Here is a 50,478-nt window from a genome sequence, read left to right as displayed (position 1 = left end):
TGCCAATGTAATGCATTATGAATAAAAAAAAAAAGCTGAATTTAAAGGGAACATGTCTTAGGCATTTAAAAAAAAGTAGCATTTAAATTTTAGTAAAAGATGGGTTACCAGTGTCAGTACCAGTTTTGTTAATGTTTTGACAGAAAATTTTTATTTTATGTCTTTATTAAGTTATAGCCATATTTCATTATGGTATTTGGGATGGCACACATTCCAAAAAAAGTTGGCACGGTATTCCTTTTCACCACACTTAAAAGACGTTTTGGCACCGAGGATACCGAGTGATTTAGTGTTTCAGCTTTTATTTTGTCCCATTCTTCCTGCAAACACGTCTTTAGGTGTGCAACAGTACGGGGTCGTCATTGTCACATTTTTCCTTTCAAAATTCTCTATTGGGGACAGGTCAGGACTGCAGGCAGGCCAGTCCAGTACCCGTACCCTCTTCTTCTGCAGCCATGCCTTTGTAATGTGTGCAGCATGTAGTTTTGCAATGTCCTGAAAAATGCATGGACGTCCCTGGAAAAGATGACATCTTGAAGGCTGCACATGTTGCTCTAAGATCTCAGTGTACTTTTCTGCATTAATGCTGCCATCACAGAAGTGTTAATGACCTTTGCCAAGGGTACTGACCCCATACCATGACAGACCCTGGCTTTAGGACTTGTTGCTGATAACAGTCTGGATGGTCCTTTTTGTCTTTGGTCTGGAGCACATGGCGTCCATTTTTTTCCCAAAACCTTTTTACCTCATTACTAGCCCTAAATTGCCCCTGTCCCGACTTTGTTTGGAATGTGTTGCAGGCCTGAAATGCAGGAATAAAGGTTTATTAATAAATGAAATGAAGTTGAGCAGATAAAACATGAAATATCTCAGGTTCATCCTGTCTGCATTCAAATAAAAGTCAAAGTAAATGTAAGGAACACTGCATTTTTATTTTATTTGCATTTTCCATACTGTCCCAACTTTTTCTGATTTGAAGTTGTAAAATAATTTGAGATCCAAATTATCATGACAGACACTATATGGCCAGAAATATGTGGTCACCTGACACTAAACTTGGAAACTTGGAAATTTTTTTCCAAAAACCATTGGTATTGCTGTGGCGTTGCTAAGCCAGATGTTTTCCCCAGATTAGCGTATTTTACAGCCTGCACATGTGCCTACTACGATGCAGCTCCGACATTTTCCAGGGAGACCCAACCAAGTAGTGTAGAAAACATGCTTAGTTAACATGCAACAGCTACAATTTCACATCTGTCTTGTTATTTGAATAAAACTCATTATTCTAGGCACTGAATCATTCTAGACACTAAATCACTGCTTTTAGGTTGTAAGCCAACTGAGATTAGTGCTTCATGCAGCCAGAAACTCCCTATCCTATTGTATAATGCAGCATAGTGTCACAGCAGGTATTGCAAATGCCATACAGCATTAGGGTCCTGGGGCTATATAACTCACCAGTGGTTACAGTCTTTCAGGAGTTATTTCTGAGTCTCTGGGTTTTCTTTAGACTCTTGGTTTCCTTCCAGTTCTCAAACACATATGCAAGGATTGACTGCTCCAAATATTCTCTAGTTATGAATAGGTGATTTTGTCAGTGTGGTGTCCTGTAATGAACTGACTCCCTGACCAGATTGTATTTCAGTGTGGCACTAGACCCAACACAACCCTAATCAGTATAAAACAGTTAAAGGATGAATTAATACATTGTAGTTACTTGTGTTTAACATTATCTTTGCTCCATACAGTGAATCTGTTCAATTAGACCTAAAGGCCTAAAATTCAAGCTTTATTGGATTAACTCATGTTTTGGTGTACTATCAGTATTAATTTTTAAATGTTCAAATAACTGATGGAATCTGCTAATTATTAGGATCCATGTGAATATGCTCATTTAGGCGTATCCCATTTGATCTGATAGCCTACAAAGAGCCTGATTTAAAATTTGCAATTAACATGCAAATGATTTTGTTCCATCAGATTTCATTTATGCTTTTTTCTACTCTAGTTTAGTGGTAATTGTGACATTTTCTGATAGCATGGCTTGTGCATTATTCAGGAGTTGATCCCTCGTTGCTGCTACAAAAGGCCCGCACCCTTTGGGGGGTGTTTTTACTAGATTTTACACATTATTTGCTTTAATTTAGGATTTAAAAGATCAAGCACTAATGTTGAGCCATAAGCATTCCAAATCATATTTGAGGCATTCGTGTATTGAAGCAGTATAATGAAAGAGCAAACTGATGCCACAGATCTCACAATTTTACACCGATCAGCCACAACATTAAAACCACTTTCCATTTTATCAGCTCCACTAACCATATAGAAGCACTTTGTAGTTCTACAATTACTGACTGTAGTCCATCCGTTTCTCTGCATACTTTGTTAGCCCCCTTTCATGCTGTTCTTCAATGGTCAGGACTCTCCCAGGACCACCACAGAATAGGTATTACTTGGGTGGTGGGTCATTTTCAGCACTGCAGTGACACTGACATGGTGGTGGATAAGACACAGCAGCGCTGATGGAGTTTTTAAACACCTCACTGTCACTGCTGAACTGAGAATAGTCCACCAACCAAAAATATATCCAGCCAACAAAGCCCTGTGGGAAGCGTCCTGTGACCACTGATGAAGGTCTAGAAGATGACCAACTCAAACAGCAGCAATAGATGAGTGATCGTTTTTGACTTTACATCTACAAGGTGGACCAGCTATGTAGGAGTGTCTAATAGAGTGGACAGTGAGTGGACATGGTATTTAAAAACTCCAGCAGCGCTGCTGTGTCTGATCCACTCATACCAGCACAACACACACTAACACACCACCACCATGTCAGTGTCACTGCAGTGCTGAGAATAATCCACCACCTAAATAATACATGCTTTGTGGTGGTCCTGTGGGGGTCCTGACCATTGAAGAACAGGGTGAAAGATGGCTAAAAAAGTATGTAAAGAAACAGATGGACTACAGTCAGTAATTGTAGAGCTACAAAGTGCTCCTATATGGTAAGTGAGCTTACCCATATTAATCCTTTAGACTGCCATATAGTAAAGCCTGATTCACTCCAGAAAACATCTACACTATATTTACATTTTCAGCATTTAGCAGACGCCTTTATCCAAAGCGACTTACACAATGAGCAATTGAAGGTTAAGGGCCTTGCTCAGGGACCCAACAGTGGCAACTTGGTGGTGGTGGGACTTGAACCGGCAACCTTCTGTTTACTAGTCCAGTACCTTAACCACTGAGCTATCACTGGCCCATATATTTAATCCAGTAGGTTATCTTAGGATTGTGTGCAGCTGCCCATGATTAAAACCCAGTTCCAAGCTGCTGATGAATGGTCCTTGTGGTGATGTTGCTTTCAGAGACAGTTTGGCAACTAAGGACAGACCATGTCTATGCTATGTGTGATTATGTGAGCTTTTCTGGTCTACTGCTTTATAAGTGAGTGGTTCTCGGTCCTAGACTTTGCCACTTCACAATGCCAAATTTTACAACTGAGTCATGCAACTACTGGAAAGCAAAAATTTGACCTACTGATTCGTTGGAAAGGCGGCATCCTTTAACTGCCATGCTGAAAGTGACAGAGCTCTTCAGTATGATCTACTGCTAGTACTTGTCTATAAATGTTGCTTTCTGTATGCTTAATTTTATGAACTGGTCTAGCTAAAACAGCAAAACACACCAGTAGACATGGATGTTTGCACAGTGTTGAAGTTAAAATATTAGGTCTCAGCAGGAGACTGACAGAATAAAAGCTGTTTGCTGAAAGGTGTTGCCTCATGAGAGGTGTTGCAGGTAGCTCCTCCTGACTTATTTTCTACATTGTAAAGAAAAAAAATGTGTCAATGTCTGTGTTTTATCATTGACATCTTGTTCTGGCATGTTATCTCGTCAAGATCCGTTCTGGAAAACAAGGTGAATACATTTCTGTTTATTTTTTTCTCTTTTTCTCCAATTTTTTCCCCCAAATTTCTCCCCTAATCTAGTCATATCCAATTACCCTGATTGCATTTGCTTCACCTCTACAGATACAACCTTCCACTATTGATAGAGGAGCTTCGCAACTGACACATGCCCCCTCCGACACGTCTGCAGAACCGACTGCACAAGGCAAGTTCATATGTGGATCAGCCTTGTGCACAGAGAGCCACACCCTGATCAGCATTATTCCTCAACTCTGCGCAGGCGGCATCAATCAGCCAGCAGAGGTTCCCTTATTGATAGAGGAGCTTCGCAACTGACACATGCCCCCTCCGACACGTCTGCAGAACCGACTGCACAAGGCAAGTTCATATGTGGATCAGCCTTGTGCACAGAGAGCCACACCCTGATCAGCATTATTCCTCAACTCTGCGCAGGCGGCATCAATCAGCCAGCAGAGGTTGTAATTGCACCAGTTACCCTGAACCCTGGTCCGGCTAATCCCACCCTGTAAACAACAGCCAATCATTGTTCATGTGGCTGCCCAGCCCAGCCAAATGGCAGAGCTAAGATTCAATACGATGTATTCGAAATCCCATCTCTGGTGTGCTAGCGTATTTTACCGCTGCGCTACCCGAGCGGCTCTTCTTTTTATTTTTAAGTGGAAAATACTGGATGGAAAGTACTTAGTTTTAAATTCATAAGCCAAGCTAACATCTCGTAAAGGTGGAGATCAAAGTATGAGCAATAACTGAAATAAGCTGCATCCCAAGCCACCTCTACAGCAAAGGTATTGTTACGTAAAAGTTATTATGGTTATTATTTTTAAGAAAAAAGAACCAAAAGTGTAAAACATGGTATTAAAAATGAATGACAATCTTTAGACATATGAAAACAAAAAGTGAACTTTAGTATATATTATTATCAAGTACACGTAAATCTCAAAAGGGAAAAGTACTACTAAACTACTATTAACTTTGATTACACAAAAACACATTAAAATAGCATAATTCTGTAATGGATATTATTATATAGGCTCAGGAATACACTGACACATTGTTATCAACAGACACTGTTTACAGCACTGTAAGTGCAAGTTTAAAATGTACTGTGCACAGTGAAAGACATATGTCTACAACATCAAGAACAGTATATGCTGTTATTTCCAGATGAAGAAACTTTGTGCAGTGGTAAATCTCCCCAAGAAAGGCTTACATTTTTCCAATGATTTAGCAGCGACTCATCCATAAAGTCACAAAATATCAAAAGGACTGCACTCCTACCCTTAACTTAAGTCAGTGTTCCTAAAAAGAAAACCATTGCTAACCAAAAAACATAAATGTGAGTTCATTATCACTGCTGTGTTGTTTACTCAAGTTTCTTCATATATCTTAAAAAATATAATGTTTGTTGCAATTAATTAAAATCATTCAGTGTAACACAATGTGCACAGAGGCAAAGAGCAGGTAATTACTTTTTAACAACTGTATGTAATTTAAACTTTTGAACAGGGCTGGGGTAAATGACCAGACAGCACTAGTCAGGCAACTGGTTTTGGACCTCCTACTTATCTCTGCATGGTCAAACATCTAAAGTGGGACTGAAAAAAGTGTCTGATAAAATAATTTATTTTCTGTGATGAGTTAATCCATTAGATAAGACACACTACGCTGAATGGACCCAAAGCTTAAATATACAACTTTTTAAACACCTGCTAAGATAATCAAATATGTCCAGTAGGTGCATGTATTTATGGAAAATGATATGGATCAAAACATTTAAAAGCAAGAAAGACAGTGATAGCCAAGTGGGTAGAGCTTTGGGCTATCAAGTGAAAGGTTAAGAGTTCGAATCCCAGATATGTGCAAGCTGGGATATGTGAAGAAAGAATTTCATGGGACAACACTATAGAAATAAAACTTGGATATAAGTTAGAGTAGTCAGTGTACAACTTGTATAGCAGTGTAGATTTACTGTCTTCTGAAAATAACTCAACACACAGCCATTAATGTCTAAATGGCTGGCAACATAAGTGAGTACACCCCACAGTGAACATGTCCAAATTGTGCCCAAAGTGTCAATATTTTGTGTGACCACCATTATTATCCAGCACTGCCTTAACCCTCCTGGGCATGGAATTCACCAGAGCTGCACAGGTTGCTACTGGAATCCTCTTCCACTCCTCCATGATAACATCACGGAGCTGGTGGATGTTAGACACCTTGAACTCCTCCACCTTCCACTTGAGGATGCGCCACAGGTGCTCAATTGGGTTTAGTCCATCACCTTTACCTTCAGCTTCCTCAGCAAGGCAGTTGTCATCTTGGAGGTTGTGTTTGGGGTCGTTATCCTGTTGGAAAACTGCCTTGAGGCCCAGTTTTCGAAGGGAGGGGATCATGCTCTGTTTCAGAATGTCACAGTACATGTTGGAATTCATGTTTCCCTCAATGAACTGCAGCTCCCCAGTGCCAGCAACACTCATGCAGCCCAAGACCATGATGCTACCACCACCATGCTTGACTGTAGGCAAGATACAGTTGTCTTGGTACTTCTCACCAGGGCGCCGCCACACATGCTGGACACCATCTGAGCCAAACAAGTTTATCTTGGTCTCGTCAGACCACAGGGCATTCCAGTAATCCATGTTCTTGGACTGCTTGTCTTCAGCAAACTGTTTGCGGGCTTTCTTGTGCGTCAGCTTCCTTCTGGGATGACGACCATGCAGACCGAGTTGATGCAGTGTGCGGTGTATGGTCTGAGCACTGACAGGCTGACCTCCCACGTCTTCAACCTCTGCAGCAATGCTGGCAGCACTCATGTGTCTATTTTTTAAAGCCAACCTCTGGATATGACGCCGAACACGTGGACTCAACTTCTTTGGTCGACCCTGGCGAAGCCTGTTCCGAGTGGAACCTGTCCTGGAAAACCGCTGTATGACCTTGGCCACCATGCTGTAGCTCAGTTTCAGGGTGTTAGCAATCTTCTTATAGCCCAGGCCATCTTTGTGGAGAGCAACAATTCTATTTCTCACATCCTCAGAGAGTTCTTTGCCATGAGGTGCCATGTTGAATATCCAGTGGCCAGTATGAGAGAATTGTACCCAAAACACCAAATTTAACAGCCCTGCTCCCCATTTACACCTGGGACCTTGACACATGACACCAGGGAGGGACAACGACACATTTGGGCACAATTTGGACATGTTCACTGTGGGGTGTACTCACTTATGTTGCCAGCTATTTAGACATTAATGGCTGTGTGTTGAGTTATTTTCAGAAGACAGTAAATCTACACTGGTATACAAGCTGTACACTGACTACTCTAAGTTATATCCAAGTTTCATGTCTATAGTCAGAGTCAGAGTCAGAGAGGTTTTATTGTCATTTCAGCTACATACAAGTACATATTGAAACGAAACAGCGTTCCTCTAGGATCACGGTGTAACATGGTACAAAAAGTGCAAGACAATACAAAAACAGTGTAAATACAACAATAAATACAAAAAATCCTATAATAAATAACTACAAAAGATATTCCTAATTATCCCTAATATAAACAAGTAATTAGAAGACAGGACTAAAGACAAGTGTTAGTACATGATGGTGAATAGATGGTACAATGGTTCATGAGGTAGTGACATGTTGTACATTAGCAGCGTAAAATTGGCAATGCCGATAAGGTGCCTAAAAAGTAAATAAGGTGCAAAAATACAAGTTAAATAAGGTGCAGAAATTACTTGTTCAGTTCCAGGAGGTGTGCAAAAAATGCAAGTAACATAGTCAATACAGTTCAGTGTGTGGCAGCAGAAAATTTCCGGAGGAAATTGTTACAGTACTGAGTTGAGGAGTCTGATATAGTGTTGTCCCATAAAAAGATATAATGAAATATTTGCAGAAATGTGAGGGGTGTACTCACTTTTGTGATACACTGTATATATATATATATATATATATACAGTGTATCACAAAAATGAGTACACCCCTCATATTTCTGCAAATATTTCATTATATCTTTTCATGGGACAACACTATAGACATGTAACTTGGATATAACTTAGAGTAGTCAGTGTACAGCTTGTATAGCAGTGTAGATTTACTGTCTTCTGAAAATAACTCAACACACAGCCATTAATGTCTAAATGGCTGGCAACATAAGTGAGTACACCCCACAGTGAACATGTCCAAATTGTGCCCAAATGTGTCGTTGTCCCTCCCTGGTGTCATGTGTCAAGGTCCCAGGTGTAAATGGGGAGCAGGGCTGTTAAATTTGGTGTTTTGGGTACAATTCTCTCATACTGGACACTGGATATTCAACATGGCACCTCATGGCAAAGAACTCTCTGAGGATGTGAGAAATAGAATTGTTGCTCTCCACAAAGATGGCCTGGGCTATAAGAAGATTGCTAGCACCCTGAAACTGAGCTACAGCATGGTGGCCAAGGTCATACAGCGGTTTTCCAGGATAGGTTCCACTCGGAACAGGCTTCGCCAGGGTCGACCAAAGAAGTTGAGTCCACGTGTTCGGCGTCATATCCAGAGGTTGACTTTAAAAAATAGACACATGAGTGCTGCCAGCATTGCTGCAGAGGTTGAAGACGTGGGAGGTCAGCCTGTCAGTGCTCAGACCATACGCCGCACACTGCATCAACTCGGTCTGCATGGTCGTCATCCCAGAAGGAAGCTGACGCACAAGAAAGCCAGCAAACAGTTTGCTGAAGACAAGCAGTCCAAGAACATGGATTACTGGAATGCCCTGTGGTCAAATGAGACCAAGATAAACTTGTTTGGCTCAGATGGTGTCCAGCATGTGTGGCGGTGCCCTGGTGAGAAGTACCAAGACAACTGTATCTTGCCTACAGTCAAGCATGGTGGTGGTAGCATCATGGTCTTGGGCTGCATGAGTGTTGCTGGCACTGGGGAGCTGCAGTTCATTGAGGGACACATGAATTCCAACATGTACTGTGACATTCTGAAACAGAGCATGATCCCCTCCCTTCGAAAACTGGGCTTCATGGCAGTTTTCCAACAGGATAACGACCCCAAACACAACCACCAAGATGACAACTGCCTTGCTGAGGAAGCTGAAGGTAAAGGTGATGGACTAAACCCAATTGAGCACCTGTGGCGCATCCTCAAGTGGAAGGTGAAGGAGTTCAAGGTGTCTAACATCCACCAGCTCCGTGATGTCATCATGGAGGAGTGGAAGAGGATTCCAGTAGCAACCTGTGCAGCTCTGGTGAATTCCATGCCCAGGAGGGTTAAGGCAGTGCTGGATAATAATGGTGGTCACACAAAATATTGACACTTTGGGCACATTTTGGACATGTTCACTGTGGGGTGTACTCACTTATGTTGCCAGCTATTTAGACATTAATGGCTGTGTGTTGAGTTATTTTCAGAAGACAGTAAATCTACACTGCTATACAAGTTGTACACTGACTACTCTAAGTTATATCCAAGTTTTATTTCTATAGTGTTGTCCCATGAAAAGATATAATGAAATATTTGCAGAAATGTGAGGGGTGTACTCACTTTTGTGATACACTGTATATATATATATATATATATATATATATATATACTGATCAGCCATAACATTAAAACCACCTCCTTGTTTCTACACTCACTGTCCATTTTATCAGCTCCGCTTACCATATAGAAGCACTTTAAACCTTTTTAGCCTGTTTTTACCATGTTCTTCAATGGTCAGGACCACCACAGAGCAAGTACTATTTGGGTGGTGGATCATTCTCAGCCCTACAGTTACAATCGCATGGTGGTGGTGTGTTAGTGTGTGTTGTGCTGGTATCAGTGGATCAGACACACCAGCGCTGCTGGAGTTTTTTTTAATACCATGTCCACTCACTGTCCACTCTATTAGACACTCCTACCTAGTTGGTCCACCTTGTAGATGTAAAGTCAGAGACGATCGCTCATCTATTGCTGCTGTTTGAGTTGGTCATCTTCTAGACCTTCATCAGTTGTCACAGGACGCTACCCACGGGGCGCTGTTGGATGGATATTTTTGGTTGGTGGACTCAGTCTAGCAGTGACAGTGAGGTGTTTAAAAACTCCATCAATGCTGTCTTATCCACTCATACCAGAACAACACACACTAACACACCACCACCATGTCAGTGTCACTGGAGCTAGTTAGTGGAGCTAATAAAATGGACAGTGAGTGTAGAAACAAGGAGGTGGTTTTAATGTTATGGCATCACAGATAAACTTGGAAGAGTATTCCAAAACAGGAGCTTATGGTGGTCCTATATATTTACGTTCTACTTAATTTGTCTTCTTATTATTTAACAGTATGGGATGTTCCCGCCACACTACTGTGGAGTTCATTGTTAGCCAATCCTACGTGCGCTTTAAATAACTTATTTCTAATTGACCAATCAGAACGCAGGCTATATTAAGGACCGCCGACCAACTTCTGAAGAGTTTTGAAGAAGAAGGGCGGTAGAATTAACATGGCGAGTTAAAGACAGTTTAAGAGTTTGAATGTTTTACCAGAGAGTTGAACAATTTGGTGAGCGGACATTTTGAACGTATTGACCCAGTTTTACGCTCCTGTTCAAGTGTACTTCATAAAGCGTGTAGCTTGCAGCCCGACGTCGTGAGTGTTTGTGAGTGTTTTGTTGTCCCTCGGAAACGCCGACGGTTTCATTCACAAACGCGGTAAAAATGGTTGCGGTTTGGACTTCTTTTTGGTGAAAGAAGATTTTGGACCGAGTGAACGTGGATAACAAGAATTCAGCAAAGCTTCGTTTGGATAACTCTGCTGTGTGGATGCACCTGTGGCTAACGGACTTTAGCTCCTGTGTTTTACCCGCAGCACGCGCTGTGCTCGTCAGTAATTTCATCCACCGACAGAAAGTGTGAGTAACTTTACTTTTTATTCATTTTATTATTTTATTTTCTATGCACCAACGTTATGGGCCCCAACATTGTGTCTATGCAAGCTTGCCAACTTTAAATTAACCCATAAAATCCCGGACCCAGTTCACCACATAGGAAAATTATGAGGGTTGTAAAACAGATCAAATGGACCACAAGGAACACATTTCTTAAGGCCTTTATGAAGTGCTGGCCCCTATTGTCAAAATCTGAAATGTTACACATTGGGTGTTTATGGTACACACACCTCATTTTATGTAAAAAAAAATCACCTTAAATTTTTTGATTAATATTTAAGATTTGCCTTTTTATTTGCATTTGCACAACACTGCTGGGTAAGCCAAACAAACGAAATGTACTGTGTAATCCAGTGGTGATCTTGAGTGCATCCTAAAGTCTGTATTGCTTCTTGGTATTCATACTACAAGTAAATAAACTTGCATTGAAATAGGAGGGGCGGCACGGTGGGTAGTGGGCCTCACAGCAAGAAGGTCCTGGGTTCAATCCCCAGGTGGGGCGGTCAATGTCCTTTCTATGTGGAGTTTGCATGTTCTCCCCGTGTCTGCGTGGGTTTACCCCGGGTGCTCCGGTTTCCTCCCACAGTCCAAAAACATGCAGGTGAGGCGAATTGGAGATACAAAATTGTACATGACTGTTTGATTAACCTTGTCAACTGATGAACCTTTACCATTCCTGTCATGATTGTAACCAAAGTGTAAACATAACGTTAAAATCCTAATAAATAAAAAAACTAATATTGAAATAGGATCAACATGTTTCATTTTTTTTTTATTATTATTATTAAGTAAACCCTCTCTGCTAAAACCAAGGTGCAGTTGCCGAACTGATATGCAAAAGTTGTTTCATAATAATTTATAATTATATAATTATTTTATAATTTAATTGATTATATTTGTTTAAATATGCTTTAAATTAAACAATGTATTGATTCAAAGTAATTTAATTAAGCAGCTAATTTAAATCAATTTAAATTAAGTAGCTTATCAGCATTTTTCTTATTGTGACACAGGTCACATGGTGTTTTCTGCAACTATTTCAAGGTTAAAATCCCGATGTAACATGCTTTGTAATTTGTTTTATATTATTTCGTTGGGTGGCACGGTGGCACAGTGGGTAGCACTGTTGCCTCACAGCATGAAGGTCCTGAGTTCAATCCCCAGTTGGGGCGGTCCAGGTCCTTTCTGTGTGGAGTTTGCATGTTCTCCCCGTGTCTGCGTGGGTTTCCTCCGGGTGCTCCGGTTTCCTTCCACAGTCCAAAGACATGCAAGTGAGGTGAATTGGAGATACTAAATTGTCCATGACTGTGTTCGATATAACCTTGTGTAATGAGTAACTACCATTCCTGTAACGAAAGTGTAAAACATGACGTTAAAATCCTAATAAACAAACATTATTTAGTTACAGGAAGGGGATCAGAATGCGATATGTCATATGGGACATGTTATTTAAGCATTAGAGTTGTTAAGTGGGTTGAAACGTGGTGAAACAAACACACACTTAAAATTGGCAGCTTTTGTCTCATACACCAACCAACCAAGTGTTGGTGACATGTCACCGTGGTTTCTTATGGGTTAAGGTTTTGTGAACTGGCTGGTTTGATTTCCAAAACTAGAAAGCTTAAGATTTTTATTCTTTATCATCTCATATCTGTATCCTTATATTTTGTCCATCCTTTTTAAATAAAATTGCTCAAATGCTGTTAGACTGGCTGTTGAACAGAAATGTTCAATTCCTGTAGGTTTCTGCCAAGTGTAGCACTTCACAACAAGTCCAAAAAGTTCAGTTGTGGCTTCTAACAGACCTTTTGGCAAACTCTAAGTGGAATTTTGTATTGTTTTTCAACAATAGCCCTCTTTTTACAATTTTTTAAAAATAAAGCTTGGCTATGGTATGTCTCCTGGCTATGGTTGTGCTGTGAATAGCTTCTTTTATCTGTGCTGTGGATCTGGTTCTTCAGAGCTACCTTTCTGACTAATGACCCTACCTGATTACTAAGATTTTCTGAATGTCCTACTTTAGGCAGTTATAGTTGTGCCATGTTCTTTCTTTTTGTAGGCTTGTGTAGATTTAAGTTGTAATTTCTTAATTTTTAATTTGTTTTATGTTGTAACAAATTGTAGCAAAGCCGAATGGGGTGAGGCAGTGTATAAAGTCAAGAATATGTTGATATCTGACGATTAGCTTGTTGTACATGTTTTTAATCATAGACATCAATGTAGTCGCCTCACAGCAAGAAGGTCCTGGGTTTGACCCCCAGGTGGAGCAATCTGGGTCCTTTCTGTGTGGAGTTTGCATGTTCTCCCTGTATCTTTGTGGATTTCTTCTGGGAGCTCCGGTTTCTTCCCACAGTCCAAAGACATGCAAATGAGGTAAATTGGAGATACAAAATTGTCCATGACTGTTTGACATTAATAACTTGTGAACTGATGAATCTTGTGTAACAAGTAACTACCATTTCTGTCATGAATGTAACCAACATGATGTTAAAATCCTAATAAATAAATATAGACGTCAATATGGCAATCCACAAACCTCTGTTGGCAGACCTTCATAAGATCTTGGATTGTGTTTGTGCTTTATTTTAGTCAAGGGAGCATTTATGAAAGGAGGCATGATGTTGGACCCTAAAGGCCCGGCCTGCATTTAATTAATGTCACTTAATTTCAATGGCATTTATTGAAGTTGTGGTTGGGGCTTTGCAAGCCAGTGGAGTCCCTCCACACAAAACATGCCAAATCAGTCAATGTCCTAATGGAAATTGTTTTGTACACAGGGGCACAGTCATGCCGTTGCTACTTCCACTTGTAATTTGTTGGATCTCTTGAAATTCTATTTAACTAACAATGATATAACAATGAAGGATTTCCAAAGTTTTCACTTATCAGCTTCATTATATTTTGTATAACAGTTTTTATGCCTGCAATGCACTTAAGTTGGGGCAAAGGAAATGTTTAACACTGTTTCATCAACTTTCCTATTAATAAGACTAATGATTTGGGAACTGAGGACACTAATTGTTGCAGTTGTGCAAGTGAAATTTTTTGTCCATTCTTGCTTGATGTGAGACTTTAGCTGCTCAACAGTACATGGTTGCCATGGAATGGATTCTCCATTTCATGATGTTCCATACATTTCTAATGGAAGACATATCTGAGACAGGCCAGTCAAGCACCCACTTTGTGTCTATGAAGCAATGCTGTCAAGTATGTACAGACTTGGGCCTGGCATTGTCTTGTTGAAATAACAAAGGACTTGCTGGAAAAAGACATTGCCTTGATAGCAGGACATCTCACCCTCATGCAAATACCTATATACCATGATGGTTGCTATCACGTTGGCTTTTTTAGCTTTGCTGATAAGCCTTTCGGATGGTCCTTGGATTGCTTTCTCTTTGTGTAATTGTTTAAGGTTGCATTTCTAAATGCAGTGGACGACTGGGTTAAGTGACAACAGTTTTTCTAAGGTACTCCAAGGGCTCAAAGGTCATTCACAGTCTGTAGAGACTTCCAAAGATGGAGATTTTTTTCCCTGAATCTTTTCATGTTGAGTATAATTAGATGGCAAAAGACCTAAATGATTCAGTCTTGCACTGAAATGTGTGTGTTTTTTTTTAACTGATTGCCAGTACTTGGCCACTGTGCTGCCCTCATAAGTGGGTAGCACTGTCGCCTCACAGCAAGAAGGTCCTGGGTTCGATCCCCAGGTGGGGCGGCCCGGGTCCTTTCTGTGTGGAGTTTGCATGTTCTCCCCATGTCTGCGTGGGTTTCCTCCGGGTGCTCCGGTTTCCTCCCACAGTCCAAATACATGCAAGTGAGGTGAAATGGAGACACTAAATTGTCCATGACTCTTCGATATAACCTTGTGAACTGATGAATCTTGTGTAATGAGTAACTACCGTTCCTGTCATGAATGTAACTAAAGTGTAAAACATGATGTTAAAATCCTAATAAACAAACAATACTCAAAGTTTGGAACACAGAACTGCTGCTACCCATCATTGCTTTACATACTGAGCCTTGGGTGAATCCTCATTTTATATCCGTTTATGATTCCCTTAACTGTTACCAATTCTCCTGCTTATTGAGGGATGTTTAAACACACTGTACCTTTTTAATATTCTTTCAGTTTTCACTCTTTTGCCTATGTTCCAATTTTGCAAGCTGCAAGCCAGTGTTGCAAGCTTAAAATTGTGAATGTGTTCATATTTACAAACTACAATTAAATTGTGCAGTTAGAATCTTCTTTTTACTTTTCTAATTTTCAGTTATATAGAGATTTAAGGGAATTAACAAATCACACATGGTTCTTTTTATTGCATTTTATTGCATTTTCTAGTAGGCCCTGGAAATAGGGTTTGTCAAATTACGTTTCTCTGGTGTGCTCATTAGTGCTAATGAGACACACCTGAGCTCAGCAATAAAAGGCATGGGTAGATCAGAGTGCCACTTAGTCTTTGTGTTGTGCATGGCTCAGACTGTAAGGTAGACAGCTTGTGGTACAGTGTACTTGTTTAATTGAAAAAGTCCTGAAGGGCACTCTGCGTTTAAAAAAAAAAAAAAAAAGAAATCCACAGGTTCTCAAATGAATTAGTGGTCCAAGTGTATTGAATCATTTTGCCTAGCTTGTTGGGCTAAACAAATCATTGCTCTGCAGTGCAGGGCATCCAAGTAGCTAGTGTGCTGTGTTTGGTTGTTGTACCAACCTAGTGCTCTCTAGTTTAGTCGTTTTGGGTTTGCAGGCAGATTTTGTTCAGGAACCAATTCGACAATTTGTTGATGTGCTCTGAAAAGCTTTCATTCTTAGTGCTCGATATTTATTTTCTTTAAGTTATACAGTTTGTGTGGAGTGTTTTTTTTGGCTTTATTTATTCTGATTCTGTTTAGGCCTTCTGTGCAGAATTTTCACAAATTTATGTTTTTTATATTGTTGGCTTTATACATCTGTTATCAATTCGTGTAACAAAACACCCAACCTTAAGTGTTGTCTTGGCCACATGATGTACCATAAATTAGCCACCAAAGCAAAAATTTTTCTTTTTATGATGATTTTAGTATTTTATACCACAAACGCTAAGAGGCTGTCTGAGATTAAAGACTAGAAAAATGGGTTTGACGGAGACGCTGCAGATGCTCGGAAGGTCTGTACCACTGCTCGCTGACCCTTTGCAACCATTCTTTACTTCTCAGGCTTCCTTTTTTGCTGTGTGGGCTCTTAGCACTATGTTTGGAAAACACACAAACGTGTACCTTCCCATAAACACTGCATCACTAGTCGCGTTTTAAGAGAGGCAGTTGCCACGGAAACCATCACATCACTAGTGCAAAGGCATGAGGAAAGTGCTCAGTGTATTAGCTAAAGGATTTCTTCTACTTTCTGTCCTTTACTAATTAAACACCAGTTATAGTGTCAAGGCCACTGACCCTACAACTACGAATCATGTTTTACCACTGCTTTTTCCTGATCAGGGTTGCAGTGGGTCCAGTTTCCCTGGAGTTACTGGGTGCAATGCAGTAATACCCCAGACAGGAGGCCCAATCAAACATAGCTGATAAATATTCGAAATAAACCTAAAATTGTGCTGGCATCAGGAAGTTGGTAGTTCCCTACAGATATAGGGATAGGTTAATTATACAAAAAAAGCATGATTGTTTCAGAAGCAAAAAATATATATACAGTATATTAAACAGGTTGCAATTAATTAAATCATTTCAAAAAAAGCACAAACATCTAAAAGATATGTGTTAAGCCGACACATCAGTTTTGTGGTGGTATGGATCAAATCCTTTCCCATCAAGTTAGTAGTCTAGTACATTAGTCTCTGAGCCATTTTTGCCTAACTGATCTCCATATTTAATTTGAACTTAGGAAGGTGGTGTTCTTTAGTCATCCATCAGCATGATTCATCAGTCATCTGTGCTTCCATTGCTTTGGTGTGTAATGGTGTTGTACTTTACACCACACCATCTTACACATTGATCTTTTGTGCAGCTGGTCCAAATGAACAGTGCTTATGCTTTTGGAAGCACTAATAATGGATGCTACCAAGGCAAGGTTTTGGTACATTACCAATTTGTGCACAATATAGCCACCAATATAAAAGGGTAAAGGCTATCAAGTGTTTCCTGCAAGCCAGATGTAGGCATTTAACTGTACCTTTACAAGCTGTACTTCATTAGATGTTATTGAGCAGATTAACTCTCTTGGAAAACCTGGGTATTTTTAATGCACTTCTAATCTCTTGAGCCCATAGACACCAGGGATTGACTTGCATTGTATTATTTATAGAAAAGACAAGAATACAGGGCCAATCAACTTAGTGCTTGGACTGTTGGGCAGTATTTTATTCAAGTGTATATTAAAGTGTATTTTCAATAACAGCACTTAAAGCTAATCAGTCTGCTGTAGATGGATGGAAATTTGACAATTTATTAAATGTTCCAAGGTCATCAGTATGACCCATTGTACTCCTATTTTTTTGTCTTTGCAGGTTTTATTAGCTAAACCCACTAGTTAGAATGGGTGTCCAAATACTTTTGTCCTTGTCTATATTTTTCAATGCAATTCAGCACCATATTTTAAATTCTAATAACTCAAGCATAATTAATGTCAGTTTTGTTTAATGTTAGCATGAAGCATGGATGTACTCATTGAGTCTCTAACGAGTTATGCATATCTAATGCATCATGTGGTGTTAAATCTGGCATTGTCATTAACATTCTCAGCTAAATGAGTGGGAAAGAGATGCAGAATTTTGTACTGCAGTGAATGAAGCATGTCAAAAAGCTGATGCATTAGTATTCATCTTTAAGTGATACAAATGTATGTACAAGGTTTAAAAAAGTTGATAATTATATATCTAATGTTTATATCCACATAATTTTTGATGCAGGTTTATATTTTATTCATGATCTGATGGTAAACATGACATTAGCATTAATGTCCTCCACCAATCTAGTTAACCTAGAGACAAAAATGCTCATGTTAACGTATTTAATGAATGAAGCCGTTGTAAATAAGCTTTCAGCCTTTTGAACCAGCAGCACTGAAGGTGTCAGACTGACTCCTCATTCTTAGCCATGGGATCCATTCTTTCTGGAGCAGGGTGTTGTCATAGCAACGTGATGCTGGATGAACAATGGAGGCTCAGGAGCATTCATTACTTTATTGGTAGGGTCTCTCGCTCATTCTTATTTATCATTAGCATCAGCCCCGGTTCTGGACTGCTTTGCTTGGGGGGGCAGTAAAACCTAATGAGGGGGCATGTTGATAGTCATGTTTTTGAAGCCAGAAATATATTCAAGGCTTGATTTGTGCATGAATGATGACAGCCAAGCTATTGATACTGGCTTAAAGTGATGTATGAGGTAAAGAAATAAAAATGCATGTTTTCAAACTTAAACTTAAAACCCAATGATTAAAAAATACATGTTGATTATGTAAATGGAGAAAAAAGATTATCTAATTGTATTTCATTTTAATACGCCCCCTTAATTAAATTGCCATTACTAATAGAACAACTCTATTTCTTGAAAGGCTTTAATACAAATTTAAGTCAAAGCTGACAAATGTACCTACACACAGACTGAGAATATTCAAACGTGGAAATAGGAATGAGTGAGAATATTTATATTATTGGGAAATTAAAATATAAAGAAAACAAAAGAATACTAATTCTGTAAAAAAAAAAGTGTTTACCAGTATACCTGCCTCTCGCTCACACTAACAGAACATATACTGCCGAACTGAACTGTTTGGGGCAGTCTGCCGATTTTTATATGACTCAAAGAGCCAATCAGGAATAAGCAAGGAAATATCTTCACACTGTAAAACAAAATGCATTTTTGTGATTGGTTCAGAGATAATTTTAAAAATAGCCGTTGCTTGCATTGTGCTTGGGGGGGGGCAAAGACACAATTTGGGGGGGCAATGCCCCCCTCAGCCCCCCCCCTAGCGCCGGCCCTGATTAGCATACACTCGTCAACCAATAATAAAGCATGTGAGCACAATCCTTCAGTAGAACAAGTGAGTGTGTAGAGGAATTTAATTTAGAATGGTTTTAAATGCTGGGCAGCATGGTGGTGCAGTGGGTAGTGCTGTAGCCTCACAGCAAAAAGTGACATGAGGCGCATCGTACTAGCCCCGAGATGGAGATGAACTAATAGTGTTTAAGCCATTCATTTTTTCTTCATAATTAGCAGCAAACCACATCACTACATTTTAATGGAAAATTGATAGTAATTTGTAATATCCAGGATTACAGGATTTTCTCTGGTGTTGGTTTTGTCTTAATTAATGATGCCTTTCTCTGATTGCTGCGGTTTTGTCCATTAGGGTTTGCTTAGGTTCAGTTATAATAAATTAGACATCTTTTTGCCAGTCCTGGGCTTGGGTAGTTGGCAGCCTGAAGGTGTAACTTCCATTCTATAAGTAAAAATTTTCTACAACAGCAGAATTTTTATTTATTTATTTACATTTTATATGCATAAAAGGTGTTCACCCATCTCCCAGTATGTGTAGGTGAGGTCAGGCTAAGACTGAAGGTTTGGGCTTGGTGTGGTTAAACATGAACATTAGCACCTATAAATGGTAAAATTTTCTAAACACCATTTAATTAATCTGTTTAATTCATGCCCGACTGCAAACCATATCACTGCATTTTAATGAGTTCATTTATAATTGGTTATCTTGCAATCAGCTTAAAAATAGATGCTTTAATAGTTCTATTTAAAGGCACTTCTAGAATTTTTTTTTTTCTCCAGGATTCTTTTCCACAATTATTAACAGGTAAATATTTTTAAAGGTTTATCTTTCTGATTTGTGACCAATTGATTTTTGAAAATTGATTATTCAGGAAATATTAAGCAGAGTACAGTCGGAAATTTTCCTAATAGTGGTGGTTCTTGCCATACATTTGTATATGTAGACGAGGTAATTGTGTTGAGTACTTTTTTGCAGTTAAAAATAATGAAGTCAATAAATTTAGGGTTATTTTGTGTATGTAGCTTTTCTGTCCATTTCTGCCATAGGTAGCATTTTCACTGTTAAAAAAACAAGAAGATTTTTATTTAACAATTTAATTAACATTATTGGAGACAGCTATATTAAAAGACTTCAACAAAAAAATTATCTTTTTTCGTAAATATTACTGGGTGCAGTTAGCAACACACTTTTTTTTAAAGTTTAAAAAATGCATTTTAGAAATAGGAACAGTGTGTATGCTTAGTGAGGATTTTAGCTGTAGATTTCCGGTATGCAATTTTAGAAGTGCTTAGTATTTATGATTGCTTCTGACTGCTTCCATTCAAACGTTAATACTAAAGGAAGGTTTCGACTAGTTGCTAAGTTACAACTAATTTTTAACCAGTATTAAACTTTAAAAGGGTAATGTTGGACACAATGTATGCAAAGATTGTGTTCACTAATTTGCATTATGCCTCTACACTTCTAAACTGAATTTTGAGTCATTTGAGTGCATGAAAGCAGTTTTAGGCCAACGGTTAATCAGCACTGAAAAGCTTGTGATTGTATGAGACTCTGACTTGCTGCTGATTAAATATGAACTCTTGAGATGAGATGGAAGAATAAAAGGCCACCTGCTAGGGTTCATTTTAATGATTATTGGACTTTGATACTATTTGTCATCTGTGCTTGTGTGTGTGCAAAAGTTGTATAAAATTAAGCTGGAATCCCTTAAGGGTTTTTTTATATACATGCCCATTTCCCTCTCCAATTACATACTCTAAACTTGTACCTTTACAGTAATTAAAAATAAAACATACAGTATTTAGGTGAAGTCTTGGCACTTGACCTTTTTCACCAGTTTCACCTGTTTTTAAACACACAAAAAAGGGACCTCTGATCAACATCTTAGAGTTCATAACTTTTAAGCAGATACAAGTTCTTAAGTAAAATTTTGCTTTACATTTTTATCTGTCGCTGTTGGAGGAAAACACAAATTATTGTCATGGTAACCAATAGTAAACTACCTGTTTAATAGTAAAATAATTTACATGACATGCTATGCCATGCCAAAATGAAAAACGCATTTAAATGCATTTTTGAAGTGCGTTTTAATCCGACAGTGTAGGTCACAGTTTAGGTTTGGCAGTTCAAGGCCGGCGGTAGCTCTGTAGTTAAGATACTGGACTAGTTATTGGCAGGTCGCTGGGCCCTTAAACAAGGCACTAAACCGTTAATTGCTTGGGTTTACTTTGTCACAACTGAAGTTGCTCTGGAGAAAATTCCATACATGTAAATGATGCAGTAGGGTGTACATGGATCTAGAATCAAGCTTTATCCTAAACAGAGTTGTGATTGTGACACTACCCTGGAATGAATTTAGTCGGGAATGAAACCTAAACAGGCTAATAAATTACACAGCACCACAAATATTGGCTTACTCACTAGAACCTTGGTGCAATGAAGAGCGGCCAATCCAGCTTTTCAGGAACACTACACGCAATTTGGAAGTAAATCTGTGAGTGCACATCCATTGCAGGTCTGCAGGGAAACCAGAGTACCCAGAGAAAACCCAAGCAGACAGGGTAGAACGCATTACAATGCAGCACCCAATCTACCCAATTAACTAACCACTATTTATTACACTCATTTCCCTCCTATGTACAAAATTGATGGGCTGTTAAGCTACGTGGCAACAGCAAGACTGTACCATGATAATTAGGAGCCATGCTCTGTGACAGCAGTGTTGTTTGTGGGGTGGAAACAGGATTTCTTGTTACCATAGTGACAGGAATGTTGGCATGAGAGTGGTGAATATTTTACCCATATGCTTGAAATGTATATTATTAACACTTTTTTTTTTTTTTTAATTTAGGGTGAAGAGGAAAGTATGCCAAATAACTATAATATTTAATATTCTCTCATCATAATTAAACATTGATGAAAGCCAGTGTGTTTATCAGAGTCTTTGTGTTAGTAAATTAATTTCTCCACTGAACATCACTGTTCCATTCATCAGCTCCCATACAGTAGTGTGGAGTAAGCATACGCAGCTTTAACTCCATTGCATCACTCGCTCCCACCGAGAGACAGTTTAGTGCAGCAACTCCACCTTTTGCATTTGGGGAGGAGGGAGGGAACATATCTTACAACAATGACGGGAAGCATGGATATACAGTATACGTTATTCATTAATTGTATTTCATTATAAATGTATGTGTGTATATATACAGTATATATATATATATATATATATATATATATATATATATATATATATATATATATATATGTATATATATATATATATATATATATATATATATATATATATATATATATATATATATATATATATATATATATATATATTATTATTATTATTATTATTATTCATTATTATCTGTTTAATATCAACATCTGTTTAATATTCTTAATAGTTTTATGTCTCACTTCACTTATCTGGCCACTTCTGCACTTTAACTGTAACATATGTAAATGATCTCTATCTTGCACTTCTGGTTAGATGCTACTTGCTTTTGTTGGCTTTGTACTTGTTTACTCTGCACAATGACAAAGTTGAATCTAATCTAAAATTATTTTTATTTATTCTTTAGTGAATCCTGAAGGCGCTTCGCAGGCACAGCATTAAAACTCCCTTCATCACTGCTGTTAAGGTCAGGGGTTCGAATCTTAGTGGTGTTGTCGGTCAAGTGTCTACATGGCCATGATTGGCTCTGTCTGAGTATTGGTGGATGGCCAAACAGCCTAGCCATTGAGAGGTGCCCTTGTCAGTGTGCTCTCAACACCAGTCCCAAGCGCAAAGCGGTATATAAAAGCGATTCTTTAAAATACGCCAAATGCTTTGTCTTGTGGCAACAGCTACCAGACGATTCACTTACCATCTGTGTACAAAATAATAATAAAGACATGGTAGGACAAGTTTGTTATAAAGGAAACCCAATGGCCTACAGACAGCTTTGACTAACTTAAGTGAGGGATAAACTGGAAAATTGATTCCAAACCAGGGTACATGACCTCAAAATGCTCATTTGACTTAATATGTATAAACTTTACATACACTACAAAATCATATGGGAAGTTTTACCAGAAGGGTGGTTCTAAAATGAGACGTCTAAGAAGCTCATGGTCAAGTGTCTATATACTTTTAGCCAAATAGTGCAAGTTTCACCATTCCCTACTTTTGTAAAAAAGAAAATACCAAAATCTTTTTCAAATAATTTTCCAATATATTTAAATTTACATCGTCAGTTATGGCTTTGTATTAGCTTAAGTCATGCAGATAAAAGCTTACTGTAAGTGTAGGAAAATGAAGTCTGAAGGGAATGCTGTTTTTTTTAAAGATTTGTGCATAGATTTGTGTAGGTTACCATGGCAACAGTGCATCCAAAGGGGTTTGTAAAAGGTCCATTGATGGTGATTAGAGTTGTGCTGCAACATTCCTATAGACTTGCTAATGGTCTTACTCTACTTCTATTTATCAAGTGTTTTTATTTGATCTTTTTTCCCCCTCTTTTTTTCTGAATTTCCCCCCAATTTCCCCCCCTAATCTAGTCGTATCCAATTACCCTGATTGCGTTCCCCTCCACTGCTGACTCAGGAGCTTCGCAACTGACACACACCCCCTCCGACACGTGATCAGTACAGACTGCCTTTTTTCACCTGTATGAGGTGAGTTCATATGCTGATCAGCCCTGTGCATGGAGAGCCAAACCCTGATCAGCATTATTCCCCAACTCTGTGCAGGCGCCATCGATCAGCCAGCAGAGGTCGTAACTGCACCAGTTATGAGAAACCCTGGTCCGGCTTACCCAACCCTATGAACAACAGCCAATGTTTTTAAATGTGGCCCACCAGCCTAGCCGGATGGCAGAGCTGAGATTCGATACGATGTATTCGAAATCCCAGCTCTGGTGTGCTAGCGTGTTTTAACACTGCTCCACCTGAGCGGCCCTCTTATTTGATTTTTAATTTTACTGGTGGTGCTGCAACAAGAATCACCATTCATTAATAGCTGATATAACCATTGGGGCAAGGAATTGCTTTGGCAAACCTTTGTCACGCACTGCAATACAGAGTTACATTAACAAATGCCACAAAGGCTTCTTTTTTTGCACAGTAAAGTTTTGTTAACCATGTTCAGAAACTGAGTTCTTTGGGCTTGAAGCAATGGCGTACATTTCATTTCACGGTTGAGAGGGAGACAATGAACCATATAATTTCTCAAAAACAATTTCTGAGGGGGACACCACAGCTGCTACCAATGTACTTTATTTTTTTAAGTAGGCTACAAGTTGGAACGTTTTTATTTACTTGTAGATGGCACACTGTAGTCGGCTTTAAAAATGATTTATTTTTGCGACAACATTGGGAGAATTGTGAATTTGTACTCCAGTTTTTTTCCCCAAACTGCTCAAAATAGAAGCTAAGGGTCCAAAACAGGATTTGTCATGGTATGGGGTTGTGCCAGTGCTCTTGGCAAAGGTAATTTATTAATTTAGCATTAATGCAGAGAAGTATATTAAGATTCTAGAGCAACATTTGCTGCCGTCAAGGCGACATCTTTTCCAGCAATTGAGGGATAGTTGCTGTTTGGGTCTTCAGGCTTCTTAATGGCTTGTTCATTCAGTCGTCGTCTTTCCTACCTTTCTTCCAGTGAATTAGACCCACCTCGACCCTGAATAAGATAAAGCGGTAATAAAACGCCCTTGGTCACCAGTCCATCACAGGACAAACGCATTCAAATCTTAGTATCTCCAGTTAACCTGACTAAATGGCTTTGGACTATGGAAGGAAACCGTAGCTCCCATTGTAAATCCACAAGAACACGCAAACTCCACACAAAAAGGACCCAGAACGGTCCACCAGGGAACTGAACCCAGGACCTTCTTTATATGAGGTGACAGTACTGCCCACCAAGCGACATGTTGTTCAATGGCTCGTTAATTGTTCCTTTAATTGTATCCATTCCTCTTGTTGCTGACTGGCTTTCTTATGTGTCCAAAATCCATTATAAAAATAATAGCAAAAATAATTGTGCTCAAATGGCTCCATCTGCTGGGCAATAAACCGAAACGCATCTGCAGTTCTGTAAGCACAATTTACAATGTTTGTAAAGAAAGGGTTTGAACTCTGGTTCGAAATGCCCTAAACTAGGACAGCCCTTCTCTCCACACATTTAGCATTTAGTCAGTACTAACAAACAGTGCCTCAAACAAAGAGAATGAGTTTCTACTGCCCTGGAAATATACCGGTAGAGTAAAGAATACAACTAAAGCTAAGTTTGAAGCACTGTGTAATGTGTGATTTATTAGAAGCATTATTCATTCATTTCTTCATTAATGCATGTTCTGTTTTACCACCGTTTTATCTTGGTCAGGGTTGTAATGGGTTGGATTAATTCGGCAAAAGGCAGAAAACACCCTGCACACACACACACACACACACACACACACACACCCACACCCGCAGGAGCATGACTTAAACATCATGTCTAATTTCATGTTGTGTCTAATTATATGATCAGATTCCGTAATGACAGAGCTGTAAATATGCAGTCACATTATCAAACACATTGCCATAATGGTTGCAATGCAATGCTTAATTTAAACTATGATTAAACAATTTGTGATTGGTCGTTTCTCTGGAATATTTATTTAACTGATAATATTACAAGGTTAGGATTTTCAATGCTTTGTTATATTTTGTAAATGTAAACACATTTTAAATTTGATGACTGCAGTATGCTTCAAAAAGGTGGAGCAAAGCCAAATAATAGTGAAGTCATTTATTTAATTAAATATTAAAGTTACAGCATACCACAATAAGCAGGTGTATTTGTAACATGAGGGAAATAATGATTGGAAAGTTTGGCACCAAGTGCTGAGCCATGTATCATTGCTTGTAAAGACAGACTTTGATTGATTCCCCAATTGTTTCCAGTCTGTTCAAAAAGAATATTTACTATTCATAATATTGAGAAAAGATTTAGGGAATCTGGAATTTAGGGGATCTAGTTCTTAAGTTATACAGCATATTCAGTTGAATTAACAAATAACATGTTTTTGTTTTTTTACTGTGTTTTACAAAATGTCCCAAAATGTTTTTTTCTGACAAGGTGATTGTAAATTATGCTATTCAAAGTCCTTGTCAGAAATGACAGTTTTTCGCCCTTTATTTATTTATTGTTTATATGCATGACAATCATGTGTATATGCTTGGCCAACACGGGTTGTGCAGTGGGCAGAGACTGTCGTAGTACAAAATGCATAAAACAGAATGTCTAAGCCAAATTCAGGTAGTAATCCCAAAACCACCAAAAGTAGTTGCTATAAAAATAAATTGCTGTTATATCATTACTGTATTGTGCTTTTCAGCTCTAAATAGAACATTGTATTTGATCCTTTTTGCACATCTTTCACAAATTAATTAGACACTTGGTCACAATCACTTTTATTGTAAATGTAAAATATCCCAAAATATTATTTTTATGTCAGGAAGTATATATGGCAAAAAACAACTACAAAACATTTACACCACACTTTGGTAAGAATTTTATATAACACTCAAACAGGCTAGATGAAGCATTGAAGAAAATAAAAAAAATGCAGATCATCAGTGATATGGCATTTAATATAAAGTAAAGTCATGGTATTCCAAACATTGTTACTGATGCTGTACTTTTGTTTTATTTTTTGCTACAGTCTGTCTTGGACTTCATGATCATAATCAGTCAATTCAATAATAAGAGCAAATGATGGAAACATACGAAGAACTACTACAGAAGGTTACATCTTACTTTCAATTAAACATCTCATTATTTTAATTTTAAAATGGTCCCATATTATTACATTTATTCTAAGTAATATAAGTAATAATAAACATAGTAATTTAGTGACACTTCAGCTATTTCGGGAGATGTTAAAAGTAGGATAAGATTATGCATTTTGCCTGGCCGCTAAATTGTAATTACGTCTAGACTGTTTGGAATACCATGTCCTTTTTTTTTTTTTTTTACACATTTAGCTGGTTAGAAACTCACAGTAGATGTGATTTGACTGAAAAGATTTTTTGAGGCTTAAAAAATAGTTGGTTTAAATAAGAATACACAAAAAAGAATAAAGCACTTTATTTATATTCTTAACTGGCTTATGTTCATCACTGGAAATCATTAATGTTAGCTAGTTTTCACTCAAATGACCAGGACATCATCGAAAATGTCAACTTTGTCCACCTAGTGGCTAAAAGATGGAATTGCAGCGTAATTGTATTAGTTTCTTATTGTAGCTAATGTTTATATTAAAGGTTTACACACACTTGTAAAAGACATGTTATGACAGTCATTCATAATGTTCAATGACAATGAAACACCGTTCAATTAAAAATTCAAGATGCCCACCTAACCCTAAACCAAACCAAAAAACCTAACCCACAAGAAACAGTTGCATAAATAAATAAAATCTCAATATCACCATGACATAGAAGTCTCTTAGGTTGTATGTGGAGTGTAATTGTATAAACAAATAATGTTTTATGACACTTTACTTCTCTAGGCATCAAACATTTAAGTAATAAATGTCAAGTTGTGGACACCACTATCTATAGGATTGGGTATTTTACCCACACCCTTTGCTTATATGTTGTAAAAAAGACAAATGTGCTATATAGTGGTTCATACTGTAAAGCTCAGTGACTTTCAGCCTTACATTGTTTTTGGATGTAACATTTCCAACAAGCAGTGTTGTTCAATTTCTGCTTTATTACTGCTGTTATTGTGAAGTAAAAATATGTTGAAGCAACAGCCATCAAGTAGTGGGGTTTAACAGTACATGACTGCCGTTCACAATACTAAGGGTTAGGGATGTAACGATGCACCACAAGACAGTTAATAACCGATTCAAAAATTCCACAATTCAGATCGAGTTGACATGTAAAATGAATCGATATTCACTTTAAACAGCAGAGGGCACTGACCCTATACACCTCGCCTGGCTGACGTCACTGGTGCTATACGCCTGGTTGCCAGATTCGGGGGTTTTCAGCCAAATTGGGCTTGTTTCGCATAGTGTGTATCGACCTCGGAAATAAGAGCGGCATTCATTATTTAGATAAATAAAAGATAATCACAAATACAGTATTTTATTTAATTTTTTTAAAGAGAAATAATAAAAGGAAACTTTCTTCATTTGTCTTCAATTTCAGTTAAAAAAATCGGGAAAAAATTGTATAGTGAATCCAGTATTGTGAATGGCATCGCTTCGTGGGTAGAGTGTATCGTTACATCACTACTAAGGGTTAGCATGAGTGATATGAAGCACATATAAATAACAGCAAGAAGACTACTGGAAATGAATAAAACATATTCATGGATAAAGTAATAAACAGAAATGCAACACACAAGCAAAGCCACAAAACAAAAAATGTGTTAGTCATGTTTTCAAGCAAGGATGGAATTTGCCACTTTGCGAAAAACTATATGAACAAAAACTTTACCAGCTGAACAACATTTCTCTATACACAATTGCAATGGATTTTACTATGTTCAGTCCATAACATTATTAAAAGTTTTAGAGATTTACTTTTTAATAATAGATCATTTAAAAAATAAATGATTCCTAAAACCTTTTAATCATTAAGTACTAAAGCTTAAAACTTTTTAAATGGAAAGTGGAACATAAAAGAACAAGCAACTTTTAGATACAAACATTTTACAAACTGAATTTAGCATCAACGTCTCTAAAACCCATCCACTGTCCTTTTATTTGTGGAAAAACCACCATAATAACACACAACAGAAACGTGACAATTTCCAACACCTATGTTGTGCCAACCATTAACATAGTGCATTTCACTACTTGGAGCTAGGGATTGACTCCTGTGCCCTTTTTAGATCGAGTCCTTTCCCCTGATGTCCTGCAGCTTTAGCAGGCGTGGACGTTACAGGCACGGATCTCCTTTCTGTCCCTGCAGCTAGAATGCTGTGTGTGTTTAAATCTCTTCTTGGCCGTCATTAGCCTCTCCTGAATGCCTCCACCACACAACTTGGAACAGTCAGTCCATGCAGACCAGGGCTTCATTTTACATCCTGGAGGAAGAGGATGAGTAAATAAAAGATGGTTAAACAGCTGTGTAAAAAAGCTGTTTGTAATTAAACATTTGTATTTTTCTAAAAATGTCTTTAAAATTACCATCTGTGGTTTAATTTCCATGTGTGCTCACATAACTAGGCAGACTCTTAATAATGATTTCTGGCACTAAACACTGATATTGGGAAATGGTAGGGAAGTATGAAACTGCACTGTTTTGTTTTAATTAAGTTATTTACTACTTCTACTACTACTAATAATAATATATTTATTCATGGGTGGCACAGTTGCTCGGTGGGTGGGACTGTCAACACAGTGTTAAATTTCCAGGTAGAGTGGTCCAAGTCCTTTCTGCATTGTTTGCATGTTCTCCCTGTGTCTGTGTGGGTTTCCTCCAGGAGCTCTGGTTTCCTCCCACAGTCCAAAGTCAAGTTAGAGATACAAAATTGGCCATGACAGTGTTGAACATTGAACTTGTGATTGGTCATTTCTCTGGACCGCAGTTCTGCTTGGCCAACACTGGTTGTGCAGTGGGCAGAGACTGTCATAGTACAAAATGCATTAGACAGAATGTCTCTAGGCCAAATTCGGGTAGAAAATGTGGTCAGTATGACATGGCATCACAAAAAAAACCCAGAAAACATTCAAAATCCAAAAATGGGTTTTCTTCCAGGAGCTCTGGTTTCCTCCCACAGTCCAAAGACAGTCAAGTTAATTGGAGATACAACATTGCCCATGACAGTGTTGAACATTGAACTTGAACTGATGAATCGTGTGTAACCTGTAACTACCTGTTCTTTCATGAAAAAAAACAATAAACATGACATTAAAATCCTAATAAACATTAATTTATTCTTTGTCTGTTTTACCAGTGCTTTATCCTGGTCAGGGTGGCTGTGGATCTGATTCATTTTAGTTTAACTGAATAGGAAACACCCTACACAGGTCACTAGTCAATCTCAGGACACATGTTCGCTCTTTCTCTCTCTCTCTCTCTCTCTCTCTCTCTCTCTCTCTCTCTCTCTCTCTCTCTCTCTCTCTCTCTCGTGTGAGCGGAGGGCTGTGTGTATGAGAGCGTCGCTGCTGCGTTTGTTTGAGTGAGTCTTTCTAACTTTTCTCGCTCTCTTCGCTGCTTTTTTTTGGTTGCTGGTTTATATAGTAGTGTCAGTGTTATTGAAGGAGTGTAGTTGTAGTTAGGGGGGAGCGGGAGGTTTTTTTGTTTATATCCGCCGGTTGCCGGTTTTCTTGGCCGGTCGCCATGGCGGCGGGGGGGGAAAACTAAGTATGAGCAGCTCACTCGAAAACATGCGATTAAACTCGCACCTGAGATAAGGTGCTCTGTGGAGGACTGTGTTTTGGCCGTGGGTGATGTGGTGGAGTGTAGCAGTGTTTTAGCTGCGGCCAGAATGAATAAAGGAGTTGTTATTTTTCTGGACAGTGTTGAAAAAGTTAACACGGTAATTACGACTGGTGTTGTGATTCAGGGAACATTTACGCCTGTAATGCCCCTAGATTACCCCGCTAAAAAGATCACTTTGTCCAATGTCCCACCCTTTATGACTGATGAGGTATTAATTGCAGAACTTTCCCGTTTTGGCCAAGTCATGTCACCAGTGAAAATGATTTATTTTGGTGGTAAAAGTCCTCGTGCACGTCATGTTGTCTGTTATAGACGACAAGTTTATATGGTTTTGAAAAACGGCACAGAAGACCTAAACGTGAACTTTAAATTCAAAATCAATGGTTTTGACTGTTATTTATGCTACCACTGACCACATGAAATGTTTTGGGTGTGGGCAGGAGGGGCATTTAAGGCGCTCCTGTCCTTTGGAGGCAGATGAGGGCACGTCACGGGCCACAGGATCTTCATCTCCTGGAGATGGAGGGCACACAGCTGATACAGGTGCAGGAGTAGAGGCTGTTCCTGAACCTAATGCAGCTGGGGGTCCTGGTGGAGAGGTTGAGCCTGGTGGTGCAGGAGAGGCTGTGTTAGATTCTGGGGCTAATGCCACAGAGGGGACTAGTGCTTCTGATAGTCAGGTACAGGTTGAAGAGGGGGGTGCAGTATCTAACACAGTTAGTCAGGAGAGTTCTAGACCTAATCTTCCTGAAACTGTAGCTGCTGCTAGTCAGGAGGAGAAGGTTAGTAATGCTGGGTTAGTGGACGGAGAAGGTATGGAGATTGATGCCTTAACTGATGAAGCACTCTTTAGGGTGCCGGAAAAAAGGAAACTGAAGCGGGCTAGAACTGGGAGAAGTGATGGGAGAGCACAGGGACTTTCCAGGGGTGAAAAGCGCAGAGATACACTGGATAATGATTCAGGTACTTTAGAGGACTCTGACAGTGACATGTCAGAGCTAGGAAGTCAGTCAGGTTCACGTGAGGCTTACACCTTTGCAAAGATAAAAACGTTCCTTAACAAAACTAAGAATGTAAAAGGTGTGATAATTGAGGATTATTTTCCTGACCCCAAATTGTTTATTCAGTCAGTTCGGCCATTGATGAAGAGTAAAGGTGAAGAACGGTTCAGTAAGCAGGAGATTTATAGGTTGAATAAACTGTTGCTTAAACTGAAATTGGAGCTTAACAATGTTGATGGTTTTGAGACAACCTAGCTTCTTTCTGTTTCGCACCTTGTTGTGGCTCATACTGCTACCTTTCTTATTATCTCTTATGAGTAAAATAAAGGTGGGGTCTTTAAACCTAAATGGGGCTCGCAACATACAGAAAAGAGCAATGCTATATGAATTAGCAAAGCAGAAGGGCATTGATATTTTATTTGTTCAAGAAACACATAGTGATCTTGTCAATGAGGTTGACTGGAGGAAAGAATGGGATGGGGAGATTGTTTTTAGCCATCTGACTTCAACTTCAGGGGGGGGGTGGCTATTCTGTTTGCAAAAAAATTTCTTCCGATGTCTTTTGAAGTAGAACATGTGGTGCAAGGAAGGTGCTTGATGGTTCTTGCCAAATTTGATAAATTTAAACTGGTTTTGTGCAATGTGTATGCTCCTACTCTTGGTCTTGACAGGGTTCTCTTTATGAACACTGTTAATGATGCTTTGCATAATATTTGTTCTGAAGATTTTTTGTTTATGGGGGGGGGATTTCAATTGCACTGAGGATGATGTTTTAGATAGAAATCATACTGAACCTCATGCTGCATCACAGCGAATTCTTAGAGAGTCTCTGAAAGCATATAGTTTGTCTGATGTGTGGAGAGTCTTGAATAAGACTCTGAGGCAGTATACTTGGGCAAAGGTGAGGGATGGCTGTGTCTCTAGCCAGATTGGACCGGTTTTATTGTTTTAAACACCACCTTAATGTTTTTAAAAGTTGTGATATCACACCGGTTGGCTTTTCAGATCATAGCTTGGTTTTATGTTCTGTTTTTATTGCTAATATTAAATGTAAGAGTGCTTACTGGCACTTTAATGTATCTTTGCTGTCTGACTCCAATTTTAGAAAAGTCTTTGAGACGTATTGGGATAATTTTAAAATGCAAAAGCAGTATTTTCAGAGTTTACGTGAATGGTGGGATTGTGGGAAGGTAAACATAAGACAGCTCTGTCAGCAGTACACTTTTAACGTCTCAAGGTACATCACTCAGTCAATAAAGTTACTTGAGGCTGAAATTATTGAAATACAGCGACAGCTGGAGTTTACTGGAGATCAGGGTCGGGCTGCAGTCCTGGAGTCCAAGACATCAGGCCTTAGGGAACTGTTGGGCGTCAGGGCACAGGGGGCTTTGGTCCGATCGCATTTTCAAAATCTAACACAGATGGATGCTCCATCTCAGTTCTTTTTCAGCCTTGAAAAAAAGAATGGACAGAGCCGCTTTATTCATGCCCTGCGCTCGGAGGATGGACAGGATCTAACAGAGCCAGTTGAAATCAGGAAACGGGCTGTGTGGTTCTATTCAGAACTGTACAAAAGTGAGTACAAGCCGGATGCAGAGCTGGCTAATGGTTTCTTTGATGGAATGCCCAAGATCTCTAGAAACTCTAGAGTGGCTCTTGAAAGGCCACTAGAGGAACATGAGCTTTATGCAGCTCTACAGGGCATGAAGGGTGGAACCACCCCAGGCATAGATGGCATACCTGTAGAATTTTACAAGGTCTTCTGGACTGAGCTTGGTGCTGATCTGTTAGCTGTCCTTAATGAGAGCCTGGATGAGGGCTGCTTACCTTTGAGCTGCAGACGGGCAATTATCACCTTGTTACCTAAAAAGGGCAACTTACAGGAGATCAAGAACTGGAGACCAGTGAGTCTCCTGTGCACTGATCTTAAGGTTTTCTCAAAGTGCCTGGCTAATAGGTTAAAGAATGTGATGGGGCAGGTCATACATTATGAACAGACCTACTGTGTGCCTGGTAGATCCATCAGGGACAATATTTTCTTGGTGCGTGATGTTTTGGACATTTCCAGGATTCGTGGGCTTGACCTTAGTCTTATTTCCCTAGACCAAGAAAAAGCTTTTGATAGAGTTGAACACCAGTATTTGTGGCAGACATTAGAAGTCCTGGGCTTTGGCCCTGATTTTCTTAAAATGTTAAAAGTGTTGTACCAGGATGTTGAAAGTGTTTTAAAGATTAATGGGGGCTTGAGTGCACCATTTAAAGCTTGTCGTGGCATACGCCAGGGGTGTGCTCTCTCTGGGATGCTATATATAGCCTTGGCCATTGAGCCACTGCTTAATAAGCTCCGCTCTAATATCGTTGGCTTAGATTTGGGACGGGGTGGACTATCTAGGCTTCAACTTTCGGCTTATGCAGATGACATTATAATAATTGTAAGTGAACAATCAGATGTTGACAAACTGGTTGATATTGTGCAGGACTTTGGGTGTTTATCTGCAGCCAAAGTAAACTGGGAAAAGAGCGAAGCTTTAGCAGTGGGGCAGTGGCCTGGGGGCTTACTGCAGCTACCAAGCAACATGGTCTGGAAAAGAGGGGGGCTAAAATATTTGGGTATATTTTTAGGAGACGACTTGTTTCAGCAGAAAAACTGGGAGGGTACATTGGAGAAAGTGACAGGACGCCTGAAGAAATGGGAGTGGATCCATGGACAATTATCTTTTAGAGGAAGAGTGCTCGTAATCAACAATTTAGTTGCATCAATGCTTTGGCACAGACTGTCTTGTGTAGAACCTCCTATTGGATTATTAGCACGTTTGCAAACATGTCTGGTGGATTTTTTTTGGGACCGTCTCCACTGGGTCCCACAGAGTGTGCTTTTCCTGCCCAGGGAGGAGGGGGGGCAAGGACTCATCCACCTTTCCAGCAGAATGGCTACTTTTCGTCTGGAGTTCCTGCAGAAATATCTGACTGGTAATACGGACCTAGTTTGGAGGGAAGTGGCTAACAGTATTCTACACACTGTTGATGGACTGGGGCTGGATACAGCATTGTTTTTTATGGATTATAAACTATTACACTTGAATGGATTATCTCTTTTTTATCGAGGAATTTTTAAGTTTTGGTCTCTTTTTAAACACTGTCGACTGGAACAGAACTCTCTCTACTGGCTGCTGGAGGAGCCTCTGATCAAAGGAGCTCGGTTAGATGTGGCGGCTGAAGGGACCCTTGGTCTTTCATACAGACTCTGTGCCTCAAAGACAGTTAAACTTAAGAACTTGGTGGATGTGGCAGGACCGGAACTCAGTAATAATCATGCTGTTGCCTCACTGTTAGGGCAGAGGTCTTCACGGCATGCCAAGATCTTCCTGGACTTATTGAGTGGCAGGCTGTCTTTAGAGGATAAGTCCCTCCTGCAGGATTATGGGAGAGGGAACTTAACACCAGATAGAAAGGACCCTTTTCCAAAGACTGGTATAACACCTAACCTTGAAGGTGTGTCGGGTCCTTTATTGTCTGTTTCAGATTGCCAGGACTTGGACCTCCTTACTGTGTCAGGCCAGGTTTTATACAAATGTTGTGTGAAAGTTTTTAATAAATCAGTACTCAATGGAAGGCCTGACACAGCGTGGAGGGACAAGCTTGGAGTAGGTTTGGACAAACAGCCAGTGTGGAGGGTACTGTACAAGCCCCCTCTCACAAAGAGATCGGGCGATCTGCAGTGGAGAATTCTGCATGGTGTTATAGCTGTTAACGCTTTTGTTTCAGTTATTAATCCAGAGGTCAGTGCTTTGTGTGTTTTCTGTGGTCTCGGAGAGACAGTTTTTCATTGTTTTTTAGAATGTCGGAGGCTAAAACCCCTTTTTGACACACTTGGTTTGATCTATCAGAGGGCTGGGGTTGATTTTAACCCTATTGTTTTTATATTTGGGGCTGGATATAGTCAAAAAGAGAGAGTTAAGTGGCAGTTGCTTAATTTTTTATCCGGCCAGGCAAAACTGGCTGTATATAACTCTAGGAAAAACAAAATGGAGGATAGATCAGGCCAAGAGGTGTTGCCATTGTTTCTAGCTCTTGTAGAGTCCAGGATCCGTTTTGAGTTTGGCTTTCATAAGCTCATGAATACCATTGAGATTTTTGAAATAGAATGGTGTTACAAGGATATTTTGTGTAGTGTGGAGGAAGGAAAGCTAGCCTTGGCCAGCCCCTGGAATTGAGTGTGTAAAGGGCTTTTTTACTGTCTTTGTCTTAAGTGTCTTAAGTTATTGTATTGTGTGTTTAAATTGTGCTTTTTTGTGCAATAATTGAATAAAGTTGTTTTTTTAAAATAAAAAAATCTCTCTCTCTCTCTCTCTCTCTCTCTCTCTCTCTCTCTCTCTCTCTCTCTCTCTCTCATAATAATAGTAACAGCTTAAACAATTTAAGATAACTTTTTAATAATTAATATAACAACTTATCTGAAATGTGTCTAAATTGTATTTTAACTGTTTACCTTTAAACACTACAAATAGAATATTACATTTATTGTTATAGAGTGGTAGTAGTGTTTGAAGCAGGGCTGATGGTAGTACACAGGGGGGAGACTCATAAGATTCATGACATTTACCTGCAAGCTCATCAGTGCCCTCCTCTTGGCCCTGGCTGTTCTTTCTCTTCCTTCGTGCTTCTTTGCGTCGTTTTTTTTCTTCACTGTTGGCACCGCCCTGATTACACTTTCTGATCTTGCACTTTCTCCTCTGTACAGTCTCAGGACAGGCTACACCTCCAAACATAGGCTCTGTCTTTATTATCCGTGTCCGGATCATATGACCCTTCCCGCATGACTTATTACATTCAGACCACTCTGACCACTCGGACACCAAACAGTCTGAAGCTATAGAGAGCAAAAAAAACAAAACATTAATAGTCTGCAGAATGTAAAGCAAAGTGATTCTCAGCAAAATGATTATATCGTTATACATGTATTATCGTATATGCCTTCCTAAACATAGTTAGGCCATCTTTTTGCAGAATTGCTTTATATGCATATGATATTTTAACCCATTTAAAGAATTCATGGTTCACTCAGTTTTAGGGTTTTTTCAAATTTATTTTTAAACTACTTGACATCAATGTTGTGTCTATTTTAAACAACTCCATTCTGGTGGCTTGGCAGATGGAGCAGATTTTTAAACCAACATTTCTGTATTGTATGCTGTTTGTATTTTATTTTTTTTATTTTTATTTTTATTTTTTTATATAAACCCTAAACAGATTGCTAGTCCTTGATGCTAGAAATCCTCATAACATGATGCAAGCACCAACAGCTAACTAAACTTTACTTCCTTACTGCTTTTTCCAGTAGAACTTTAATGTAACACTAGAAAATGCAGAAATCACTGGCTGTGACTAAATATGTCTATGGAGCAACATAGACTGGTTACTGTAACTTTGTCATGCTAAGTAAAAATACTCATTTAGTTGCTTGACCAAGTGTGGAGCGGCAGCTTATCCAAAGTGATCTGGCTCGTAGTTTTATACTTTCTATACTGTTACCTTTAAGATGGATGTTTTCATTCTTCAAACAAATATGTTATAATTAGATCCTTGACTTGCTTTGGCTGCTCCCTTGACCTTCTGACTATTGTTTGTTCTGTGGATAGTCTTTACCATACTGCTAGACTTCAAAGGTGTACTTTTTATCCATGACACATCCAACTATTAATACAGATGTGCAATCTGAAACAAAGTTTTGTGGGCTTGGTGCTCACAATGTGCTGCTGTAGTATTGCAGATGTTTTACAGCTGGAGCACTTCATGAATTTAAATATGCGTGTCTTTTAATTTCTCGTGGTACATTTACACAGTTCCAAGGAATATAATTACTTGTTTTTTTCCCTGTTTTCCATTTTTTTGTCACTTAATAAAATCTCATCTATTACTTTTTTAATTGCCAAAATGCCCATTGTTTTATACTTCAGTTGCAATTTTTCCTTTTGCTATGTGTAAAGTCTGAGAAGTCTGGGGAGCTTAGTACTTTTTACAAGGTACTATAAATAATGCTGTGGAGTTTCTAGTATCTGTATGTGTTGCATTACTTACGACACTCTGGCAGCATGCATTTCTCTACTTGTTCTAGTTCTTCACTGCATTCTCCCAGCTCCACTGGGGATTTTAGATTGCGCTGGCGTGTGCGGGTTCCTTTGCCACATGTTACACTGCAGTCACTCCAATCAGACCATAAAGACAGCAAACATGGGATGGTATCTGTCAAAATAACATCTATTTTAACACTTAACAAGGTTCATCTCTCTCCCCACACTTTTAAGGTTCATTTTCTAATGAACTTTATCAGTATTATTTAAAACCAAAAATATATTTATTTTCATTAATCGTGGCATCCTAATCAGGGGTGTTGTGGGATTGTACCACCCTATTTTTGCATGATATGTCTCCAAATTCTGAATTACTCAGTTTTATTAAAACATCAATAAACAAATCAATGAATAAAGTCATAATGCTGAGTCCACACTTACACCTTCATATGTAAGTAGTGTGTTTATAGTAAAGGGTTTAATTAAGTTTGTTTAAAAACATACTATTTTGGGACAATTTGGGGTACAAAAATAATGTGTGTGTGTAATTTCAACTTACGGCACTCGGGCATCATGCACTTTTCTACTTCAACCACCTCTGCCCCACAGATGGAGCCATCAGATGGAGGCATTTTCACCATACGCTCCCGACGTTTCATTCCTAACCCACAGGTGGCACTGCAGGCATCCCATTCTCCCCATTCAGTAACAAGGCAACTACTTGGAGCTTAAACAATCACATACAAGAACAGAATCATGATTTATTATTATTATTATTCAGTACTGCCAAATTGTGCCTAAATGATTCAGGAAATACATTTACCAAAAACGTGAATTTTTTTTAAGCAACGGAAACCAAGGTGAAGTAATTTAGTGTTCTATGTATATGAAACTTGTGACTCGTGAAATGTAGTTAGTCTGTATATACAGTATAAAAATATAATAACATATACATTATAAGGTAGTAATATTTTTATAAATATCCCATGTACAACTTAATTTCCTTAATTTCATTTTTGTTAGATGCAGCCCAAAGTCACACACAGATGTCCCTTCTATAGATATAGATCAGGAAAGGAAAAACTTTGTGAAGACAGGAGACAAGGTCAGAGTTTTAAGTGCTTCGAGAGCTTTTATAGACACAGATCTTTACAGTCGTTTTTACGTTTAGTTAGAGGAAGTGAGAGAGAAAAGGACGTTAAAAACTGGAACAGAACCAGATCAGAACGGCTCTGTGGTTAGCGTTATCCGCAGATAAGCACTTACTATTCCCTTGGTAAACATCGGTTTCCCTCTTGCAACACACTTCTAAATTTTTGCTTAGTTTCCTGTTGTAAAGTCATGGACCTGACCTGATCTGTGGTTACAGACATCTGAAAGGACATGTGTACTTACAGCAGTCCTCATTGACCGTACATGGCTCAGTCTCTTCGGTGGGAAGGGTGCAAGCGAAGCCATCATCCGGAAATTGCTTAACGTAGCGTTCTCTAGAGCGAACACCAGCTCCACATGACACACTGCATGGAGACCAGGTGATCCATTCTGACATCATACAGGTTGAAGCATCTGGGCCAAAGAGAAAATGGTAATTGTTGTGTAAACTTCTCCAAATTTGAAGCAGGGCAGTTGTAAAAAGGTAATTTAGAAAGTGGATTTAATAAATAGGGTGCCTTGACAAAACTAGGTTTGAGGTGCTGGTACAGGACTAATTTTGATAATCTAAGTTTGTGTAGGACAGGGCTGGAAATTTAATGTTGAATATTAGGGACTACTCAGGCTACTGTAATGAATGAAAAGAGCTCAGGAGTAGTTTGGACCAACCATTGTCTGCTGCTGCATCAAGAAATGCAACCTGAGACTATTTGCCAAAGAAAAAAAGTCTTACCAATTCTTGTCAGATACCCCACTGAGAACTCTGTCCAAGCTTGTCTAAAGATGGTCTAAAAGAAATGTGTAGAAATGTGTGCTGTGGTCAGATGAGTTCACATTTCAGCTTGTCGAGTTCTTCATGCCAAAGACGAAAAGGATCATCCAGACTTATCATTGATAAGTAGACATTGTCATTGTATGGGGGTGTATCAGCACACAGTGTATATTTCCATTAAGGTGATGTCTTTTCACAGGAAGTTCATGGTTATAGTTATACAATGCCAGGCCTTATTTTGCATGCGCTACAACATTGTGGCTTCATAGACAGTTTGCATGCTTGACTGACCTGCTTGCAGTCCAGTTTGGTCTCCTATTTAAAATATATGGCGCATCTTGATGAGGAAAATCAGACATTGACCACAGAATTTCCCAAACAGTTTAAAAGTGTAACTAATAGGAAAGGGAATGTAACACAGTGGTAAACGTGTTTTTGTCCCAACTTTCTTTAGGTGTGTTGCAGGCATCAAATTCTATATTATATGTACAGTGTATCACAAAAGTGAGTACACCCCTCACATTTCTGCAAATATTTCATTATATCTTTTCATGGGACAACACTATAGACATGAAACTTGGATATAACTTAGAGTAGTCAGTGTACAGCTTGTATAGCAGTGTAGATTTACTGTCTTCTGAAAATAACTCAACACACAGCCATTAATGTCTAAATAGCTGGCAACATAAGTGAGTACACCCCACAGTGAACATGTCCAAATTGTGCCCAAATGTGTCGTTGTCCCTCCCTGGTGTCATGTGTCGAGGTCCCAGGTGTAAATGGGGAGCAGGGCTGTTAAATTTGGTGTTTTGGGTACAATTCTCTCATACTGGCCACTGGATATTCAACATGGCACCTCATGGCAAAGAACTCTCTGAGGATGTGAGAAATAGAATTGTTGCTCTCCACAAAGATGGCCTGGGCTATAAGAAGATTGCTAACACCCTGAAACTGAGCTACAGCATGGTGGCCAAGGTCATACAGCGGTTTTCCAGGACAGGTTCCACTCGGAACAGGCTTCCCCAGGGTCGACCAAAGAAGTCGAGTCCACGTGTTCGGCGTCATATCCAGAGGTTGATTTTAAAAAATAGACACATGAGTGCTGCCAGCATTGCTGCAGAGGTTGAAGACGTGGGAGGTCGGCCTGTCAGTGCTCAGACCATACGCCGCACACTGCATCAACTCGGTCTGCATGGTCGTCATCCCAGAAGGAAGCTGACGCACAAGAAAGCCCGCAAACAGTTTGCTGAAGACAAGCAGTCCAAGAACATGGATTACTGGAATGCCCTGTGGTCTGACGAGACCAAGATAAACTTGTTTGGCTCAGATGGTGTCCAGCATGTGTGGCGGCGCCCTGGTGAGAAGTACCAAGACAACTGTATCTTGCCTACAGTCAAGCATGGTGGTGGTAGCATCATGGTCTTGGGCTGCATGAGTGTTGCTGGCACTGGGGAGCTGCAGTTCATTGAGGGAAACATGAATTCCAACATGTACTGTGACATTCTGAAACAGAGCATGATCCCCTCCCTTCGAAAACTGGGCCTCATGGCAGTTTTCCAACAGGATAACGACCCCAAACACAACCTCCAAGATGACAACTGCCTTGCTGAGGAAGCTGAAGGTAAAGGTCATGGACTAAACCCAATTGAGCACCTGTGGCGCATCCTCAAGTGGAAGGTGGAGGAGTTCAAGGTGTCTAACATCCACCAGCTCTGTGATGTCATCATGGAGGAGTGGAAGAGGATTCCAGTAGCAACCTGTGCAGCTCTGGTGAATTCAATGCCCAGGAGGGTTAAGGCAGTGCTGGATAATAATGGTGGTCACACAAAATATTGACACTTTGGGCACAATTTGGACATGTTCACTGTGGGGTGTACTCACTTATGTTGCCAGCTATTTAGACATTAATGGCTGTGTGTTGAGTTATTTTCAGAAGACAGTAAATCTACACTGCTATACAAGCTGTACACTGACTACTCTAAGTTATATCCAAGTTTCATGTCTATAGTGTTGTCCCATGAAAAGATATAATGAAATATTTGCAGAAATGTGAGGGGTGTACTCACTTTTGTGATACACTGTATGTATGTAATATTTATAAATGGGAAAATTGGATATACATTGGAAAACTCTTTTTGTACTAGGTCAGTTCAATAAAGGTGCAAGAAAAATCCTGTTTCTCATGCAGAGTTTAATTAGTAGGCTGTACAAAGTTCAATTTGTGTGACTTATAATTTTAAAAAATACTAATGCCAAAAGGCATTGCACCTTTAACATGTACATCTAGCTCAAAACAAATTGCAAGATGCAGAACATAATGTGCTAATATTACACTTGTGTTATAAAAACAGGAAATATAACTACCTGGGGTGCAAGTCTAGAATTTATTTTTACTGTGAAAATGTTTGAGACATAAAATTACTCTGGATGATCTAAAGCCTTATAAACACCCTATACAGCCTGTTCTTCACTATTTTATTACCCAGTGTACAAATGAGCCAGCATTTTCATCGATCCCTCTCTTCAAATAAAACTTGCACAAAAAATAATTTTGACCTTTTTTAAAGGCTTACAGCAGAATTAAATTCTGCTACCAATAAATGCCAGCGTTGACCTGATGTACATCTTTCAACATGCTTTGAAATGCTCTTATCATTTCAGACCATTTTTAAAATGTCATTTTGTCACCCATAATGAGCATGTACTGTTTTTTACTCCAAAATCTGTAGACTGCTTTTAAAGTAAAGAGCCAAGAAAATGTACCACACCGTTATTAAAGCATGAACTGTTAATACTGTGAAGTGTGAATCCATGGATCCATGCTGTTTCTGAAAAATCTTGAATGATGCTGTGACATGCAAAAGGTAGGATCAGAATTTATCAGACCAGTTAAGGTGAGTCTGCCTACTATATCTATTTCTGCCTGCGTAATTATATGATCTGTTTTGCGGCCACATGACTGCGGCCTGATTGGGTAGTATAAATAAAATCGATTTCATTAGTATTTACGGAAGGTTGTAGCTGTGAAAAGTCTTGCCTCCAGTAACTGTCAACAAATCACAGTGGAATTGTTGGACAGATTTTATTTATTTATTCGTGAATTGTTTACATTTATTCATTTAATTATCATTATAGTGCAGCCAATTCATCTGTTTTTATGAGAACTGGAATACCCATAAAAAAACTACTTATGTAACTACATACAGAGTGTGATCGAAAGCTTAAACCCAGGACCTCAGTATTTATTTTGGTGTAAGGCACCAGGGGACCAGCTCTGCCACTGGCTTACAATATGGTGTTTTTAATTGGCTGACAAGTTTATATTTTTATAGCTTACTATAACAATAACAAAGGTATTTTGAATTGTAATATATAAAAGCAGCAAACGGTGGGTCTGTCTTATCTTGGTGAGCTCTCTACATAGACAGCATTTTGTCATCCTACACGCGCTTCTGAGAGGAAGCCCGTCTCAGTTCGTAGATGCCTCAAAATGCTGCCTACTGAGATGCCTTATTCTGACAGATATTCTGACTGAATGACGAGGTGCTCTCTTGAGCATAAAGGCAGTTACAGCATTCATTTACATTTGTGGCATTTAGCAGACGTGTTTATCCAAAGCTTACACTAATCACTGAATACAATTCAAGCAATTGAGGATTAAGGGCCTTGCTCAGGGGCCCAACGGTGGCAACTTGGTGATTTTGGGGCTTGAACCGGCAACCTTCTGCTCACTAGTCCTGTACCTTAACCACTGAGTACCTTAACCACTGAGCTACCTTTTTTCTTACAAATAATGTATAATATGGAGTTATTTTCAAATGTACACATCTATAAAAATGGATGAGAATTACTTGTGTGATTAATTTGCAGTTTTGGGTTTGTTAATAACTAACAGTTTTCGGTACATGGAGGGAAATGCTAGTGGGTTGGGTCACCTGCTGTCTGTGGGCGGGGACAGCTTGTCTTAAAAATCTGCCTTCCAAAGTTAGATGTCAGTTGAATCCTCTCTAATTAGGCAGCTGCCTAGGTGGGCAGTGGGGAGGCAAGACAGCTCACTAGGTTTTGAGACGCACCTAAAACTTTGAATGAGTAAGTATTACCTTCATCGCTGCAGCCAGGCCCCATACATGGCTCAAAGTCCTGCGTGTGTGGACAGGGTACACTCAGGTCCAGCTGAGCCTTCAGCATCCTCTGCCTCATTCGCTTTCCTTTCTCACAGGTGGAGGAACTACATGCTGACCACGGAGACCAGTTGGAGTAAATACATGTCTCTGGAGTGTCATCTAAGACAAAAAAAAGGACAAAATTGTATGGGGTATAACAATGAGATTGTTTAGCAGTGACAGGATGTGCTTCATTAAGCACAATTATTATAAATCAGTCAATTATTGTGCACCAGCCAGTGGCCTATGACAAGCTCAGTGAGTAGAATAAGCTTAACAGGGAGCAAGAAAACTCAGAAGGGGTTTATAAAAAAGAACTTTGTGTATCACACACTGCATGTATTTTATTTATTTTTTTCTTCAGCATAAAACAGAGAAAAGCTACCAAAGTATTTTGTAAAATAGTGCCCAATAGGGCTACTACCGCATTTTAAGCCCACTGTTTGGTAAAGTGGGTTGAGATACCTCACTCCATCTTGCCATTTGTAAAAGCATTTTGTCTTTGCTCCATGTGCAGTTTTGATGAGTTTTGGATATTCTACCTGAATATTTCACTCTAAATTATTAATTTGTTGGGGATGTGAAATAACTAATTTTGAGCTCACCGATATAATACTAATGATTTGTGGCTTAATAAATATATTAAAGCTAATTTACTATTACAATATGATATGTAATTTAACATCACTATTAACAAAAAACTATGGAAAGTGTGCTTATCAAGTGAATAAATTACTAATAAGAGGCAGACCTTCTTCTTTATCCTCCTGTGCAATGTCTGCCACAATGTCGTCCACGTTATCAGGTACAACGTTGCACTGCTCACCCTAAATATAGTAGACAAATGAAGAAAAACAATTTGTACTATTTCTATATACACCGATCAGCCATAACATTAAACATACTTCTTTGTTTCTACACTCACAGTCCATTTTATCAGCTCCACTTACCATATAGAAGCACTTTGTAGTTCTACAATTACTGACTGTAGTCCATCTATTTCTCTACATACTTTTTTTTTTTTTTTAGCCTGCTTTCACCCTGTTCTTCAATGGTCAGGACCCCCACAGTGCAGGTATTATTTAGGTGGTGGATCATTCTCAGCACTGCAGTGACACTGACGTGGTGGTGTGTTAGTGCGTGTTGTGCTGGTCTGAGTGGATCAGACACAGCATCGCTGAAGTTTTTAAATATTGTGTCCACTCACTGTCCACTCTATTAGACACTCCTACCTAGTTGGTCCACCTTGTAAATGTAAAGTCAGAGATGATCGCTCATCTATTGCTGCTGTTTGAGTTGTTCATTTTCTAGACCTTCATCAGTGGTCACAGGCTGGATGTTTTTGGTTGGTGGACTATTCTTAGTCCAGCAGTGATGGCGAGGTATTTAAAAACTCCATCAGCATTGCTGTGGTCCACTCATTCCAGCACAACCCACACTAACACACCACCACCATGTCAGTGTCACTGCAGTGCGGAGACTGCACCCACCACCCAAATAATACCTACTCTGTAGTGGTCCTGGAAGAGTCCTGACCATTGAAGAACAGCATGAAAGGGGACTAACAAAGCATGCAGAGAAACAGATGTACTACAGTCTAATTGTAGAACTACAATTCTAAACTGATGAAATGGACAGTGAGTGTAGTAACAAGCAGGTGGGTTTAATGTTATGGTTGATTGGTGTATATACATACACACACTATAATAAATTAATCAACAATACAGCTAAATATAAGAACATAATGGGACATCTAGTCAAATATGTCCACTGGGTCTCAGACTTAATTAGCTAGAGTTGTAATGCTGTGTTTTCGGCAGTCTATTGATTCACATAGCCTTACAGTGAGGTATTAAATATAGTTATGTCTGCAATACCAAATTATTACAGAGGTTAGGGTGTTCTGTCTGCCTGCAAATAAAACACTGACATTTCAAATAGCAAATCTCTGATCCCTCACAATACAGGTCACAGCAACAGTTGCTGTCAACTTAATCACTCCAACTTGTTCAAAGTGTAACATTATCACTTAACAAGAAAATAATTTTTTTTTAATGGCAGAAAGTATGTAGAAACCTATTTTTAATGAGTGGACTTAAAACAACAGTTTAATAATATCAAGTGGACACTACTAGTATAGTAGTGGACTATTCAGAGACAATGATGTCTACAAGCAACTAAGATGTAGGGCACAGTATGGTGCTATTTTCGAAACTTAAGTGAATGTTTAGCATGTATTCCATTCAGTAGTGTTTGTTTACTTGTACAGTTAAGCGATAAGAATTGAGAATGCCTCATTTTGTTTGTTTGTTTATTAGGATTTTAACGTCATGTTTTACACTTTTGGTTACATTCATGACAGGAAACGGAAGTTTATCTTCACACGAGGTTCATCGGTTATATCGAACACAGTCATGGACAATTTAGTATCTCCAATTTACCTCACTTGCATGTTTTTGGACTGTGGGAGGAAACCGGAGCTCCCGGAGTAAACCCATGCAGACACGGAGAGAACATACAAACTCCACACAGAAAGGACCCAGACCGCCCCACCTGGGGATCGAACCCAGGACCCTTCTTACTGTGAGGCGACAGTGAAATGCCTCATGACCATGGCTCTATGCTTTAGAAACACTATTTGGCTAATGGCACATAATGTGACCTTAGTAAAGCAATAAGCCACGAGAGACCGTACGTTACTGTGATTTTAGCACGGGGATGACGTTTTTGGCACGACGCGAAGCGGAGTGCCTAAAACTTCTTTCCCCGTGCTAAAATCGGAACAGTAACGTACGGTCTCGAGTGGCTTATTGCTTTTATAAAACGGCGGTCAACATAAAATATAATAAATACAACAATGTTTAATCATAAATGTATTTATTGTGTATAAACTTACAATAAAGCATTCTTCCGCGACGCAAGGTAATCCGATTAACAGTGTTGCTAGGCAACGTGAGGGCGAAAATAACATTAACTTTCTCTATTCAGTGGCGTATTAATATGGAATGATGTGAGGTGGTCCTAGGTGTGCGTTTGTCGGGGATTTTACAACGGCTTCGAACGCGGCTCAGCCAATCAGATTTTAGGACCGGAACTATCCGTTTTATAAAAGAAAATTTAAACTATTTAACCGTTTAATCAATGTTCAATTAAAAAAGGCAGATCTCATCGCCTAGCGTTGTCCAACCTTCATGCTTTTATTTGTGGCATTTAGCAGACACTTTTTATCCAAAGCAATTTACAATTATGACTGAACAAAATTTGAATAATTGAGCATTAAGTGCCTTGCTCAGGAACCCAACAGTGGCAACTTGATTGGGATGGGGCTTTAACTGGCAACCTTCCTATTACTATTCCAGTATCTTAACCACTGAGCTACCACTGCCATATAAATATAATAGAAGACTACTGAAACTGTTTTTAGGTGTTGGAATTCTTTTAGGCCATGTGTGTTAAATAGATATTTTAGAGGCAATACTTGACCAGACCTTGCGGGCAATTCTCTCCACAACCACTCTTGCCACTGGGGTTATAGCGCCACCCTCTGGGTCATAAAATGGGCTCTGGGGATGATCCAAACTGGTGAGGGGTCGAATCTTTTCTTGAGGAAGTGTGGGTTTGTTGGGAGACTGTATAAAACAAAGACACAATTAATGGAATGTACAACATACTATAATTTTGTAACCAAATGACATTTCATGCTAATGCTGCTGCACCACAGAAATGACACATAGATCTATTCCCCTGTAGAATAGTCAGTATGAGACTGCTTTTAAGTACCTGAAGTAAAGCGCTGACTATGCTATACTTTTTTTTTTTATTAAAGGACTTGCCACTTTTCTATGTTTGTTGCAACCTAACTAAACTTGACCCATTTTTAATAAACCTTCTATAGCTCATTCAATAAGATTGATTTTACCTACAATGATGCAAAGCATTCGAAACACCTGCCTAATATGTTGTCCAATCAACTTCAATACATTGTGCAAAGGACAAAACATAACGATCCCAAACTAATAAGCTACAATCTGCAACTATTTAATATTTGGTGGCTCAAACTAAGGATGTCTCAATAGATTAAGCCTTTTTATATCGAGAAAGAATCAAAAGAATCACAAATGAACAATTTCTTCATCCTCCAGTAGATGGCAAAATGAAGCTGTGAGTGTCTCCACCTTTAAGGGGTTTTCCAAGAAAAGTTGGAGTTTGTCGCATAATAAGCAAAAGCCATTTAATCTTCATCAAAACAACATTCAGTAATTAAAAAAATGAAGAAACAAAAGAACCCAAACAAGCAAACAGAAAAACAGCAAACATACATTAAGCCAAAGTTTAAAAACCCCTTCTCAAACTTTTTTTTTTTTAATGCATTTTCTCCCCATTTTACCTCCCAATTTTAGCGGTCAATTTGTCTCTCTTCAACTCTGTTCACAAGTGTAAGTAAGATAAATACTGCCAATTATGCCTGCCAGATGAATCTCGGCTCTGATGTGCTAGCGGAATATCCCGCTCTGCCACCTGGACGCCTATAATTATTATTATTTTTTTTTATGAAAGTTAAAGTTAAGTTGCTGTTTATTTGCAAAATTATACATAGTCTAAGTCTATAGCAGATCTGTTCACAGATGTATTTCAAAAGTAATGAGTTGAGCATTTATTAAAAAAACATCATTTATAAGCAGCTTCATGTCAAATCCTTACTGCAGTGTGTGCCGCTCAGGTGGCGCAGCAGTAAAAACACACGCTGGAACCAGAGTTGGGATCTCGAATACATCGTATCGAATCTCGGCTCTGCCTACCAGCTAAGGCTGAGCAGCCACATGAACAACGATTGGCCTGTTGTTCAGATATGGGCGGGATTAAGCCGAATGGGGTCTCTCTTCCATGACTGGTGCAATTACGACCTCTGCTGGCTGATTGATGGTGCCTGCACAGAGATGAGAAAAGAGTGCTCTCAGGGTGTGTCTCTCCATACACAACGCCGAGCTGCACTGCACTCGTCAAAGTGCAGGTGATAAAATGCATATGGCATGCTGCCCACGTGTCGAAGGGGGCGTGGGTTTGCTTTGTTCTCCTCAATCAGAGCAGGGATCGGCATTGCTGGAGAGGAAGCGTGATGCAATCGGGCAATTGGACACACTAAAAGGGAGAAAAAAGGGAGAAAATGCATAAAGAAAAATATAAATAAAAAAATCCCTACTGCAGTCAGTTGCAGCTTTACAGAGGACTTTTCCCAGCATGAAATGCATAACCAATGTCAATCAGATGGTTAAGAAGGACGTCATGCACATGGGTACTGACCTCGTAGGTGACCCCACTGTCGGTGCCAGCATCCCACGGGATCATGTCTTGAACGAGTTTCTGCACCCAGCCACACTCCTTTGTGCAGAGCTCCTCAGCTGAGAGACCAACATTCCAGTCAGGACTTGGCCCTAGCATGGTCAGAAAGGACATGAGGTGACGGGATCGGTCCACTGAGAATTCTGCCGAAGGGGCGGCCCGTCTGCCAAAATTAAATTAAAAACAGAAAGCAGATTGATTTATTAAGCAAGTAAATAAAGTAGATATTTTAGTAATAGAAATGTAAAAAGTCCAAATAAATATACAGTTGCAACTGAAAATATTCAAAATCATCTCGTTCTCTTGACAAATGTTCATGTGCACTGTTGTTTAACATTCAGCCCCCGTACTTGATGAAACATCCTTTTGCAATAATAACCTCTAATAGGCAGTTAGGCTAACTGCTAACAGGCCTCTGACACCCATCTCAAGGAATCTTTGCTCATTGCTCTTGGCAAAAGCTTTCAGCTTATTGAGGTTTAATGGCTTTTGAGCTGCGACTGCTTTTCGTTAAATCCCACTAAATGTTTTCTAAGAGGGTTTAAATCTGGAGAATGAGAAGGCCATTTCTGGACTGAATTTTTAACCAAGCTTTGGTTGGTTGGAAGTGTGCTTGGGATAACTGTCTTGTTGGAAAATCCAATTATCACCAAGGTTTGATTTCACCACGGTAAAACATTTCTCCCCCAAATGCCTTGGTATTTCTGATACCATTTACATGGTCAAGATTGCCAGTTCCACTGTAACTGTATAAAATGTGCAGAGTTTACTGAAAGTGCACACTGAAAAGTAACATTTCTGTTAAAAATATGAATGCATAATCATATCACAAATAATGCCAAGTTCAAACTACACGACTTTCGAAGTCGTCAGGTTGCTGTACAGGTCACACTACACAACTGATCTCTTGTAATCGGGAGCCTTTCAAGTCGGTGTGTATTTCACACTACGCGACTGATCGGTGATAGGGGGTTTCACACTACACAATCTATCACCAACTGGAATCGCAGGCGAGCTTCTCTGGTCTCCCAAACTACGTTTTGTTACGAAAACAAACGCGAGAAGCGACGAAAGGTTTGATGACACATCCAAAAATGCACGTCAACAAGTAGCGAGCGATCAAAGTTTGTGTGCTGATGTGCAGCCTAAAATCAAGGAGAATAAATAAATGAATCTGAGTGGATTTGGCTACGCGAACAGCATGGATTGTTTCCACTGTAGTGAGTTGGAGGTTAATAAATTTTTTGCAATGCAACGTTGGCGTTATGTTTTGCAGAGAACGATAAGGTCAGAAATACTGTAAAACTTGTGTGTGTGCCGATGTATTCTGATATAAACTATATTATGTCCCTGTCCCACCTTTTTACACTCCTCCCCTGCGTTTCCCTTCATTTTGCGTTCTCACTGGCTGTTCGACATAGCACTCATTGCCAGTCGGGCAACTCGGATCCAGACATCTGACAAGCTAGATATATAACTTCGGTTATATATCGCTCGGATCGAGTTGTTGAGTAGTTTACACATAGTGATTGAGAGCCGCGTTTCGATCGCCGAGCGAGTTGCTCCCGAGCCGGCAAATCTAGCGAGCGAAAATCAGGGCAAAAATCGTGTAGTGTGAACTAGGCATAAGCTGTTCTAGTTTGATTGGCAATTTTGTAGATAGAACTTATTCAAGGTGTGATATTTAAGAAAGCTTTTATGAAAGTC

At 39.2% G+C, this 50,478-nt stretch overlaps 1 protein-coding gene across 1 annotated transcript; it reads right to left on the bottom strand.

The window, feature by feature from the left end:
• Positions 1–28,677: 28,677 nt before the first annotated feature.
• Positions 28,678–48,877, bottom strand: LOC134323519 (spondin-1-like). Its single transcript, XM_063005054.1, has 9 exons — positions 48,733–48,877; positions 46,920–47,060; positions 44,183–44,258; positions 43,369–43,551; positions 38,740–38,910; positions 37,904–38,071; positions 37,352–37,516; positions 35,877–36,143; positions 28,678–28,911 (listed from the first exon to the last, which is right to left on the bottom strand). The coding sequence occupies exons 1-9, from the start codon at positions 48,868–48,870 to the stop codon at positions 28,748–28,750; spliced, it is 1,473 nt and encodes a 490-aa protein (XP_062861124.1). The 5' UTR covers positions 48,871–48,877; the 3' UTR covers positions 28,678–28,747.
• Positions 48,878–50,478: the final 1,601 nt, after the last annotated feature.

This window comes from Trichomycterus rosablanca, chromosome 11 (assembly GCF_030014385.1).
Source record: "Trichomycterus rosablanca isolate fTriRos1 chromosome 11, fTriRos1.hap1, whole genome shotgun sequence".
Lineage (NCBI taxonomy): Eukaryota > Metazoa > Chordata > Actinopteri > Siluriformes > Trichomycteridae > Trichomycterus > Trichomycterus rosablanca.
This window is presented reverse-complemented; position numbering and strand designations above follow the sequence as displayed.

Coding starts and splice junctions, on each gene's coding strand:
- LOC134323519 (XM_063005054.1), bottom strand. CDS start 48,870: ATGCTAGGGCCAAGTCCTGACTGGAATGTTGGTCTCTCAGCTGAGGAG. Junction 44,259..46,919: donor TGGAGAGAATTGCCCGCAAG/GTCTGGTCAAGT, acceptor TACTATATTTAG/GGTGAGCAGTGCAACGTTGT. Junction 38,072..38,739: donor TACGGTCAATGAGGACTGCT/GTAAGTACACAT, acceptor TGATTGTTTAAG/CTCCAAGTAGTTGCCTTGTT.